The sequence below is a fragment of the Meriones unguiculatus genome, chromosome 15 (genome assembly GCF_030254825.1).
Source record: "Meriones unguiculatus strain TT.TT164.6M chromosome 15, Bangor_MerUng_6.1, whole genome shotgun sequence".
In the NCBI taxonomy this organism is placed as follows: domain Eukaryota; kingdom Metazoa; phylum Chordata; class Mammalia; order Rodentia; family Muridae; genus Meriones; species Meriones unguiculatus.
Window position 1 is genome coordinate 51449777 of NC_083362.1, and position 60948 is coordinate 51510724.

A 60948-nucleotide genomic window follows, 5' to 3' on the forward strand; every position below is an offset into this window, starting at 1 on the left:
TCCACAGCCTCAGAATTCACACTTTGGGATTCAGAATATCACTTTTTTTTTTTCTCAAAGAAAAAGAGCTAATTTGCTTTTCCATGTGGGCTGGGCATATATCCAAAACCAGAATCAGAGTCCTCTGAAGGAAAGACATAGTGTGCCCTAACAAAGATTCTTCAAATAACTGTTTCATGGACCATGTGGGGGTTGCTTTCAAGAAGTGTAAAGAGTGAACTTCTGAAGAGAAGTTTTGCCTTAAACAGCACTGGGGGATGGATATTAAACCAATTAACATTTGTAAAATACCTGTGCGTGCACTTGCCTACAACATGTGGAGGTCTGGAAAGCTTGTGCTGCTCTTCTCCCACCAAGTGGGTTCCGAGGGGCCAAACTCATGTCATCAGTCTTGGCAAGCACCTTCACCTGTTGACGCCATCTCCAGGCCTTGTAAAGTGTGTTCAGTGATGCCGATGTTTCGAAGCCGAGCTATCAAAGCACTCTGGACCACCTGTCCGGTTCCCAGAAAAAGGGTGTAATTAATACTGGTCATTAAGGCTATGATTTTTATTCCCTTCATCCTAGCTTTTGGAGGGAAGGTGCAATAAAGGAAGGGAACTCTCACACTGACTTAAGAATGAAAAGAAAAAGGTCCCAGGAAACTGAGACTTCCCCATGGTGATATACCTCGTTGCAACTGATATGATTTTTTAATCACAGACATTCCCTCCTTTAACTACCAATCTCTCAGTAATCTGTTATTCTGGAATCCATAAGGTACCACCAAGAAGGGCTTTGTCCCTCAAGAAAGACACATGGGATGGAAGGCTTGCACAAGGAAAATAACCAAGTGCAGATGAAGGGATCTCCGCAAGTATCACAATGATCCTCCACATCCTTGCTGCCTGCTCAGCCTCTGCACTCAGATTCAGAGTCACTCTTCACCAGTGTCATGAGAAAGAGATAACATGTCTCCCTCATGTTAGAACCTCTTTTGGCCTCCTCCCCACCGTTGCCTGTAGTGAAATTTTCCTAGGTTCATCTGTGGTGTTCTTGTGAGCTGGCTCTCCATTTCTCTCAGTAAACCCGGTTTTCTAAATCACACATGCACACCTAGTATAAAGCAAGAGCGGGTTATCAGTGGCTTCTTAAATGTTATTTCAGATAAAGAGAAAAAAAAAGACACAATAAGTAGGATCATTGTTTGAAGTAATTCAAATAAATCACAACCAAAGAGAGGATGAAAGTCACAAGTTACGGTCCAGCCAGAAGGCATTAGATGGCCTGGAGCTACTCATCTCTTTTTCAGAATGATGCCTTCAAATCTTCACCAGATTCTTGCTGGAGGATGGATGACCTTTGGAGGTTATTCTTGACACAGGTCGACATCCAGGGAAATTATGGTTGGCAGACACCAACAATCTAGCTCCGGGTTGAGGTCCAAAGTTACAGGTGCAAAATGCTGCACCAATCACTAACTAAACTGTCTTTTAGTTTCTTAAAATAGAAAATAGATTATCCATGCCCTGGCAGGCAAAGGTGCCTGGTGTGTTCAGTTACCCACTGTTTCTCCGTTTGCCTTTGTTATTTCTCTGCAAATCCATTTATCCTCAAAGGTCACTTTGAAATGTCATGCCATTCCCTTCCGTGTCTTTCTCTGCTTTCTGAGGGTGACTCTGCCTCCCCGCTGCTCCCCTTGAGCACGGTGTTGAGGTGTGTGTGGTCTCTCAAGAGCATCATTGTTTCTATCAGGTAAAGTCAAACACAGTATTATAACAAGACCCATCTCCCCAGTTGTGACTTCAAAAGTGGCTACAAATCTTAAATCATTTGGTGTGTATCAATATCAACACCTTGGAAGGTGAAATAGGGAGTGTGTGTGTGTGTGTGTATGTGTGTGTGTGTGTGTAAAATGCCACGTGAATTTGAGACCGTCATTTCCATCATTTTCCAATAGGGAGACAAGAGTATGTTAGTGTCAAGGACACTGAAGTGGCTGAGGGAGAAGGGAAGCTGGCAGAGGTGGGGGAGCTACTGTTTCTTCAGAAGCTCAAACCAGGAAATATCCCTGAGACCCTGTGGCCTCTTTTTAACAGATTAGCTGGGGAACACAAAAGGCTTCCTTCCAGGAATTGATGATAAAGATGCAAAGAACCAAAAGTGAGAAAAGACATTTGTTAGGAACCTAGGCTCAAGCCTTGAATAAATCCCCAGCGCCCATATTTTACTGCTATTTTAATGTAGTCCTTGCGATTCATCTCATACTTTTTTTTTATCATTCCTAGAGTTTCCGGGGAGAGCTGTGACTACCACCATGACAGGGTCAGAGTAGGCTGTGTCTGATCCTCCTGCCATAAGGGAGGAAGGCTGTGTTCCCAAAAAGCTTTCATTAGGATTTCTCTCCGGGGCTGTAGACAAAGAACACATCCAAACAGGTGCCGTGGCAGGGCTCTGATTTTCTTTGTTTGTCTGGAGCCGGACGGAAGCCAGGTGTTATCAGAGCTTTTCAGATGTGCACCTCTGACAAAGTCCAGGCTTTCTAAAGGATAAAAATGCAACTGTTTTAACATGAGGCCAGGGAAGAGTCATAGAAATACCCTGGCCACTCTTGCGCGCTGCCAAAAGCAGAGCTCCACTCAATTGCAATGACTCCCCTGGCCTCTTCCTCCTGATGCCATTCAACCAAGAGACTCCAAGGTTAAGCCCAGGCTTGCAAAGTATGATAGCTGCAAAGGGCATCTTTAATTAAATGTCGTATTACAGTCACTTTGTTTTGGGTCGATGGTAATGTGGCCCCATAGACCTTTTGCGCTTATTTATTTGGGGGTCAAGCGTGTACAGGACACATGTCACAGTACATATGTGGAGGTCAGAGGACAGCCTGTGGGAGCTGATTCCTACTACATGGATCCCAAGAATTAAACCTTCGGAACATCAGGCCCGACAGTAAACGCTTTTACTTGCTGAGCCATTTTGCCAGCACACCTCCTTAAATCATAGGAAAAATGTGAATGCATTTCTCTAGAAAAAGAATAATTTTCAGATTTTTATCTTTTGTTCCAAAGGACCTATGACCTTCCTTCCAAAAGACAGAAACTAATGACTCAAAGGGACAGTAGTCGAATGTAAGCAATTTGCCTGATTAGTTGAGTTTAATTCGGTTAATGAGAATATTTTGTCTTTATGTGAGTAATTTTTGCTGTTGCTATTGCCAAGGAAAGCTGATTGAAAAACTTGTCACCCCATTGTTTTTTCATGCCAACCAGTCTAAGACCTTCTCAAATGTGTTCATTTTGGGGGGCCAATTCTAGCCTCTAACCCTGCATAATAATAATAATAATAATAATAATAATAATAATAATAATAATAATTCTTCTTCTTCTTCTTCTTCTTCTTCTTCTTCTTCTTCTTCTTCTTCTTCTTCTTCTTCTTCTTCTTCTTCTTCTTCTTCGCTGTCCTGGACTTGCTTTGTAAGGCTGGCCTCTAACTCACTAACATCTGCCTGCCTCTGCCTCCCCAGCTGCTGGGATTATAGGCATGAGCCACCTCACCCAAACTCCCTCTATAATTCTTAAAGCTTCTCTTCAGAGACAAAAGCTGGTCTTCAGCTGCTGTGAGTTCAAACAGAATCCTTTGGTGCACATCTGTTCTTCACTGCTTTCTGAAAGTAGATCATTATTTATCCTAACACACTCATAAGGCAGACCCTCCCTACACAATTGTTCTAAGGGCTTATGGACTCAGGGCTGTCTCCTCTCGGATGCTCTCTGCCTGTGCACACAGCCTTCTGGCCTGTGTCCTCTGCCCAGCCCTTCTTGGTGTAAATAAGGTTGGCGCCTCTTCCAGAGATCCCAAGGGTAGAATCCTGCTGGTGCCAGGTACTCATTACAGTCTGTTACCCGCCTCAGGAGCAGAAGGCAAGCATAATGATAGCAGCTCCACACACCAGCGGCCTCCCCAGCCTAGTTACTTATTTTTAATTAAGATGGCAGCACAACACCTTCTCATCTCCTTCAGGGATTGCTGTGTTCCAATTTGAAAGGGGCTGGAGAAGATGGTTCCATGCCCCCAGATCTTTGCTTCTAAAGATAGGAGGCCATGTCTGAGTTCCTGTTTCCTGGTTGGTGGTATCAGAGGAGGCACGAAGCAGGTGTTTTCCAGGAGGTGGCAGTGCGCTCTAAGGCAGGCTGTGCTTGCCTTCTGTATCACCCAAAGAATATTGTAATTGAGATGTAGCATTCTAATGCATTCCCGACCACACAGCTGTGAGTGTCACCTCGGAATGCTTCTCACCAGTTTCAAAGTCACTGTGACCAGGGTAAGGAGATGGAAACACGGGGGACACAAGGCAAGCATGGGAGGGGGCTCACGGGGACAGATCAGGGACACTCAGCTTTGTTGCGAGTAGACTTTCAATACTGAAAAGCCAGAGGTTACCCTGATACATATTTACGACTGTTCCCAGGTTCACCTCTGAAGACCAATAAAAGAAAACTGGAGGACTCTTGTATTGTCTGCATCTTAATTCAAGGTTTACAAGAAATATTTCATTATCCTAATTCAGAGATCGGGCATCCTTTCTTTTCAAATGAAATGTCTCCTTGTCCAGGGTGAAGAGCGTGGTGAAGCCACCTCTCCCTGAGAGGTAGGTGGGGGAGTGATGAGCAGAGAAAGAGCTTTGCCTATGAGGCAGCCTGACCCTATGATTCCCAGTGCCTGTTGGCCACAGCTCAGGACCAATCCAGGGAGAGCAGGTTGAGGAAGGCATGAGTGATCTTCTTCCAGATTTGATCTATAGGTTCTGGTTTTCTAGGGTGCAATGATAAGAATGAACGAGTCGGATACGACCAGAGCAAGGGGCGTTGAGATGACCCTGCCGTGTCTGCACTTAGCTTCCTGGATGTGTTCACAGCATGGGAGGTTGACTTCCTCTTTTCACGTTTCCTGTGTCTGTTTGGGTTTTTTTTTTGTTTTGTTTTTTGTTTTTTGTGCATTTGTTTGCTTATTGTTCTTGGAACCTTGTCAGAGACCCTGATATGAAATAGAGAACAATGAGGTCAGTTAGGTGAATTGCTTGGGAAATCTGCACAGTAAATTGATATTTAAAGAAAGCGAGCCCAGCATTTTTACCTGCCTTTCAAACGTATCCTGAGGCTGCTCTTCCACCAAGAGGCCAACCTTTCAGAGCAGAAATCAGAGTGGATTCTGAGTAAATAGGAAGCAGTGCTCGGTTTGCAGAGCATGAGAACCAATTTACCAAGTGTAGAACAACATGGCTGTAGAGTGGGGCTAGTGGCAGCTCAAAGAAGCCCATCAACAAGCAAGTAAGGGGGACTAGAACGTTCCCAGAGAGAAGGACATACAGTGTGGAGCTGCTACAGGATGCAGGCGGAACAGAAAGTCTCCTTTGGGTGGCACAGAGCACAGGATATCCAGCGCACCTAAAAGAATAGTGATTGGGAGGAAGGCAACACAAATCATGGAAGAAAATGATTGGGGAAATCCGTGGACACTGTGGAGTGACAACAAGGCCCGATGAGTCAGGCGAATCGACAGGTGGTAAGTCACACGGGAAGGTACGCTAGCCCTCTTTAGCCTACGAGGTACATACGGGAGTCCTCAACAATACACGGGCAGAGCAGTAGGACAAGAACCCGTACTATGTGTCAGAGATACGCATCCCAGCACGAAGCCTGCGCGGTCCACCTCCAGTGATTTCTCATTTTATTCCTTTGTGTTGACCTCTTCTGTCTACTTCTTATAAAGTTTACAAATTCCCTTGCAATTACATTATTTCCCCCAAATGGCTTCATATTTGAGTGCTAATTCAAGAAATCCAACATGTGCCTGATGCTCAACCATCCCAGGTAGTTCCTATTGGCCATCTGGCAGGCGTGTGATATCATTAGCTATATTTAAACTCATAAATATCAGCCAAGAAGATTGAGGAGGTGCCAGGATGACACAAATTATTCATGGAAAATGGTGTCTCCACTGTCCAGAAAAGAGCACAAACCTGAAAAGCATCTCATTCCAAGTCAATTAGTGCATGTGACAACGTCCCTCCTCTCCAGGACGGAGAGAAGCCTCAAGTGTGGGAATCCCAGATAACAGAGTTTCCGCCTGTGAGCAAGCCTAAAGCTTTTTAATGCTTGGATATTGAGAGGAAGTTCAGTTTTGCAGACCAGCACAGGAGGATTGGTGGAGGAGTACTGGGACACTGGTAACTTGTCGCTCCTCTTGGTTCCTCTGTGCTTCCTGTCGGTAATCTGTGTACTGTTTTCACTTCCAGATCTGTAGGAAACATTTTCCTGTTGCTTTCTAAGCTTAAAAGCATAGGACAGTGGGCAGCATCTGAGTTTATCTTGTCCTGAACCTTGGTACTTCAGCAGTCGGGCAAAGCGCAGTGAAACATCATAAAGTTAGGTTATTAGCTTATAGGCAAAAGACGCTAATGAGGTAGTCACAGAATAGGGGGATTAGTTCTTTTGCTACTGAAGGAAGAATGGAATCATGGGGCTTAGCAAATACAGGAAGCAGGAACTGAAGTGGCAATGAATGACTCTCATTATTTCTTTTACTCCTGTAGTTACTGCTCTGAGGATAAAAATCTAGGGAAGGGGAAATTGATTCCGCTTGAGTCATATGCTTGGTGGTACCCGGGTGGTAAGAGTAAAAGAGTCAAAGAGTCAACAGTCCCTGTAGCTTGCAGTCAGGACATCTGAGAATACATTCAATTGGGAAGAAGTAATCCCAGCATGGAAATCAGGCTGCTGCTTGAAAGGAAAAATGAGTGTGGAGAATCCAAAATCCACCACACAAACACACGCACACATGCACACACACATGTATACCCATGTACATTCATGCACAGAGTTCTCAGACACAGACAAACATACATATACACACAAACACACACAAAGCACTCAGACACACAGTCATTAGACAAACATATACACATGTACACATATGCACAAACACACACATACATACATAGGGTGCTCAGACAAACAGACATGTATACATGTTCATACACACATACATAGAGATATACACACATTATACACATACATGTTCACACAGAGATATACATACATTCCATGCATAACTCCCTCCACATACAGAATTCTCAAGACATACATGGACACATTTGCATGTTCACGCAGAGATATACACACATTCCATGCATAACTCCCTCCACATACAGAATTCTCAAGACATACATGGACACATTTGCATGTACACACAGAGATATATGCACACTCCACACATACCCTACCCCTGCACACACAGTGCTCAGACACAAGTATACACAAATGTATGTACAGACATATAGCACAGCACTCAGATACACACAAGTGCAAAGACACATACATATATGTGCACACACTCATATAGCACTCACACAGAGTGCTCAGATACAAATACATATAGACACAGAACTTAGACATGGAGAGAGTGTGAGTGAGACACACATAGACACACATGCATGTATATATAGACATACAGCACTGAGAAACACACAAGTGCTCATACATACATATATGTACAAACACACATATAACACTTAGACACACAGAGTACTCAGAAACACATAGACGCACATACATGAGCACACAGCACTCAGACATACACAAGCGCTCACACACACATATGTACACATGTAACACTCAGACATACACACAGAGTGCACAGACCCACACAGACACACAGGTATGTATACATAGACATACAGCCCTCAGACATACTAAAGTGCCAAACACATGTATATGTACACACACATATAGCACTCAGACACACAGAGAGAGTGCTCAGACAGACACACATGCCTGAACACACAGACACATAAGCTGCTCGGACACATACATACGTGAATACACACGTTCATGCACACACACACTGCCGCCACCACATAAAACATACAAAAGAACAAAGAATGAGGGAACACAGAGCCCCTCCGTTCTTAAAACTGTAGTTAAGATACTCCAACCAGCAGAAGACCCACAAGCTTGGTTCATCTTCTGGAAAGTTGGTACAATGACATCACATTTGTTGATCTCCTAAAGTTTAGGAGAACGGATACCACAACTTCCTTCAGATATTTTTCTGTGTTTTTTAAAAGAAGTTTCACTATGTAGCCCAAGATGGCCTTAATCCTGCATTCTCCTTGAATCTCAATCTCCTTTATATTGAGACTGCAAAAGTGTGCCTCCAGAACTGGCTGCTTCCGGGAATTCTTGATGATCAATCGATACTGAGAGCTCAAACATCAGCCCTGACTGTTTACTGCCATCAAAATTCTGTCTCGGAAGATATTAGTATGTCCTAAACCTGTATGTCCGAAATCTACCAGAGAGTCTAATGAGCCAACCTGTTTCTCACCTGTGCAAATAGGTGTGACTGTAGCTGGGCAAGATGTACGCCACCCAGCAAGAACGTGTAGGAGCCAGTGTAAGTTAACCCTGCCCTTACACTGCTGAAGGATCTTGCCGTCTCGGGGGGGAGATGAGCCCTGTGTCAGCAAGGGTGCCTGTGTATGTCAACACAGCTCCTTTGCCAACTCTGCTGGAGTTGTCAGGTGAAGCCGCACCAATTTGGACATTGTTCAGCTCCTCAGTCTAACCTAGCTGAGCCTTGCTAACACAGCTGTTCGGTTTTGGCATTGGAAGAAGCACAGCCAGTGTGTTATTACTCTAGCCCCTTCTCCTCAAGCAGAAAAGTCCTACCTGCAATAACGGTGTGCTGTGTTTGGCGAAGACGCCAAAGTTCATGGACTTAGCTGGGCAGGAACTGAGACTTGGCAAATTAGTAAAATTGATATAGTAGCAAGCCTTGACCTAAACCTCACTTTAAGGCAAGAATTTATTTAGCTACATTCCTATTGGAATTATAGGGACATGTTCAAATTCATATGCTTCAACGTATACATAATGAGATCATCTTCAGATATCAGAACCTTCTTTGTAAAGCAGGAGTAATAATTTGTTTCCAGTCTTGCAAGACGGCTGTGAGAACTTGAGATACTAAATGTATGTCACTCACCGTAGAGCCTCAACTGTAGGCTATTAAGTTCAACCCATTGTACTTAGTTTTGCTGGTAATCTATTGTGTACTCCTGATACTTCCAGAGACTGTAGTCCAATTTCTTGTGGAGAAAGTCTGTTCTATCACATATGACTTCCCTAATCCATATATCTGGTTCTTTCTTTCTTTCTTTCTTTCTTTCTTTCTTTCTTTCTTTCTTTCTTTCTTTCTTTCTTTCTCTCTCTCTCTTTCTTTCTCTTTCTTTCTTTCTTCCTTTCTTTCTCTTTCTTTTTTCTTTCTTTCTTCCTTTCTCTTTCTTTCTTTCTTTCTTTCTCTCTCTCTCTCTCCTTCCTTCCTTCCTTCCTTCCTTCCTTCCTTCCTTCCTTCCTTCCTTCTTTCTTTCTTTCTTTCTTTCTTTCTTTCTTTCTTTCTCAGTTGCACTGTTTTTCAAACAAGTTTTTGACAATTTTATACATGTTTATAGTATATTGTGAACACATTCACCTGCTACCCCCCTCTTATTATCTCCTACAAACCCTGGTCTTTTTCCCGGTCACCATCCCATACTCTTTCCTGTCTCATTTTTGTGTGCAGGCCTTGTGCAGGTGGCCATAGCTACTGAATGTCTATCAGTACCTCATCTGTGCCATATCCAGAAGACGGTATCTCCTAGCATTTCTCCCTACACTCAAGCTTTTACAGTTTTTCCATCCCTTTTCTAATGATATCTCCTGGGCCTTAAAGGGGGTGGTATAGATGCCCCACTTATGGCTAAGAACTCAGCAGTTATTTTTTTCTCAACATCTCGATGAGTTTTTTTATTCATTGTCACTTACTGTAAACAGAAGTGTCTCTGGACAAGGTAGATAGACGTGCAGGTCTAAAGGTATAGACTGAAATATTTGCCAAATACTTTGACTATGTACCCATTTCACTGTGACATTCCCAGCCATAGGCTTTTGTGAGGTTTACGATACCACATACATATTTCTTTGTATTTCCAGGCAACACATCCAACCATGGCCTGTATTTTCAAATCTCTTGGTCAGTATTGTCTAGCAACAAGTAAGTGTGGCATCTTGAGTTCTTGTATCTTTGGCCTTTAAGTTACAGCTTCTGTAGATGAACATACCTACAGACTGACAAGTGCATAACCCTGAAAAAAAAATTACCTTCTCCAGACTCCATACCCTCTACTCAGACCTGGATACCATATTCACAAATGCAACTGGAATGACCAAAAGTTTGCTAGTAGTCAAGTTATAGAACAATCCACTTGTGAAATCACCAGATTTTGTTTTTGAAACTATTGTCAAGTCATGATTCTCTCAAGCTATTATTACCAATTCAGTGTTAATCTAGCTAAAGAGTCTTTATTAATCCTGTTACATACAATCTTATTGCTTAGGGCACTAAGTCTACTCAAGTCTTTCAGTGTCCTTGTCCTGTCCCCCTGTGCATCAGCTATTCCTGCCAGTCGAGTGTCATTGTGAGGCAGTGATCCATATGCTGCCTCATTAGCAAACATGACATTAAAAGGAAAAAGGTGAAAATCTCCTTCAGGGTGGGCTTTTTTCATTCGTTACTGTGGTGAACACTCAGAATGCATTTGGAAAACTATCTCTCCTCTCTTACGTGACAACAAAATACCCACACCTTTGGGATGTGGTTTTAAAACGCTACATGAATGCTAAAGGTTTGCTTCTTGCCTAAAACTGATCAGCTCAAAATTTCCTTGGCACAAGTGAATCAATCAAAATCCCTTCTCTTGAATAAAAAGTTGGGATGCTGGAGTCCAGTCTAGTCTCCTGAGTGAAAGAGAGGAGGACTAATTATAATGTTCAAGAATGCTAAATGTATGTTTCTTCTCTCCCAAAGCCCAGGAAATAGAGAAGGAACCTTGAAGGAGGCACAGAGATGGCAGAAGAGCCTATGTGCATAGACGGCCTTAGTCCTCTGCGGCATCCTCATCCTTTGTAACACAGCCTGTATTTTATGCGAAGTCACCTTGGTGGGAATGATCATGACCTGAAGGCAGAAAGCCCAAATTAATTCAAGTACTTTCTAATTTTCATAGCCCTTTGGTTCGGAAAGCCACCTTGACCCAAGGTGACTCCTTCCTAACTCCTGTTCCATCTGTTTATTAGTTTGTGTGTTACTCCACTCTACCTGTTTTGAGTCAGGTGTTTGTAGAACTTGAAACCTCGATAGGTATTCAGAAATGCATTGTTTGAGAAGACACTTATTCAAAGAGTTTTCTTGGAAGAGAAAATGAAAAGGGAGAGAAGTCCGAACAGGAAGGTAAAGCTTTAGGTGGTCTCAAGTTGGTATGAGTTACAGGAGTTTCTAGAGATAAACTACGCCATAGATGGGTTTTTAAAGTGAAGGGAGGGGGATGGACTTTTGTGTCCCAGTTTTATGGTCAGGGCAGAAAGGAAGCCTAGGCAAGACACTTCATATCAGCCTATAGCAATTCCCTACAGAAAGGGAGGCTTTAAGTTGTGAGATACCAGTGTGAATAGAAACCAGGGGAGTGCTTTGCAGCCGCGTAAAGGTTGTGAATGGGCTATCAAGAGGGTCTACAGCTGAGTTATTTATTTTAAGTATAATACTGCCTTCCTTATTCTCTTCAAGGACAGCCTATCAGACCTCTTAAAACACGGAGGACCTGATAAATACCCTTTCCTGACTTTTGTAATTCCATCTTCTTAAGAGTTTCTATTGCTGTGAAGAGACACCAGGACCACTTATAAAGGAAAACATTCAACTGGGCCTGGCCACGGTTCAGAGGTTTAGTCCATTATCATCATGGCGAGAAGTATGGCAGCAAACAGGCAGACATGATGATGGAGATGGAGCTGAGAGTTCCATATCTTGGTCCCCAGGCAACAGAAGACTTTGTGCTACACTGGGCCTAGTTTGAATATCTGAGACTTCAAAGCCGGCCCCACAGTGACACAATTCCACTGTTTATTATTTCAACAAGGCCACACCTACTCCAAAAAAGGCTATACCACCACCAACGGACATTCAAACACATGAGTTTATGGGGGCGTTTCCTATTCAAACCACCACAGCACCGATCCTTATGTTGTCCTGAAAAATATCCTGAAGATGAGATAGGTCTACATAAGACAGGGGTGGGTGACAGTATCTGCCATACTTCCAGACCTTGTAGAGGGGACCTATGACTTTGATGCCTCTATCCACGTCTCCTTCCCTGACGACAGCATGCTTGATTTCCCACTGGGAAAAGCCCTAATCCCTAGGACAGATGCCATTCTTCTCCAAGACTGAGTCCTATCACTTCCAGATGTTCACATTTCCACACCTACAAGGACGGCCTTTGAAGTGAACACATGATCCGATTCGGAGCAATAAATGCAGGAGATCCTTCCTAGGGGGTTTAGTGCAGAATTCTTCCTTGGTCTTACTAAAGACTGAGAAAGATTCCCACTCTTCCTCACCTTCATTCTCCCCACTTCTCGCTCTTCTCGCTGACACTGGTGATATCAGAGCTGTGAAGCCATTTCTGGAACCTGAGCCTAAGATCAGCCATGGAGGAAAGATTTAACAGCTCAAGTAGACAAAAGGCCCTCGTAGCCATGTTACCCCTCAGAACATGGTGAATCTCTGCCTTTCGGCTGTATTGGAAGTCATAGTCTCTTGAATCCATCTCTGTGTGAACCAAAAAGTTCCACTATTTGCCTCAGCCATTTCAAATAAGGCTTTGTTTTTTAAAACATAAACTATCCTAAGTGATAGACTACAGGGTGTGGGAGGAGGAATGGATTACAGTCTGGGAATGTCACCACCCACTTGTTTTTGGCAAACTTTCATGCGCAAACCCTCCCCTAGAGTCCTGTAATTTGTTCACATTCAAAAAACAGGAACAGACAATACCGCATCCATGATAACAGCTCATGCAGCCTCCTGACCTGGCTGCCAGTGCCTTGCCTTCCACTGGGTGTGTCTGACTTAAGAATCTGCTGTCTGGTACACTGGCCACTGCAGTCATATTGGTTTCATTTGGAAGGCTTCCACTTGTCAGCATAGCTTTGCAGAAATATCTCTTGACATGAAGAGAAAAATGACCTCTGGTGTGTGTGTGTGTGTGTGTGTGTGTGTGTGTGTGTGTTCCTTCTAAAGTTACTTAAAAAGCATTTTGTTGAGACTGCATTTACATCCTTCTGAACTCCTTTGGAAATAATCAGATCACCCGAGATAGCTTAGGAGTTAATTAAGAATCATTTTATGTTTCTCTGTCTCTCTGTCTCTGTCTCTGTCTCTGTCTCTGTCTCTCTCTCTCTCTCTCTCTCTCTCTCTCTCTCTCTCTCTCACACACACACACACACACACACACATTGTCTAAGAACTGACCAAGGAAGGGGCTGAATGTAAGAACCCATCCTGGCCGTACAAAAGACACCAGAAGCCATTCAATCAATTTATCTTCATCTTCCTTCTTCCCACAATTCTTCCGAGAGGTCTCTTGTGAGAAAGCTGTGAAATTTGACCACTCATGGAGGTTATTGTACCCCTCCATGGATCTTTTAAAAATAATAATCTCAGTTATTATCATGGTTAGCTCTCTCTTTGTTCCTTTTCTTCATTTACAGTGCCTAATGCCATCTTTGACCAGATGGAGAATGCAATTAAAATAAATATAATGTAATATAAAAATAAAACAGAACATATTGCTTTTGCAGGGCAATCTGGGCCCAAGATTTTCTGCAGTGGAAATTACTGGCTAAATAAACCTATCTCCTCATTGACACAAAGCGGGGAGGAGAGGCAGGTTTCAACAAAAAGAGAAAGAAATGTGATTATTTCCTAAATCGAGGCAAGAGAAGTTTTGCCCAAATGGAAAATTATTGAAGTAGAAAAGGGTTTTTTTTTCTTCTTTCTATCTTTATATAAACACCATCAGAAAAGTCAATACCACAGTGCAGGTGCTCCAGGGAGTGGGGAAAATGTCCTCAAAGAATCTTTCAGTTCAGTCGGCAGAATCCACATTGGTAAGAAGGTAAGCGGAGCTGCACTCTGGGTGATCTTGATTACAGAGACATCGCAGGTGTATTCCGGCCAAGGGTTGCCCTGGGCCCCCGTGTTGCCACACCTGAAATGTGTTCTTCCCAGACAGATGTTTCCAACACAGACTGGTTGCACTGTAGCCTCTAACGCTCAGTCGTTACAAGTACTATCTCAATAAATGGATTTTTTTTTTTAAATACAAGCAACAAAGACTCAGAGGTGTAAGCAAGCATTTTTGGAAGGATCCATTCTTTTCTCTTAGCAGTTGACAGCCAAGCCATTTGAAACTCAGTCAGAACCTGCAGATTCCTGTGGCTGTGGGTCATGCCTCTTTCCAGGCATCAACTTTTCTCTTTCTCTCACTTCACCCTCATCTCTTTTCACATAGTAGTCTTAAAGCTATGTCATTTCCCCAAAGGTATTCCCAAAGTAACTGAGTATCACCCAGATCCAAGATCCGAGCAGAGACTCTCAAATTGGGCCAGCTTTCCATCTCTGACCTGTAAAGGGACCATTAGTTACTGTAATTCCAGTGTCAAGAATCCGCCCATTTGAACAGGCAGAACGTTCTCAGAAAAGCCCTATCAAACGAGGCATGGTGGTACACACCTCTAATCCCAGCACTCAGGCACCAGAAGCCGGCGAAGCTTTGTGAATTCCAGTTCAGCCTGTTCTCCATGGCAAGCTCCTGGACAGCTAAAACTGCTGTAGAGAAACCCTGAGGTGAGGAGGTGAGGCTGGGGGTGGGGAGAGAAAGTTCTTACATTATGAACTTGTTCCAATTAATTCAAGATATTCCCATCCATTGAAGTGAGGGGTCTACTATAATGTTTCTTCTTTTCAACTCTTTCCTTTTGAAGCACATGTCCCCAAACCAAAAGCAGCAGAGACAAGGCTTTACTTGAAGGATTTCTAATACTGGATAAGCAATGAACCTTGAGAAAGGTTGAAAAGCCAGCATGCCAAGAGGAACACCTGCAGTGTCATTTGAAAACGGGATAGGGAATCAGGTCATGAAGAAGCCCGAGTCAAAGGCACGCTGCGATTGCGCGTAGAAATTTCTGCTGATACTTTGATCACACAATTTTAGGTCTTTTGTTTCTTGCCTCTGTTGAATATTTTGAGCACTAATATGAGGAATTAGAATAATCTAGCTCGTAAACATTTAATAGGTACAAATCGTTTTGTGAACTGTAAAGTTGACCATTTAGTCCTTGGACTCATCTCGTGATTCAAGTATTATTATTATTTTGCCGGTGGAAAAATCTAAAGCCGGGGGAAGTTATGTGGCCGTAGACACACAGCCGGTGAGCCCACAGGTACAGTTACCCAGCTCTGTCCTCGTATTAACATTTCCACCAAACTCAGATACATTGTACTCGATTTGATGGCTACACCTCACAGGAAGAATGGCAGGTACGCACAGGTTCTGGATCTTATCTATGTACTGCATAGATCTACAGTCTTCAGGAAAACCATCCACCTTTGTACAGCCATTTTTCTCACTGCTGACAGAGGGTGCCATACATTGAAAAAAAAAAAAATTCTGGCCTGAGGCTTCATGCCAAACTACTGAAGCAAGTGAGAAGTTTTATGTAGAGCTAACCCGATATGTTTAATTTTCTGCCACTAGTCATTACAGAACTAACCAGCAAAGTAGAGTAAGATCTTGTTTCCCTTGACTTCCAGTCCCCAGTGACAGCTTGGAAATGTCGACGAAAGTTTGGGTGACACAGAAGAAAAAGCTAGCTCTAATTTTAATGGTTGGTATTTTGGCTCACGATTGACTCATCACCACTCTCCCACTGCTATCTCCTGCTTCCTGTGTGCCTTGCTCTACCCTGTTTCTGCAGCCAGAAGCTTACGTGGAGTCACCTTCTGAGGAGACCCCAAAGTCTTCCCCAGCCAAAGCATCCTTATGTCATACAAAAAAACACGGCTCAAGACTGGTTGTGTAGTCTTGACTGTGCTGTCACCCAGGTAGCAGCTCTGCCCTTCGGTTGCCCTCTCTATAAGATGATAGGGCTGGAGAAAAATATCTACTGGGCCCTTTCCAGCTTTAACGCTCATCCCCCCAGAGTGAGAGGAGACAGAATTTCTCGAGGTTTTCCCAGTCTTCTCATCCGAGCCTTTTCCGTGGCTGTATTTTTGGCAGAGAGAACACGAAAAGGGTTTTCTGTGTGCCCCAGTCTTTCCTGCTTTCTAGGGCTAACAGATGTGAGGTTAATACTCGGCAAGAGATGCACAGTCAGGAAGAACACAGCCGCTGAGACCCACTTCCCACGTGCTTTGCACATTCCAGTGTGACATTTGGTGGCTTATTCTGAGGGCTTTACTCACTTCCACTCTAAAAAGACATATACTTTTAGGGGCTCCCTCTCCTAGTGAACACTTGAGTGAGCAAGGCCCACATGCTCCGCGGCTCCAGGTAAGAAAGTCTTTTAGATCCTGCAGGCTGGGGCGCCAGCGGGTGGGCAGTCTGCAGCTGACTTTGATGTAGCCTCTGTCCTCATTACGCTCCAGGGATCAGAGGACACAACCTGGCCAGCACTTTAGGAACTTTCAGTTCGGATATTTGAGATTCCAGCTTGATTACGCCTTTGCCATTTGATCCTGGGCAATGTCTCGAACCCCTGTGTGCCTTACTTTCTCATCTGTAACAAGAGGATAACATTCATTTCTGCCTCAGAGGGTAGGAGTTGAAGTGAAATGCCCCTGCTCACATAAAATGCGAAACAGGGTGCCTTCTTCAGAGCATGTATTCGAAACATGGTCGTTGATATCATTATTCTTCAAAATATTTGTTCACACACAATAAATTCAAGAAAACTCAGTCTTGTTTGTAAAACACAAAGGCCAATATCCCTATGACATAAACAAAACAATTATGGTTTTCCATTTCTTTCAGTTTTTAAGCAAAACTATGGGTTTATAATTCAGAGCAGAGCCAAATTGAGTTTCCAGGAAAGTGATATCTAAGAAGCTTTTAAGCAAGGGGGAGGTTTGCTGGCTCAAAGGCATAAACACACATTTTACCCCAGGAAACAGAACGGGAGCAGACAGCATGACTGGCCTTTGGCCACTTATTGGAGAACTTCCACCTACATGAAGACAGAAGGCACGGGTCAAAATTTAGCTTCATTCCATGACTTTGCTCTCTTTCTTTGCCTCTTTCCTCCATGAGATATCTGCATTCCCAGAAGGCAACTGGGTGAAACTGGGTGCTGTTGTAGAATAAAGCAATGGTGGAGAATGAAACAGTGATGAGTCAGTCATTTTTATACATGCTACCTCGGTGTATTTACCAACGCACAGGGGCCACAGACAGGAGTAGCTATCAGAATCTGACAGCCCAACAAATTCAAAGCAAATGGACTGTCTCGGACTTCAGTGACCATGCCACACACATTCACTGCCCTGTATCTTCCCAGTTTACAAAGCAACTACAAAGTATAGACCTTTAGCTCAAATATTCAGCTTTTTATCAGTGGAAATCTGTGCATTAAAAAAAGAAACCATGAAAGACTGTAGAGTCCAAGTCTCCTGGACACTCATCTCGGGACTTGCAGGTCAGATTGTCTTTGGAGAATTTAGAAAAGGAAAAAGAGCAGCAGACTTCAGTCCCCAGTGCATCTGGAAGGAACAAAAAGCTTTCACATTTGTACTTTCTGGAGAACAACTGATCCTGAACCAGCTCTTCTCCACAGTCAAGGATAATCATAACAAAACCACAGAAGGCCTCCGTTTTCAGGCGTTACATAGTCAGTGACTCCCAGAGAGTGAGGAAGCACCTCAGGATTTCACAGCTAGATGAGTGAAACTTCCCTTCCATGGGGAAGGAAGTTGGATCTCAAAATGGAAGTGTTGGCTTGCTGAATTAATGGCGTTCGGAGTAGAGCTCTAAGTTGCAGAAGTGTCTGTAATTCGCTGGCCAGAGTGTCAGCAATGGGAGACTTTCAAAAGGTGATGCATATCCGTCCGTAACCTGTTTAGGGATTGATCATTGATTCTCGGTGGGTTAGGCTGGCATTTTTCATGACAGGATTTAACAGGGTCCAGGTGAAGAGTAAGTGCTGTGGGTCTGAGACCTAAATGGAAAGGACAGGAAGGAGGCAGAGCTGTGCGAGGAAACGCTGGAGCTTTCGCACACCTAGAAAGAACTCATGGATAACAGATGATCAAGTGATAGCTGACACTTTATAAAGTAGCCTGTGCTAATGGAAATCACAGAGTGATGACATATACAGTGTTTGGGACCCAGCAGGAAAGCATGCCCTGAAACACTGGCTACAAACAGGTTTGTTCACTTGAATGGAGGTGAGGTAGGTATGTTTTCTTGGGAAAGTCATCCACCTGTACACTTACGTAGATTCTTTGAGTGTTGAGGTTACTTATTTTTAATAAAAAATAAAAATACTTGTACGCATAGATTAAAGTAGATAAAAAAAGAAAGGAAGGAAGGAAAGGAGAAAGAAAGAAAGAAAGAAAGAAAGAAAGAAAGAAAGAAAGAAAGAAAGGAAGGAAGGAAGGAAGGAAGGAAGGAAGGAAGGAAGGAAGGAAGACTCCGTATCGTATTTGATATCCAAGTTGAGAACCCTGAAAAGCCACAGTTAGGGAATTAGGAGCTCATCCTAGAAAAGGACCACACTAGAAGATTACAGCCAAAACTAAAATAGACAAAACTAAAATCATTGCCTTAAGTCAATTAGTCATCGGTCAACAGCCGGTCAATCAATAATCCTGATGGAACCCCACCTGTTCTCTAGTTACTTAACTGTTTCTCAGAACACAATTTAACTCACTTGTAAGATGATGTCATTCTGGTCCCTGCATCCTATCATTCACAAGACCCATGATGCAAAAGAAAATTAATAGATGTTGGAAAAGGAAGGAAATGTGACTCATGATAAAGGGCAAAAATGATAATTAGCTTAGACGGGAGAGACAGGAACATGAAAGCAGCTATCACAACCCTGCTTAGAGACATAAAGAAAATATGGTCATGATCATGTGCTGTTGGAAACAATCAGCAGAAAGGCAAAAACTGTAAAAAGAATGAGTGAAATTCTGCAAGTGAAAAGTGCAACTGAAAATGAAATTTTCACCATATAGGCTGAACAGCACATTTGAAACTGTAGAATGTTGGTATAATGTTCTTGTGGAATGTATAAATTTACCCTTGTTCATCAAATGCTGATTTTTCTACCCCACTATCTGGTTTCAATCTGGACATTGGATTGTGATGTTTATTCTAAGCATCACCTGTTTCAAGTTTGTGTAAACATGCCCCCATTTGTTCTCTGTCTTGTCAATAAAACAACCAGCCAATGCTGAACAATGGAGAGAATAGGGTAGGACATCTTGGTCTGGAGAAGAAAGAAGCAAGTGGGAGGAGGAAGAGAGCAAAGATCTCAGGAGGAGAGGACTTGGAACCACATGGAGAGATGAACTGGACCTAAGATATGACTAATAGCAAGTATAATGGGTAAAATCTAAATGGGAGGAAACTACGCAGGCTTGGAGGTTTAGGAAGGAGTAATCATTGCCCAGCATTGTGCTCTTAGGTTAAATAAATACAACCTAGTCTCTGTGTGGTGATTTGGGTGTACAACTGGTTTAGGAATAACCACCATTTAACTAAAAGATAAATCAATAATAAATGTTAATAATCAACGACAGTAGAAGAAAGATTGATTATAAGGATGGGTCAAGAGATAAGAACCTGGAAAACCTGAAGAAATATGAGCAAAGATTTATGATTTGGAGGGCTTCATATAGTCCATAAGATATGCATAAATGGAGAATCAACAGCAAAAGAAAGAGAATGAGAAAGAAAAAAAAAATATGTACATGAGTTAATGTAAAGGGTTACCTCAATGTGGATAAATATGTCAATAAATAAGTGTAAGAAACCTGGAAAACTCAAGACAAACCCCACATGATCTAATTCATAAGTGGGCTCTTTAATAAGCTGTTTGCTTAGAAGCTGAGCCCAGAACCCTGACTACCAGAGATAAGGAGACACTCAAAGAGTGGGTGATGTCACTGTTTGGGCACTGGATTATACTGCGGTGTTCCATAAATGCTTGAATTCAGCACATCATAGAACTCAAAAAAGATGAGAGGCACTTGTATTTATTCACCATGAAGAAGTGATGAAACTTTAGGGGAAATGCATCCATTAATTACCTTGGGCTGATAATTAATCAGTATATATAGGAGTCCATGATATGTTGTTCCTAATAAATATGTATAATTATTATGCCAGTCAAAGTAAATAAATACATAAATACATCATAGCAAGTGACTGAGAGCAAAGATGAGAAAGAAATCTTTTAAAAGGCCAGAAAAAGAAATGAAAACATTAAAATTCAATAGGAAAATGAAATGGGAAAATGGTGTCTTTCTTGCCAGAAACAACTTGGGTGAAAGATGATGTGAGGCCATCTTAAAAGTGCTCAGAATGAGTTGAATGGTGCTTTCCAGTAAGTCTGTACACTGTGAAAACGCCATTTTAAAGAAGTGAGGCTGAAATACATGTTTTCAGACAAGTGAAATCGAGGGAACTCCAACATATGGACACTCTAAGGAATGATAAAGAATTCTCTTCTGAATCTGAATCTATCCATATCTATATCCATATTTTTATCTATAGAAAGAATGGTATCAATTATAAAATATAGTTTTTACTTTTTAACTTATAATGTTATAAGCAGCACACTCAAAATAGGAAGAAACTTTTTGACTTTCATTACTGAGGTACATATAACGGATATGGGAACAATAGCAGAAAATTTTGGTTAAAACAGAATTTTGTTGCTATGGCACTCACAAGTCATGTGAAAAATGAGAATATTAATTCTAAATAGTTTAGGACGAATGAAGGACACATGTTTTCCTCTCTGGAAAAGGAGTCCTCTAAATTGAGATCATGTATAGAAAGTAATAGTGTCATATATTAACCTGTTAAAACACGTATTATTCCTTTCTGGACTTTAAGGCTTTGTCCACATTTATACCCATTTGTAGCTATGCATCTATGTATTACGAGCTGGCGTTCACATATGAGGGGGAACATGCCACTTTTATCTTTCTGAGTTTGGGTTGCCTTACTTAAGCGGGGGCAGCAGAAAGGTACAAATGACATAAAAGCGAGGAGGATAGAGTAGGAGGGAGGTTCTGGTGGGAAAGAGGCATTCAGGGTATGGGGAAGACAATGAGGAAAAGAAAAGACACTGTTGGAAAATGCCGTAATGATCTTTAATACTCTGTATGTTAATTTTAAAAATAAATTATTTTTTAAATGCAAATTATCGGTCTTTTCTCAAACTTCATATTTTTAGTAGCTCTGGGTAATAGGGCCACCAACTCTGATTTACGATGGCTTGGGTTAACTTCAGAATCACTGGCTTAGAGCAACGAGAAACAAACCCCAAAACTGACGAATACATATATTAATAAGGAAGCCAAGAGGCACAAATACCAGCGTAGCTCTGATATAAACATCTATCAAAAGACCTTAGTTATAAGACAATTGCAGGTGAATAGCTCGAAAATCCTTAACAGAATATTAGCAAGAATTCAGTGAAACATAAAAACTATATCATGGTTTAGCTCAGGGATATTGAAAACCAATTAATGAAACAACACATCATGAAAAACAAGAATAAATATGGTCATTAGAGGTAGGAAAACATTTGACAAAATTCAGCATTCATATGTTATAAGTGTTTTCGATAAGCTAAAAATACAGGGGAATGGCTCTCAACTCAGTGAGATCTACAAAAACTCAGTTGCTATAATTATCAGCAGTGAGTGACTTGCTTTTTCTCTCTGGTGTTGGGAGTAATGCAGATTCTCACCACTTATATTTAAATTTGTATTAGGAGCCTTAAGACAAAAAATAAAAAGAATAAAAGAAAGAAAAAGGAAAAAAAGAAGGAGCACAAAGACTCTGAAAGGAAGAAAATCAAAAGTAATTTTATTCATACTACATATGTTGATGTAGAAAATTCTCAATGTATTTCTGTATAAGAGTAGAAAATAAGAACAAAAACTTAAATGTTGTGACTGCTTCAGAACCTATCAAGAATGCAAAAATAAATATAATTTTATGTTAGAAAATGAATTAAATTTGTCCAAAGATATGAACAAACATGACACGCTTATACCGTGTCAGAAAAGTCACTATTCCTAAGATAACTCTCCACAAATTTCTAAGGATGCTACACAAAGTCAGTCAGAATCTGGGCTGACTTTCCTTTGTGAAAATCAACAGCTTGTAAAATGACAGAAACTTCAAAGATCTTGGGATAAAGCAACTTTGGGAAACTTGGGACCCTTGGCGTGTATGTTTTCAGAGCTTGCTTACAGGTACCGTAATCAACACTGTGGAGCTGCCATCAGGACGGACAAAGGAGGAGCTGAGCACTGTGGAATCCAGAAACAGACACACACAGCCTCAACTACTTTTCCTGGTTTAAGAAGGAAAGGATCTTTTAAACAAATGTTGATGAACAAAGAAATCAAAACACTATGAGCTTTGCTCTCAACATAACAACAAAAACAAAAATATCAAAACAGCCTCTGTATCCAAATTAAAGGGCCCAACCTACATGATTCTAGAAGAAAACAGAAAAGAATCAGAGCTTTCAGGCTGGCTATGATTTTTTTTTTTGAGACAAAACTCAAAAGTACCACTCAGAAAAATATAATTTCAAAATGGAAATTCTCAAATTCATATTTATCTCTTCCTCTGAAAACACAATTAAGTAAATGAAAGCCAAGGTTCAGAAAAACATACTTATGTTACTTTTATTTGACAGAGTTCAAATTGATAATGTAGTAAGAACTTCTAGAAAGCCACAATTAAAAGATGACTAAATTTTAAAATCTATTTAAAACAGACATTTCATGAAAGGATACATGGAGGATGGCCAGCACGAAGGCGGAAAGTGATTGATATCCTTAGTCATAAGGTAAAAGCTCTAAAGAGTTGTCCAGTACGCTGGAAACACTCTCAGTCTAGACTAGGGTGTCACCTACATGTGTGTGCAATTTGACATAAGTCTCCACATTTTCTGAGACTTAGATCTCATTGCGGGTGTATGTTACAAAACTTTAAAGGTGGGCACACAGCTCGACTTTTTCTTGCCGGCTTTTGCTCTCTGGATATTTGTTCTTGAGAGTCTATTTGTCTCTAAGTTGTAGACCACTTGTCTTTTGTTTTTGTCTTTCACTCACTCCCTTGTTTATTCATCGCTACATACAATGCTTTGGGTCTTCCATTAGTCTGAAGATGAGTAGGAAACATGGGAGAGTGGAAAGTAATGTATTCCGGCCAATTTAGGCAATTATAGCAATGATAGAGGAGCAAATCCTGGGACCCCAACTGAGCAGGGCTGATTAGACTCAGCTATGCAGAGGAGGACCCACAGGAGGAGAAATAAGAAAGTAATTCTGGGCTCCTCCTGCAGAGCCAGAAAGGCCTTGACAATCTGTCACTCATATTAAGGGTCACACTGACACTTTGAGAACAAAAGACAGGTTAACAAGAAAAAGGAATAGCAGCCTTACATGATCAAAGCTTGATGACAATGGAGCTTTCAGAGATGAAGATCCAGTGATCCTAGGAAAACTGGCAATTTTATGTTTCAGTTCAATGGTCAATTGTGTGGTATTATTAAGTGTGCGAAGAGAATATGATTTAAGGATGGCAGGCTGGGAGGAAAATCCAGGAACCCACTAGGGTTCTTTTTCTTGGCCTTTGGTGTGGCATTCCCTCCTTCTGGGTATGAAGTAAGGCTCTCTGGAACAATAGTCTTCAAGAAAACAGAGTAACTTCTCTGGGATCCCTAATTTGCTATGGGAAAGAGTTCTATTACTGTCTAGGCCCTGCCTAGATGCAGAATTCTGGTTCCTAAGATGGACAGGAAAAAGGGATGAGAGACAGGCAGGAAGAGAAATCCAGAGAGACCATGCTGTCTTCTCCCTCAAAAGCACAGAGGCCAGGCTATCTCCTGACCAATATGAGATACAATATCTCATTTTGTGTAGAACTGGTTCCTTGCTTTTCAGACTGTGTTGTTCTCTGGGACGCTCCACTTCCCGAGCAGCTTTTGATTCCTTCTTAAGAATGGGGGATGACTCTGTCCCTTGCTGGACACATGACTGACACCATTTGTCTGGCACAGACAATCATCAGGTACAGACTGATAAATGACACATTCCTGGGAGTAATAGACTATCATCATATACATTTAAGACCATAAGAACACCTGGGCATCTTAAAACCTTACCAGGAAAACGGAGCTTGAGAATCTAGCAGACATTTTAGACCAGGGAAGAGGTGCAGCTCCCCAGCCTCATCCTGTAAACGGATACACACCTGACAGTCTAGCCAGCCCCTACTGCCCGGTATCTGACCACCCAGTATGCACATCAGGGACCAAGAGTCAGAGCGTCCCCAACTGTTCCGGGAGCTTGCTGTCAGCCTGTCTTCCTATTTGCATATCTGGAACTGCTGTTCATCCATTTGACCATTTGTCTGGATCAGGTCCTTCCCTTCCACTTCTGTAGCTGGACTCCACGCTGGCACTCTGTTTAAATCTGGGGCAGGGAAGGAGTACAGGTGATGGCTGACTAAAGGTGATGAGTTCCTTTGTGCGGAAAAAAACCTAAGTGAACCCAGAAAGGGAGTTCAGATTGGAGAATAATATCCAAATTGACACTGGTGAATAATATCTAGATCACTGAATCTAACTTCTGTAGGAGAAACTTGGGTTGGTTCCTATATTTTTTTTCTTTTTTTTTTTAATCTCATTCACAAAAGCAGCTCATTTGTTCTGACCCCTACTTTTAAATTGTTTTAAAGTAAGGGGCAAAGCTATGAGTTGGTTTGTATTTTGAAACTGGCCATTCCTAAAGCCAGGTCATGCTCCATCATGTCTGGTCACGGTGTGATGAAAGAGCCTGTGTGTTCGTGGTCAGGCTGACCTAAATTCTAATCCTTGTTCTAACATGCGGAAGCCTTGTTGTGAGATTCTATGCCAGAGACAACCCAAAGTTAACCCAAATTGCTTAACATATAATCTACATCAGTAGCCTGGTTTTCAGATAAGGAAGGGAGGGAGTTTCACCAGCTAAGCATCGCTGGATAAAATCATGAATGAAACAGGCTCTGTTTCCTGCTTCGCTCTCCTCAAAGCCCAAACGTTCTTTTTTTTCATCATCGAATCCACTCTCAGGAGAGGACGTGACATCAGTCCACAGAGTCCCTCTGTTACGGAGGTTACGCCATCCCCTTCCTTGTCGGCCTGGGGAGACTTCACGTTGCAGACCTTCTGTGTAACAACAGAAGGAATGGCGCTAGTTTTGGATGCAGGCCTTGTGAGCTTGCTAGAAGGTAACAGTGCACGGAAGGGCCCTTCCTGGGGAAAATGGAATCCTACCCACAAAGCACTTATCTCCCTTCCACTAGGGCCTCTGAGCCTGCAGCTGAAAGCAAAAGAGAATTGACCGCACTGAGTGTGCACGTGGCCTCTGCCAGCTCTCAGGACTGTGTTCTCCCTTCCTCCTTGAAGAATCTCCTCCTCCCCCAAGCTATGTGGTTTTATTTTGGATTTTAATTATTTTGTTATTAGTAATGGTTATTCTCCATAAGAGACAAATGAGGAGAAGGGGAGTATTTGTCTTTTATTTACTATTCTTTAGGTTAAATGAGCACAGGTTAATTAAATTGAAAAGTGTTCCTCTAGGGATGTATAAGGTCCCTGGTGGTCCAAGAAGGTAATAAAACCATGGTGAAACTGAAAGCATTTATTGCATGCTGCTTTATTCTCAGAGGCTGCAGCAGTGTCCAAATACAAATTTAGTTAATTATTGGGTGATTCAGAACAGGTTTTCTGGGAATTTAATTATCAGAATGGTCTGTATGGTACTACTGTTGCTGTGGGGCAAATAACTTGGAGTTGTCCAAGGGCCAGTGGCCTCATGTCCTGACTAAGCACACCCACCCAAGAAGAGAATGTGGAACAAAGGATTCTGCTGTGCTTTTATCAAAGAATCTGTCTATCACAGCAGCAAACTCTTTTAGAAGTGTGTGTGTGTGTGTCTCCATTTTCTTCACTCCTTCGCCTCACTCCCATTAATTCATTAATTTTGTAAGTCTCTACCGGAGTCTTAAATTCTCCCCAACAATAGGGTAGACATCCTCAGGATCCGAGCAGCAATGAAATCAATAAAGACTTTGCAGGGAGGGAAGAAGAATGGCACGTGGCCGTAGCAATTATTCACTGTGAGCAACCTAACCCATTTTTAATTTAATTTGGAGTGCCATTATTTCAGGATTCCAAACACTAAGGTCATTTTAATCATGCAGATTCCATGTCTTATTGAATTGTTGCAGAGAATTACTTTGTGTGTGTGTGTGTGTGTGTGTGTGACCCTGAGTTTGCAAGGACATGCTGGGCAAACAGCCAAGGTGCTGTGCGCTCAATAATAATAATAACAACGTATACTTGAAGTTAGCATGATGGCTATTAGTCGTTGGTGATCCACAGAAGAGGAGCACCTCCTCTTCGGACCCTGGAACCATTTGAATTAGCACTTCAGTGAATGAGAAGCATCAAATAAACTGTCTCTCACATATGGTGTGAAATAGGACATAAGACAGACAACAGAGTAGTAAAGCTATGAAGTAATTAAATGCACAATGGAGAGGGGGAAGGGAGGATGATGAAGAGCAATGAAAAGGGTCTGATTTTGCAATGAAAGAGAAACATCCTTGCTGGAGGGAAGGCTTAGGGTACATGATGAATAAGGACCTATTTGGCTTTCCATGGAAAAAGTAGGAAGCTGGAGATCTACCTGGTAAACAGAGGTTTTAATCTTCATCTTTCATTCTCTTTCCTGATAGCTATAATGTCTTAAACTCACACAGCATGCCAAAAAAACTCACAGGCCTTTGCATACATCAGCAGCATTTAATTTTTACCACAAAGCCTGAAATATACATTTACCTACTTCTATAGATGGAAAAAAAACCTAGGGCCTTAAAAAGAAATGTGTAATTTGTTCTCAGATAGCAAAACACAGAGTAGAAATTTTTAACCTAGTGTTTTTAAGCACTCTGCTTTTTGTCCTGCATCACCAGATATTTTCAACAACTGTAGAGACACTTTATGTTTATTGGTGATGATGATAGTTTGTTTTAATCAATAATTCAGGGGGGGGGTAGGAATATAATTCAGGGTCATTGTCTTGGCCTAGTGTACACAAGGCTCTTGGTTCAATCCTCAGCACTGGTTCAAACAGAAACAAAATGGACACACAGGGGCCAAGCATGGTGACTTAAGCCTGTAACCCTTGCACTTGAGAAGCTGATGTGAGAGACTGCCTCAAGTTCAAGGCCATCCAGGGATACAGAGTGAGAGTGCGCCCCTGTCTTCAACAAAAGAAGCAAGGAAAGCACGCAAACACAGCCTTCCACGCTATACTTGGCACGACACCCATGGCTTTCATGGTTCTCAGGAAAAGACTGCTATGCCAAGTCACCCACCTTCCCCTCAGAACACTCGAAATATTTAAGTGAGTTTTAAAGGCTTGCCTTGTTCTAATGGGACCCACTGCCCAGGTGGATCTCTCCAAAGGTTTTAACAAGGAGCTGCAGGAGCATGGAGACAATCAAGTGACAGATACTATGCCTACGCTGATGCTGTGCTCAAAGAGGCAATGAGAGTGCTGAAGCTGGCTTGCTATACGACATTCAAAGCCCCTTATCTTTCTTTCCTGGAAAGCCTCTAGCCTCCTAGAAAGCGTAGCTTGTCATTCTGGTCACCAATCTCCGGTGGCAAAATAGTCAAGATTAAGAAAACAGACCTAGTGGTACTAATTGTTAGAAAGACATACACAAGGTAATTTCTTAAACTACTTCAAAAACATTAATTTCTCCAATTCGCCTCCTAGGGAGCGAAGACACAGATGATCAATAATTCAAATGCCCTGGCAAAATGAGAACATATTATTGACCCCAAAGAACACAAAGGTTAATTTCTTTGGAAAAAAAAAATCACCTCTCGCCTCTGCTCTGGGTGGAAAAGAAATTACATTAAACCTTGTGAGAAAACAGTTTCCTCCTTCCCACATCTCAACATCCCTGCTGTGTGTTGAAAAGGAGCTCGCTTCTAGTGAAGCCATGCTAGATGTTTGAGTCATGGTCCTTATATATCTAAACACATGTCTCTTCTTAGTTTATCCGAAAGAGAAGCCATGGGGGCGCTAGAGGAGTATCGGTAAGGGTAGGTGATAGCGATCACATTTTACAGGACAGGAAGGCTTTCTGGGGGCGGGGAGGGCTGTCTGTTTATCTGTTTACCGTCAGTGATTTGCAAAGCTGAGAAATTTGAATTATGCGGTGTTAATTGTGAAGCTGGTTAGTGGAGAAGCCCAGAAGGTCAACCCGTCCACTGTTTAACTACTACTCTTTATCTACAACTGAAATAGGTTTTCAAAGGAATTATTCCCATCGTTGGTCAATCTGTAAATACCATGACATTTTCTCAAATTATTTCCAATAATTCAAGTAAAAGCCCCTTTAAGCTTATTTAAGTCATGACTTATTAATATTCGATCTGAAACACGATTATGGACTTGTTAAGAATCATTTTGGTACAAATAGTTTTACTTCTTTAAATCTATTTTAGAATGATATACCATATTGTGGACAATTTTTCTTTCTGTGATTACCTGAAATGTGCCTGGTAATAAATCTTATTTTGGTAATAGAATCAAATTTTCATTAGGGAAGTGTACCTCCCCTATGTATACAAACTCTGGTGGGCCTTCTGCTGGATTAATGTTATAAGCTCTGCCAGGTCAACTGGAGCTTCCTTTCTGTATGCTTGAGCAGGCTGCTCACCTATCCTCCTAGCAGGGCCTGGTTAGAGCCTAGATACACCTTTGAAAAAAGAAAATGAAAAATTCTAAAGCAGTTGACCTCTTTTATTGTCCTTACTTCTTTTCCTTGGTTTTTCCTTCACGCCTCTGTACAGATCTTGCTGTTTCCATCCCAGCCACACGTCCCTCCATTCTTTACAAATTCTCGCTTTGGATACGTTAAGTCAAATCCAGTCTTGATTCTCTCAGTACTCTGACTTTCTGTTTTAAAGAAACTAAGGTGACCAGGAAGCAGACATGTTAAGCTCAAGGTCTGAGAGGAGCGGCCAGATGACGCACAGGACTAGATAGTTCAGGCATTGGCTCCATTTCCCCTTTGTGCTGTTTTAAGAAGCATCCAGGGGAGAAAATAAACAGCCATGGAATCTCTCAATTAGTCACCCAATCTCTTGAAGAGGGAGTCAATGTTTAACCTTCTCTAGTATTTACCTTTTTGTGTTATGTACCGTGGATGGCAGTCTGAGTATCCCAGCCAATTCTGTTGTTAAAAAATTAGTAATGTTTATCACTTGCCACCAAAAATGAAGCCCAGCTTGCATTTCCAGTTGGCATTTGCTATCAGTGTCCCCTTAAAAAATGAAACTTTGGGAAATTATGAATGAAATAAATGTTTGTTTGTGTATCAGACCACATCAGTTCCTTAGCTGACCAGACCCAAAGTCTGTTTCCAAATTAGATATTTTATAAGCTTTAATGTATTTTCTAACCTGATTCAGACTCTAGGCTGCATTTTGTAATTTGGGTTCATTCATAATTTACTCTTCAAGAAATTATTCTGTGAATAACAGCTGGAGAAGATCATCCTGTCTGCTCTGTTCTAAGAACTGAGATCATAACAGCAAGTTAACACAGGCTCTCTCGTTCACTCAGCACGTAAGCTAGTTGAGTCACACAGTGGTTGAAACCTCAAAGAAGGGAAAAGAAAAAAAAATGTACTTGATATTTATTGCATATAAATTCTGCCAAGCATTATGCTAGGAATTTATCATACTTATTTTAAGAGAAAGAAATTAAGGTTTTGAGAGGCTAAATAATTTTTATTTACTACACATTTATTGAAAATTAACTATGCACCAAAAACTGGGCTAGACCCTGGAAATACAAAGATGACTAAGCTGTTACAATAAATGGCAGAGCTGTGAATTAAAGCCAAGCACATTCATTCATGAACCTCAGACTATAATTAATATGTCTCTCTCAGAACATCCTCCATACCAAGTTTCACCTCTCTTGTCTTGAAGACAAGACTGAGAATTCAAACAGAATTTGTTTCCTCAATGTTTTACTAAGAACCAAGGCAATGGTTTCTTTATCCATACAATTGTTATTGGTTAATTTTAAGAACGTAGAATTTTAAGGGGAAAAATAGATTTACACATGATTTTTTTAAAAGAGATTGTACATGAAGCTATGTAATACAGCATCATTGTATTAGCTAGCTTTTTGTCACTGTAGCACAGCCCTTGAGACAAATAGCCTAATATGGGTCAGAGGTTTGAGTCCACACCTGTCCTTGAGACGGGACATTTTGGCAGAAAAGCATGATGAAACCCAGTTGTTCACTTCAGGGTGGCTAGAAAGGACAAAGAAAGCAGGAAAAAGAGAATATGCTTTTAAAGGACACATCTTCAGTAACCTATGTCCCTCGCTGAATCCAGCTTCTCACAGTTCCTTCCATCTCCCAGTAGTCCACTCAGCCATGGATCTAACAGCAGATCAATCTATTGATGAATTTGGAGACATCATGCTCCAATCATCTCTGAGCACTACTGTGCTGGGGACCAAGACTTCAACACATGAATCTTGGGGAATATCCCAGATACAAATCACCGTAATAATTATCTAAAAAGAGTAATATTTATATATTTTTCAATAAATTGTTCACTTTAAAAGATAGACAAAAATCACATTAATTTGGCTGGAGAAACGTGACAGTAGTATTATAACGAGGGTTATCAAGATAAAATACAAGAGGGAGCATAGTAGAAAGAATGAAGAAAGCAAGAAAGGAAGCGAGGAAGAAAGAGCGTTAGTTAACTGTTGTTGTTATAAAGCCACCTAATAATCTTCAGAGTTTGCAAAACAAAACGTCTGTTTCTCACACATATGTGGGCCACCTTGGAATTGGCTTATCTAGACTGAGAACTTTGTCACAAGCTACAGATGGGTTCAGGAGCATACCATGTTTCTTATCCATCTTAAAGAAGCTACTGGGGTGAACGGGAGCTCAAATGGATGAACCCAACTATCCTGATGGAATGGTATTAATGTCCCACTGGCCAAAACAGGTAGAGTCAAGTGACTAGAGGAATGTCCACTCACCAGAAGACTGTAGCATGAGTATGGGTATATAATATATAATATCACTACAAGAAAGTTAAATATTTGTCATAGCTCTGTCTACAGTAACGGTAGGCAGAAAAATACAGGTTGAGTGTATGCATATGGATATAGCTAGACAGACACAGACAGTAATAAAGGTAAGAAGGTCATGCATAAGTGAATACTGACAACAAATAATAAAGTGGGGCGTGTGACTGAACGATCTCACACATCCACATTCCAAAAGAAAACAGTAACAAGCAACAGCATTAATAGAAGGGAGCCGCAAGCAAGCAGAAAGCCAGAGTGGTACCGTGAATGATCTTAATTAGTCACTTCCATACTCATTATAGAAAACAAGAGTAAAAAAAAGAACATATTTCCCTCTTTGTCTGAAACCCTGACCAGTGTGCAGTGTTTTTGGTTTTTTTTTTAAACAAAGATAAGTGAAACCTACAGTATGATCAGAGTTATGAAGAGTTTCTCCTCCAAGTAATAATGCATATATATATATATGCATTATTATATATATATACATAACTATATGTATTATATATATATATAACTATATAAATACAACCTTCTGATTTTTTGTAGTGTTGCTTATATGTATTTGATTTTGGGACTGACCATCCATTATTGTATAACTAGTTAGGAGCTCATCCCAGGGAAGCACCAGTTTTTCCTCTCTCAGCAATCATTGGTTGCCTGTAGTTCTTTGTCTAGGGTCGGGGCCTTTTGAGATTTCCACCTTCCAAGTTGGCATATTTATTGATTTGGTCATTATTCAAGTCTTCTTATGGCAGCCATATTACTGCAATATCGTGGCTGTTGTTTCCCTGTCATTCATAGGAAACACATTCTCACACCAAGCTTTCCAGTCCTCTGACTCTTAATGTGATTCCAGCCCCTCTTCTTTAATGTTCCCTGAGCCTTAGGCGAAGAAGTTCTGTTCTAGCCATAGCAGTTGGAGCCAGGCATGCCACAATCAGTTGCTCTCTGTATGCCCAGTTGTATTTCTAGCAAGAAGAACTTGCAGGTTCTCCAGCAAGGCTCAGAAATTCACTAGTTTTTGGTAGTTGACTAGGTTTCCATTATGAGGTATGATTCCCCTCCCGTGTAGTGGGCCTTAGGTCTGAATTAGACAGCTGTTGGCTTCTCCCAGCAGTGAGTGCCTCTATTGTACCTTGCCAAGCTTGTTATCATTGTGTTTCATAGGTGTTGTATCTGGGTAGTACTATTCATTGCTTTCCTCTTTAGGAACTTGCATAGCACTTTCTGGTACCATGAAACAGAGTCCGCAGGAAGGAAGCTCTTGAGTCAGATTCTAGGTCAAATCCTCTGGGTTTTGTGGGTTCTGTGTCTGAAGTACATGGTGTCTTCACTTCAGCAACAAGGATTTACACTCAACCTCTATTATATTGAGTGAGGTAACTCAGACCCAGAAAGACAAATATTCCATGTTCTCTCTCATCTGAGCTCCCTAGCTCCAAATCTTCCAGCGTGAGTATACAACCTGGAGTAACTAAAGAAACGAGGAAAATAAAAATAAGACCATAGCAGGAGGCAAGCCATAGAGAGGTGAATAGCAAATACTAGTGATATGAAGAAGTAAATGAGAAAAATTGGAAAGGGAACTTAATTGGAACAGGGAGGGAAGTCAGCACAGAAGGAGAGGGAGGGAGGAGGGATGAATAACACTGAAGATATTTGGCTAAACATTAAGGAAACATACTACTTTATATTTACCTAAAATTATATACAGCACATTTAAGTGTGTGTGTGCATAGACATATAGACATAGCTGAAATAAAGTTATGGTGTTTGAATGACAGTGTTCCCCCCAAGAGCCACAGACCATCCAACAGAAACACAACACCAGGCACGAGGCACCTCACTTCATGATGTTGGTTCGGGAAGTCTAAGAGACTCCCAAAACAATATAGGCTGTTACTGTTGCCTTTGTGCTGTGCTTCTTAATGTGCTAAAGTTATCCCTTTAATACTGGATGTATAAGTGGCACAGCAGAAGAAAGTCATACAAGGAATTTGCATGAGGGCAATTTATGGAAACATGAATAAAAAAAAATGAGCGGTCTGGAAACACATCTAGACAAAAGACTCAGATTTATCCAAATAAATCTGACAATAAATCAGACAAATAAATCAGACAAATCAGCAAAATATTAGGGAAAGATCTTAACAAAGCAAGGTGGAATTGATCTCTAAACCACACAGAGAACTTCATAAACAAGCAAGAAAGGGAAAGGAAACCCAAACAACAATAAAAAATAGCCAAAGAACATGAACAGGCAACTGACAGATGGGGAAATTGAAACAGCTTCCATGTACATAAAAGATACACATACTCATTAGTAATCAGAGAATTAAAGGATGTTGTTGGTTTTTTTTGTTTTGTTTTGTTTTTGTTTTTGTTGTTGTTTTACAAAATGAGACACCATTTTTGCAAAACACACCCAGCCGGATTGACCAAAGTCAGAAACTGCTGACAGGGATGCAGGGAAATTTTTATCTTTACTGACGGTGAATTATAAATTGGTGAAAATAGCCTGTCGAGCATTTAGTGAAATGAAATAAGAGTACACCCTTATGACTCAGAAATTCTCCAGGGTGTTTGTCCTAGAGACTCCTCAGATCCACCAGGAAGCATCGCCAAAGAGAATTATTTCTACATTATCTGAGTACCACGACACCGGAAGCATCTAAGCACTCACTAGCAAATCTTGGGCAGCCTGAGACATCCACAGGGTGGTGAATGCACTATGTGTGCAAGTCCGAAACACGACATAACATGCCACATACATGCCACATACACGACGCACCAGTTTGCAAGACTCCGCAGCAGCACGCTGAAGTTCACTGAGGAAAACGTATAGATCTCAGAAGTATGATCGTGGCTAAAAAAATCTAAGTTTAAAAGAGAGAGAGAGAGAGATCTAGCACATTACTCTTCATAGCTTTCTCTTCTCTCTCTCTCTTTCTGGGTCTCGGTGTATGCGGGCGGGGTAAGGGGAAATGTTAGGAACCCTCGTACTCCACCCTTTTCGAGACAGTCTCTCGCTGAATCTGAAGTTCACCGTTTCTAGCTAGCCGGCAGGTTTCCAGGATCCTCCCGCCCCTTCCCCACAATGCCTTGGCTACAGATACCCGTGCGAGGGCCAGGTTTTATGTGAGCTTTGGGGATTTGAATTCAGGTATTGCTTTCCTGGCAAATGCTCTTACCCGCTGAGCCCTCTCCCAAATCCCCATCTTCACAACTCTGTGAAACATAGAAAACAATAATAGACACTTTTCTATACAAACGAAAGAAATGCGCTGGAGGTGAATTGAAAAGAGCTGTGATGCATTGTTGATGGAACTGCCAGAGGGTACTGAGGCCTGTGACCAACAGAGAGACATATTTTAGTGCCAAGTACCCCCATAGCTCCCAGGTGATGGTATGGTTTTAGAAAGTTGTGTGAGGTAGAGCCTTGCTTTGGAAGTGGCTGGGTCACTGGAGGTAGTCTTGAAGTCTTAGTCCGCCCACTTCCTAGCCACTGAGCACAGAGTAAGGATACAATGTCCCAAGCTGCCTCAAGATCCGCTTTCACAGCTACGGCATTTCTTTCTCCCGTTGCTTCCTCTACCCTCCCCCCATGAGAAGAACCAAACTCCAAACCATGAGCCAAAATAACCCTCCCTCAAGGTCCTTTCACCAGACACTATATCACATCCATGAGAAGAATTACTAATACAGTAACCAAAACAAACCAGAGCCTTCCGAGGATAGCAGCGTCCTTCCCGTACACCTTGGGGGGGACTAGGTATGTATGCTGATAAACAACAGCTGTCTCCCGCAAACAGTTCTCTCTACAGCTTTAAAAAGTGTCCTGATTAGAAACTTTGCTTCCAAGTTCCCCGAGAAGTACACCAGCAGCAAGCACACAAGAATCGAGGAAAACAAGGCCATTTATAGATTTTTCTTGGCTCGCCGTTCATTTACATGCAGCCATAGGACAGTGCAGAGCTAGAAGAATATTCTATTGGTTTTAACAAGTCTGCTGCAGATGAGTGACTGAACAATGGCATTTGTGTAAGTGAAATTGTTTCCTCTTTGTTCTCATTCAGTGGCCATGATGTGAGGATTAAACACTCTATCAAATAACTATGTTTTTTTGGCCAAATAGCTGATTGCCAGGAAATGAGAAGCTTAAAAACATTCGCACGCAAGTCGGGCAGCTCCAGATCTCTCTCCGTCTCCTTTTTGAAGTAACAGAGCTATTAAGAAGGGCATGAACCTTCAGCAAGTAGTAAGTTCAGGCGGAACATCGGAGGTGGCACTTGAGCTAATTGTAAGGAGTCATTTTCCTGTGCGCTATTGGCAATGGGCTTATATGTTCCTGTTTATCTTACACCTGTCACTGTGTTGCTTGTTAACAAAGATAAAAAGTTACCCTGTGAAGCCATGCTCTTCCAAGCAGAGATCCCACAGAGACAATATCTAATGCTCTGAAGTTTGGGGTTCTCTGTCTCTCTGTCTCTCTGTCTGTCTATCTGTGTGTGTGTCTGTCTGTCTGTCTGTCTGTCTGTCTCCAGCATTACAGAGCTAATCCAGGGTCCCATGGGTTCTTCTCTCTCTCTCTCCAGTGTTAAAGAGTTAAATCCAGTATCCCATACAAGCTAGTTACCTTTTAGGTACCCCTAACCCCCTGCTCTGGGGAGCTAACACAGCACAAGGAGACACACGCATCTGGCTGTCTTCTATTCCAGGCTGTTTAATGTACTAGCGCCAGCTCTTTGCCACAAGATGTATATTTAGCATACTGGAAGGAAAACCACAAACAAGGATTTTACATAGGAGTTAATCTGATAATTACATGGGTATCTGAAAGCCAGACAGGAAAGGAGAATGAAAACAATATAATTAAATAACTCAGATGAGGCAGAAAAACTAAAGGAGAGAAGCCGAGAACCAGTGCAACATTTTATCAAAGAAGAGATTCAAAGAGAAAGTTGATAAGGGATCACATTCTCCTTCAAAAGACCGATGGGAGTTAATCCCTAAGCCTCCTTTAACCCAGTGCTCAGGTTCAGGTAGAATCAGATTCTTACTGAAAAAAGAGCAGTAAGAAGTAATTTTGGCACACTCCCAGGTCAACCCATCCCGTTCCCGGGGCTTGGGAATGAAGATAAGCCATGAGAAATGTGGACTCCCTAAGAATACTATTCTCTGAGCATCAATTATTTTCAGTTAACTGGTGTCAATGTAGCATTTCCACTTGCCAAACCCTTCTAAGATATTTCAAAGGCCACTAAAATGCTGCTTTGAGAGAGCGGGCATAGTTTCCTGGAGGTCCCAGATGGTGAGGTTGAGGGGTTAAATGAGTCGCCTCAGGCCACATACTTCATTTTGAGGTATCAGGTGCCAACATGGGATTATCTCTCCACGAGTGACTCTTTGTATGGCAAATAAACCTTCCTGAGGTAAAATACATCATATGGCACCTGCTGTTTATACAGTATGAAGGCCTCTCCCGAGGAGTCTAGACCTTCTGAAATTCAGCCGTACAGATGCCCGGAACACATTTCTCTAGGACTCCCCTGGAGAGTGTGGGGTTCTCATCATGTTTATTCAGCGAGCAAGTACAGGAGGCTTGTTTAAAGCACGGGTGGGAAGCAGCACCAGCCACTAGATGGAGAAGGTCAGAAGCAAACACACGCATTCTTAAGAAGGTAACTTGTCATTTCAGAAGCTGAAGAAACTTCTCCCCATGTGGAGAAGGTGATGTGATGGGAACTGGAGGAGGAAGCGAATGAACATCAAATTAGATTCGTTTTGATCCTTGAACTCCCCCACTCACTAGCCCAGTGAATTTGAGCCATGGATTTCTTCTCTGTGAAGAAAAGAAACTGTTTGTTAGATAGTATCTGTATGTTATTAAGCTGAATTGTATTCTTACTTCTACCCTCAAAGATCCAAACCCACAGTACCTCAGTTTGTGACCTTGGTTAGAGATACAAGCTTTTGTTTGTTTGTTCGTCTTGTTTTTTGAGACAGGGTTCTCTATACAGTCCTGGCTCTCCTGGATTCACTCTGTAGACCAGCCTGGCCTTGAACTCTTAGAGATCCACCTGCCTCTGCCTGCTGAGTGCTGGGCTTAAAGATCTATGCCACCACTGCCAGCTTTGGAAATAGAACCTTTATATACATAGGTACATTAAGAGAAGGTCTTTCTATAGGTCATATTTTAATATATCTGGAATAATGAGAATAAATTAGGCTGTGGCTACAGTTCAGGGATAGAGTGCTTAGCCAGCAGGCACAGGGACCTAAGTTCAGTCCCCTACAAGTAAATAAGCAGAGTATAGGACACAGGCATGAGTGGAAAATGACATAGAGACACAGAAACATGTCTTATAAAAATAGAAGTTAAAGAAATGACTCTAAAAGCCACAGAATGACAAAGATTGTCTGCATGCCACAAGAATCTGGAAAGAGACATGCAAGAGTCCTTCCCCGAGAGTTTCAAAAAGAACCACATCTTGCCATGTTCTTGATTGTAGACTCCCAGAACAATAAATACGTGTGTTCTAAGCCATCTGGTTCTCTGTACTTGTCTACAGTAACCCTTGAAAATCACTGTGCCGTCAGTATTGGAAGCAATGGCCTACAAGAGATACAAAGCAGTACTTCCATCGATACGTGTCATTTTTTTCAGTGAAGAGATTAGGTATGCAGACAACTCCCATCCGCTTTCCATCTTGAACCCCACCCTGATCCACTGCTGAGCAAATGGGTCTTTGCTCATGCCGGAAAAGGCATGCATTCTCCAGATGTGTGTCAGAACTTACCCGGTCCCCAGGGGAATCTCTGGGTTAAGACTGAGGGCTGAGCCAAAATTCCAAGGTCTCAACTAAACCGGATGAACCCCTTGAGTGAAGCCTAAACTGCTATTTATTAGAAAGAGCTGAGATGCCCTTCTTCAAGGGACACTAAGATATAGTATCAGACCTGGCCTAACCCCTCACCCTGGATTCATCCGGCCCCACCAAGGAGACTCTCTTCCTCTCTCTTACAAGATCAGCCATGGCCCAGGTTCTAGTATGACAAAGTCTTCAAAAGATGTGGAGAGGTTGTGTTCTGAGAAGCTGTTTGGAGGGGCGGCTGAGAAGGGCTCAGGAGTCAGATGGGAATGTCATTTCCTAAGTCTTGGTTTCCTCCTTTGAAAAATGATCTTGAGCATGAAGTCATCCTACTTGCTGCTGGATTTGTCGCACTGACCTAGCTAGAGCTGTAGCTTGTACCTGAAGTCATGGATGGTTCCGCACGTTTCACGCACCTTCTCCTTCTTTCACTAGGGTTGTGTAAGTGGTCCCCACCTGTTCTCCAGCGCTGGCAGCTCGATTCCTAACCTGAGGCCCAAACCCCTGTCTTGACTGCTTGCCTAATAGTTTCTCTAGAACAAGGATTTGGATGAGGCTTTTGCTGCCTCCTCCTGTTATTGTCAGGGAGGGAACCCGTGTCTGTGGCCCAGTTTCTTTCCAATGATATGCTTGATGCAATCTAGCTGGCAGAATGTGCAAAGTTCTGAGCTCTCGTCCCTAGGGTCTGCCTTCTCATGGTGTTCTTTCTCCCCCTCTCCCTCCCCCCTTCCACAGTATATGTATGTCTGTGTGTGTGCACATGCATGTGTGGTGCACGTGAACATGTGTGAAAGTAGCAGCCAGAGGCCAGTGTCAATTCTTTTCTTCTATCACTTTATTTTTTGACGCAGACTCTTCCACTGAGGCTGAAACTCACTGGTTTGGCAAGATTAGCTAACCACAAACTCCAAGGCTGCTCTGTTTCCACCTCCTCGCTGCTTGGATAGCCAAGTGTGTACCAACAGGCTGGGGATTTTTACATGCTTGATGAGAACCCAAAACTTGAGTCCTCACTCCTGCGTGGCCCACCCTTTACCAACTATGCTATCTGCTCAGCCCTTCATAGTGTCACCTTTGACCCTATGCCTTACCTTCTCCAGTGACGGCAAGCAGTAGGGCTGTCTCCTGCTGCAGCCAGCTACAGTTACATGCTTTATATCAGCAGATAAACTTTCCCTGAAAAATATTCAGGAACATATGCAAGCAAGACTCTGGTGCCTCTTTGCTGCTCCTGCTTTCTGCCAGGAGCTTATAGCTATATGGGACAGCACCCTGTCTGCATTCCACCAAAATGGGTTTCCTCTTTTTGACCACAAAATTGCTGAAACACTAAAAACCTGTGGGGCTACATAGGTCCTTGAAAATATTTATTTTATAATGTCAAGCCCAGCACCTACATTGTGCTGTCCTAGGTTCCATAATGTGGTATTCTTTCATCTCAAACAGAATAGGGTATCAACAAAGAGGGGAGCAGGTTCCCCCTCCTTTCAAATTAGTTACCTCAGTTTCCATTAGCTGCTCTCGCTCTAGCTTCAGTGGGTGCTGTTCAGAAGAAAACATCAACAGTGAATTATTAAAAAACAAACAAACAAAGTCAACCACGTTTTCCCCCTTATTTTCCCCAGATTATCTTGTATTGTTTGCTTTTCTTGTTGCTCTGACAAAACACATGGCAAAGGAAACAAGGAAACGTAAGACAGGAAGGATTTCTCTGTGTCCATTTGAGAGAATACAGTCCGTGGTGACTGGGAAGGCGTGGTGCTGTGTATCTGCATCATTACGTATCAGCGGTCAAGAAGGAGAGAGAGATGAATGGTGGCACTTGGCTCCCTTCCTTCTATTCCCTCCTTCTTCTCCAGGCTGGATCTACAGCCCAAGAGGTGATACCATCTACATTAAAGGAGGGTCTTTCTTCTCAGGAAAGCCTCTCTGTAAATGCCCTCATAAACATGGCCGGAGGCATCTCACCTAGGTGACTCCCATTCTAGTCAGGTTGACCATGAATCGTAACCATCACACACATGATATGACTGGACAACTGAAAAGCCACATGGGTAGGGAGAAGGCTGTCCGACTAACATTCGCTAAATACTAATTACATTTCGTGCTCTGTAAGTGTATCACACAAATGACACGATGGAGTCCTCACAACAAATTTGCAAGTTAGTTATTGATTGCATCCTTTCTGTTTACAGACAAAGGGACTAAACTTGACCGAGATTCAAAAATCTACATATGTTATGATTTGAGCCTAAGTCAAAGACAAGCCCTTGCACAATAAGAAATAAAATTCCTATATTGTCTCTTCCCCTTTTTTTTTTCCAGTTAGTTTTTGGTTCCTACAGCACCAAACCACCCTTTTTCCAACTGTGCTCTGTGACATTTGCCTGTGAGGGCCAGTCAACACTATCCTCATTGTCCCCAGCATAGTGCAGAGTCACTGTGACCTTGGGAAGGAGGCTGAAGGAGCTTTGTTTTGGTTCAATTACCCGACCTTGAGAGAGGCTGGGGACATTAGAACTGGCCTGTCAGCCTGAGGAGTGAGCAAGAGCTCACCTCTGGGAGGAGACCAGCTCTGCAGTCTAGGAACTTTGACGAAAATTTTAAGACTGTAGGTAGAAAGCAAATGGCAAAGACTTCTCCATCCCGCACCCCAATCAAAGAAAACGGCTTTAGGAAGCTGAGCCTCGACCCCTGTTCCTGTTTCTGCCTTGTAAATCCACCCCAGGTAACCTTTGCGGGATTAGAGTGCTTGGGTTTCTCCCTGGCGATAACGGGAATTCCATCTGCAGGCCAATTAGAACACACCCAGACTTGCCAGGAAAGTGTTTCGCTCATTTGACTTTATTGGTTTCATAAAGCAAGTGAAAGTAATCAGCAAGTGTGCACTCTCCTGGCCAAGATGCAAGCATCTTCAGGAAGGAGGAGGGGGTGGCGGCACAGGCTCCTGGCGGCCGGCAGTCCTTACCCTAGCGCACCTTATCTAACACCCACCAATACAGCACCCTGTGGCCTCAGGAACACGCCAGCTTGTGATGCCTCAGATTTAGTCTCTGCAGCCCTGAACAGGTGACCTGTGCGCCTGGAGAACTCATACTGCTTTTCTGTCTGTCAGCTTCAGGCAAGGCCCTGTCATAAAAACTTGGATGTACATAATTTAAAGGAAGCCAAATATGCAAATATGCAAAGGATCGCCTTCACTCCTTCCTCACTCCCCACATTACACTCCCGGGTTGGTGTTTAAGCCTGAACATAAATTATCTTTGCTATTATTAACTCTTTATTGCAAGAGGGGGAGAGGGAGGGAAAGGAGGAGGGGGAATAGGGAGGAAAAGAGGGAGGGGGAATGGGGAAGAAAAGAAAGTAGAGGGAGGGAAGGAGAGAGGGAGGGAGAGAGGAAGGAGAGAGCACGTGTTCCTAGCATGCCTTTTCTTTCTTTCTTTGTCACTTCTCAAAGGACCCCACCCCCACCCCCACACTGCCGTTCGTCTAGGACACTTACTACCAGCTCCTCTCGTTCCTGCCCCATCCTCATCAGGATAGTCAACAATGTGAAAGCTGCCCAGTGAGGGATTCCAGGATTTGCCTGACCTTCCGGGGCAGGGACAGTGGGTTCTCCGGGGGCTTTTCTGAGGCTGTCCTCAGCCCTCCTGGCCAATCAGCATAGTGGGCTGATGTGGTTCAAGGCCTAGAGCGGACCCAACCCTCCTTCCCAGAAAAAAAAAAAAAGGTGTCTTTATCCCTCACTGTGTTCATTGCCCCAAACAATGACTGATAGTAATTAGCCATCCAGAATAACAAGGACATTATTTTTTCCTCAGCTGCACTGCGATGGCGCAGGAGCAAAGCACACTGTGTCTGAGCACAATCATAGCCATTTGAAAATCCCCTGTGTGGACTGGTGGAAAACACGACCCTTCCTACTTCCCTCTAACCGGGAGAACCAACCCCTGTTTGTTAAACTGGAATTTCCTTTGGGGCACAGTTCAAAAGGGTGGCAAAAAAAACTTGTGCTTAAGAAAACTGTCAGTTTATTTGTAATATTTGACAATCCTACTGCTTAATGGGGCATTTACCACAGGCTGGTTCTCCTGTATGCACTTCTTGGATTGTAAGGCTTCCCAAGGCCTTGATGCTGTCAAGATTGGAAGAAAAACAAACAAACATGAAACAGGGAAAGCGAAAGGGTGAGAAGCTACCACTTTTTAAACCTCGGGAGAGGTTGGAAAGCCGACTTACCAAAATAGCAGTACAAAAATTTTTTTTTGAAAAACAAATTCACCACCAAACAGTTTCTCCTGCTCCATTTATTTCAACTAGTGTGGTATTAATAGAACGCCTAACAGCAGGGAGTAGGGAAATAAATGTATTCTCACTCACAAGGGAATGACTAAATGACTCACAAATGCAAAAATAAATAAATGGCTCCCAGTGAAAATCTGAAACTATATTACCCCAAACCGAAACAACGAAGCTTTTTAACTGTAACCTAACATGCTAAATCCAATCAGTTTTATTTGAGGCCACAGATACATCCAGCCATCAATCTCCATTATCCCTGGTTCTTTTTCATCTTCATAGTGCTATTTTTCTTCCTCCAAGACATTTCAGTTCATTTCCTCCAGCCTTCCTCAGTTTAATGGCTGATTTTTCCCACCAGAAAAAAAAAAAAAAAAAAAAAGAATCTCACTTCCTCTGGAGGGAACAAAAGGAAAAAGAGAGCCAAGAAGAAAGTTTGAGAAGGACGTGTCTTGAGACTATTCGGTGAAGAGGAAGCAACCCAGGGTGAGGAAAAAGGTAACAGGTAGTTAATACTCTGTGCCCGGGCTTCCTTCTTTCAAACGTTCTGTTAAATGTTAACAGGTGCTGCCTCCTGACACTATAAAAAGATCAACTTTTTGTCTCCTTTATAATTTGTGAACAGGTAGGCCCTAAGGACCCGAATGAGGTCATGCCAATTAACTCACCCGGTTCCTGCAATCAGAGTGATAATGACATCCTTAGCAACCATGCTATCACTATGGTGCCACCCACTGCTGTGAAAACCTTCTTCATCTGAGCGGATTGGAGGTTGCCTGGCCAAAGCTGTGATCCTAAACCCTGCAGGGTGAGGATTACACTAGCCCCCCACCCCCAGTATCACCCAGACACAAAAGAGGAGCAAGGAAAAAAAAACAAAAACAAAAAAACAAAAAACAAAAAACAAAAAACCTTCACCGTCCCTAAAAGCTGAGGACTGGGCTTTCCCTGCACTCCATACATATCATTAGCTGGCTCTTTAGAATCATCTTACTCCCAGCAATTAATGAGCTCTGCCTTTAAGCCTCACCTGGCCTGGCTGCACTGCATATACATACCCTGTGTTTAAAGACACCTTGTAACTAGGCTGCCTTTGCCAATGGATGCTCACAGTTACTTCATGGGATGAGACTCCATATACCCAAGGCAGTGGAACAGAAGACATTGCAATGTCCGAGACTAAAACGACTTTAAAAATTCAGCTTCTTGGAGACACACTGAATATACAAGACAACCAGGACAGCAATTGAGAATACATCACGGAAGTGGTCGAACTTAAGCTCTAAACATTTCAGTTTGAGTCAATACTTATTTACATGAAACCTCTCCTTCCTGCCCTTTGGTATGTTGCCTATTTGGGGAAACCTATAAAAAAAAGTGAGACAAATTAATGTATCCTTATTTTCAAGGAAGTCGAAATCTATCTGGGAACAAGGCAGGAAGGAAGGCAAGAGGAAGAGGTGAGAAGGGAGAGAAAACACCCCTAAAAAAAATAACCCGAGCTAAATGAGAAAGGAGTCTTTACTGTGTGGCGTTTCCATGGCTATCAGACTTCCTGAAGACACCCGCCCAGGACACTTAGATAACTATTAAAATGAATGCAGGGTGGGAGGAAAGAAGTGAGGAAGGAAAACAGAAGCAATCAGCCTAAGCGGCACAGAGGAACGGCTAGAATTCCCCACAAAAGCAGAGAACACAGTTAAGTAGATGTTAGCCACCCCACTTGCCCGAGGCTTCGCCTCCCTGTAGCTTCAGGTACCCCCTGTCAATCTGGTCTGAAAATATTAAGTGGAAAGTTCTGGCAGTAGGTGATGTGTAACTTCTGAATTGTGTTTGTGATGAAGTCTCATACTGTCTTTGCTCTTCCTGCCTAAATGACACCACGGTCCGGCAAACCTAAGGGTGTGTGTGATACCTATCCTTTAGTGCCTTGGGAGCTGTCTCATTTGTCACACTGACTGTCCTGGGTAACACAGGGCTTATGTTCAAGGACATTTTATTTCATTTAATACGACCCCAAAACACTAGAGTAATGTAGCAGGCGGTTCTATTGTAGTCCATTGTTTTAATTGTTCTCTTAGTTGCTATCATTAATCTCTTGCTCTGCCCTAATTTATGAATTAAGGCTTATCATATGCATACTATATATACAGTGTGTATATTTATGTGTACACACATACATGTACACACACACACACACACACACACACGAAAGGCATAATATACCAGGGGCTTGGTCCCACCTGTAGTTTCCAGTGCCCACCGAGTGTTTTCAAATAGCTCCCCTGGATAAGGGGGAAGGAACTCTTGAGCATTTCAGGTCTTTCCATTTTGGTTCTACTGTATGGAAGAGTCTACCAAAAATTTCACTGAAAATGTTTTACTTTGAGGTTTTTATTTTTTTATAACCTTCTTCCTTTTCCAGCAGAGTTTGCCTATTCTAAATTAACAGTGCTAGCCCAGGGTGGCTTCTCTACAAATGTCTAAAGAAAGAGTGAAAAGAAGGAAGAAAGGAAAGATGAAAGGGAAGAAGGAAGGAGGAAGAGGGAAGGAGAGAGAGAGAGAAGAAGAAGAAGAAGGAAGAAGGAAGAAAAGGAGGGAGAGAAGGAAAGGAAGGAAAAATGAGGAAGATGCAAAAAGAGAAAAACGAAGGAAGAAGGAAAGAAGGAATAAAGACAGAAGAAAATGAAGGCAGAGGAGAAGAGTTTGCCAACCGGTCGTATTTCTGATTGGCTACCAGAGGGCCACCTACACTTTCAGTTTACTTCCAAGTGTGTTTCAGATAGTGCTGTTCCCAGATAGGCAGATGATCACTGTCATTTCTGGATGAAGGCAGAAGGGAAGAGGGAAAGGAAAGAGGAAGGAAAGAGGAAGAGAGGGGGTAGTTAGTTGTACAAGATGGAGTGTGTGTCAATGAACAGTGTGAGACAGGCAGAGCTGAAGTCATGCTGCATTCCCAGCCTTAGCCCTTGCACACACATGGATGGCAGTGTTACGACAGACCGATGACTTCAGAAGTGATTTGCAGACCCAGCGTTATCCATAATGTCAGCTGTTACCATATGTTTCTCATTGGAGGCTATCAATTCTCTGTTTTTCTAATTGATTCCAGTAACATAGATAGCCCAAATGCTGTATACTCCACACTGATTGCTGGGCAAACATTATTGAAGTGTCAATATTTGCTTTTCTCCCCCTAGAACATCATTGGAGATGGCTGAAATTCATTTGGGGGCACATCTCTTATATTTAATGCATGGAGGGGGTCAATAGAAGCAAAATCTTTGTTTTATTATTTTTCATGCTTTCTATGGTCATGGGCCTGGCTAACTTACCAGCCATCATTGCTGTTGAGAAATGTTCCCCATAGTTCCTTCCACCAACATCTGCTACAGGAGGCATCTTCTATCTGTTCTCATAAGCCTTAAGAGAGACAACCTAGAGCATCATTGGCCGCTGACAAGGTCCCTAATCCTCTTCTCAGTGCATTAGAAATGGCAGCTCACTTTGCTGTCTCACCGCTTGCCCTCCCCCCGCCAGTCTCATTTAACTTGAACAGAACATCCATCAAAAGCCCTACCAGCCATCACATGGCTTCATTACTGCGATGGTAACCACATACAACATACATTGAGACAATCTTGTTTCCATGACAAGCGAGTGTGCAATCTCTTTCTCAGTGTGTTTGTTTTGCCTTAGAAAGAAGGGACCTTGTCTTGGCAGAGTTGGGGATCTTACACTAGGGCATTCTCCATGATTCATCTGGAAAGATCCCCCCCCACACACATACTTTTTTGCAGGTACATGAACAGCTGGGCTCTGGTTTGCTTTCTTCTGGGAAAGCTCACCTGTCTTTATTTCTTGAAGCATGTGTCCTGCTACCTCATTAAGTTACCATGTATTGTTCTGAACGTGAGTGGTCCCATTTTTCAGATTATTTTCCTGTTCCCACTGGGAAAGAATTCTTGGCTTGGAATTAGATTCAGATGTGATATGACGCGTCAGCTGGTCACACTCCTGATGAGCTGTCCCAGGGCCACCTTCACTTTCACTTTATTTCCAACTGTGTTTCAGATAGTGCTATTCCCAGTTAGGCAGATGATGGCTGTAATTTCTGGTAATGAAATGGCTAGGGAGTGCATCCTATCCCGGGAAGAGGGCCAGAGCCCAGCTCTTTGTGAGAAACAGTGTTATGGTCTAGGACAGAGAGATGAAGCCAAGGTGCTTGTTGGGCAGTTACGGCAGAGATTGGCTTGAATCTTGATCCACTGCCCTCATTTATACTTAAGACTGATAACATTTTGCAGAGACAGCCGTCTGTGAAGGCAACACTGTACAGAAGGCAAAGATGCTTGCTGTTTTTTTTTTTTCTTTAATGCACCAAAGAATCACTGTTGGGCTTTCACAAAGGCAAAATTACTTTCTTTCACCATGGACAGTAATGGCTTGATCAAAACTCTATACAGCCAGCATGAGTGAGTTAAGAATAGAGCCTTTGGGCAAGGCTGGATTCAGTGACTAGAATCCAAAATGTCCCATCACAAGCTTATGTTTTAAATGTTAGGTCCTCAGGTGGTGGCACTATTTTGGGAGGTTCTCGAAATTTGGGGGAGGGGTTCTTTCAAAGTTATACCTGGTCCCTGGTCCCTACCTCTTTCTTAGCTTCTGGGTCCAGAGATATGAAGACTTTCATAACCATGAACTGAGAAGATCTTTCATGATCGACTAAAACCCTAGGAAACTGTGAGCCAAAATAAATCCTGTATTTTTTAAATTATTTTGGTCACAGAAAAGCAATTATTACTGTGAATTTTTTTTAATTTGTTAGATTTTATTTCCGTATAACACATTGCCATAGTTTAACAGTTTAAAACAAGACCCACTCATTTTTATAAGTCACAAGTCTAGAAATGGCACAGTGAGGTTCTCTGCTCAAGATACAGAGGTTGATGTCCAACTGCCTGCTGGGCTTGAGGTATACTGGCTGTTAGAAGTTGGTTCCGGGGAACTGTGGAACTATGGCCTCATATACTTGGTGGCCATCAGCTGGGCACCACTCTAGACTCCTGTGACTCTTTTCATTGTATTTGCAGTTTATGAAATGAATGCTGACTCTCACTCTGCAGACTCATCTCTTGGATACTCAGTAGCAACTGAAAAAAAAATAGTAAGAGTTTAAAGGCTCATCTGAATGATTTCTCTTTCTTTAGCAATTCTGGGTTTCTTGTTGTTCCATATGAAGGTGAGAATTTTTCTTTCAAGGTCTGTAAAGAATTGTGTTGATAATTTGATGGGAATTGCATTGAATCTGTAGATTGCTTTTGGTAAGATGGCCATTTTTACTATGTTAATCCTGCCAACCCATGAGCATGGGAGATCTTTCCATCTTCTGATATCTTCTTCTAATTCTTTCTTCAGAGACTTGAAATTTTTTTCATACAAGTCTTTGACTTGCTTGGTTAGGTTCACACCAAGGTACTTTATGTCCTTTGTGGCTATTGTGAAGGGTGTTGTTTCCGTAATTTCTTTCTCGGCCCTTTTGTCTTTTGTATACAGGAGGGCTACTGATTTTTTTGAGTTAATTTTGTATCCAGCCACTTTGCTGAAGGTGTTAATCAGCTGTAGGAGTTCCCTGGTAGAATTTTTGGGGTCACTCATGTAGGCTATCATATCATCTGCAAATAGTGATACTTTTACTTCTTCCTTTCCAATTTGTATCCCCTTGATCTCCATCAATTGTCTTATTGCTCTAGCAAGGACTTCAAGAACAATGTTGAAGAGATACGGAGAGAGTGGGCAGCCTTGCCTTGTCCCTGATTTCAGTGGGATTGATTTAAGTTTCTCTCCATTGAATTTGATATTGGCTATAGGTTTGCTGTATATTGCCTTTACTATGTTTAGGTATGTGCCTTGTATCCCTGATCTCTCCAAGACTTTAAACATGAATGGATGTTGGGTTTTGTCCAATGCCTTTTCAGCATCTAAAGAGATGATAATGTGGTTTTTCTCCTTCAATTTGTTTATGTGGTGGATCACATTGATGGATTTCCATATATTGAACCACCCCTCCATGCCTGGGATGAAGCCTACTTGGTTGTAGTGGATGATATCTTTGATGTGTTCTTGGATTAGGTTTGCAAGTATTTTGTTGAGTATTTTTGCATCAATGTTCATGAGGGAGATTGGCCTGAAATTCTCTTTCTTTGTTGGGTCTTTGTGAGGTTTAGGTACCAAGGTGACTGTGGCTTCATAGAATGAGATTGGTAGTGTTCCTTCTGTTTCTATTTTGTGGAATAGTTTGAAGAGTATTGATGTTAGCTCTTCTTTGAAGGTCTGGTAGAATTCTGCGCTGAAACCATGGGGCCCTGGGCTTTTTTTGCATGGTAGACTTCTGATGACAGCTTCTTTTTCCTTAGGGGATATAGGACTATTTAATTGATTTACCTGGTCTTGACTCAGCTTTGGCATGTGGAATCAGTCAAGAAAATTGTCCATTTCATTTAGATTTTCAAATTTTGTGGCATATAGGCTTTTAAAGTAAGTCCTAATTATTTTTTTGATTTCTTCAGTGTCTGTGGTTATATCCCCCTTTTTGTTTTTTATTTTGTTGATTTGGATAGGGTCTCTCTGCCTTTTAGTTAGTTTGGCTAAGGGTTTCTCTATCTTGTTGATTTTCTCAAAGAACCAGCTCTTGATTTCATTGATTCTTTGAATTGTTTTATTTGTTTCTAAATTATTGATTTCAGCCTTGAGTTTGATTCTTTCCAGCTGTCTACTCCTCTTTGGTGTGTCTGCTTCTTTTTTTTCTAGGGCTTTTAAGTGAGCCAGTAAGTTGCTTGCATGAGATGTTTTGAATTTCTTCTTGAAGACACTTAGTGCTATGAACTTTCCTCTTAGCACTGTTTTCATGGTGTCCCATAAGTTTGGGTATGTTGTGCCTTCATTTTCATTGAATTCTAGGAAGTCTTTAATTTCTTTCTTTATTTCTTCTCTGACCCAGCTGTCATTTAGTAGCAAGTTGTTCAGTTTCCATGTGTGTGTAGGCCTTTTGCTATTTTTGTCATTGAAGTCCAGCTTTAGTCCATGGTGATAAGATAGGATACAAGAGATTATTTCAGTCTTCTTGTATCTGTTGAGTCTTGCTTTGTGACCAACTATATGGTCTATTTTGGAGAAGGTTCCATGAGGTGCTGAGAAGAAAGTAAATTATTTTGTGTTTGGGTGTAAGGTTCTGTAGATGTCCATGAGGTCCATTTGATTCATGACCTCTGTCAGAGTTATTGTTTCTTTGTTTAATTTCTGTTTTGTTGACTGGTCCTTTGTTGAGAGTGGAGTGCTGAAGTCTCCCACTATTAATGTGTGGGGTCTATGTGTGGTTTAAGTTTTATTAAAGTTTCTTTTACAAATGTGGGGGCCCTTGCATTTGGGGCATATATGTTCAGGATTGTGATATCTTCCTGGTGGATTTTTCCCTTGATGAGTATAAAGTGTCCTTCTCTATCTCTTTTGATTAATTTTGGTTGAAAATCTATTTTATTAGATATTAGAATGGCTACTCCTGCTTGCTTCTTGGGTCCATTTGCTTGGAAAACCGTCTTGCAGCCCTTTACTCTCAGGTAATGTCTATCTTTGTGTCTTAGGTGTGTTTCTTGTATGCAACAGATTGTTGGGTCTTCTTTATGCATCCAATCTGTTAGTCTGTGTCTTTTTATTGGGGAATTGAGTCCATTGATGTTGAGGGAGATTAATGACCAGTGGCTGTTAGATCCTTTGATATTGATGTTGGCTATGGTAGTGTGTTTGTGTGTTTGGCTACTTTTTGTTTTGCTGTAGTGAGGTTATTTATTTCCTGTGTTTTCTTGAATGTAGTTAGTTTTCTTGGGTTGTATTTTTCCTTCTAGCATCTTCTGTAACGCTGGATTTGTGTATAGGTATTGTTGAAATTTGTTTTTGTCATTGAATACCTTGTTTTCTCTGTCTATGAGGACTGAGAGTTTTGCTGGGTACAGTAGCCTAGGCTGACATCTGTGTTCTCTTAGGGTCTGCATGATATCCATCCAGGCTTTTCTGGCTTTCATAGTTTCTGTTGAGAAGTCAGGTGTGATTCTGATGGGTTTGCCATTATATGTTACTTGGCCTTTTTCCCTTGCAGCTTTTAGAATTTTTTCTTTGTTCTGTATACTTACTGTTTTGATTATTATGTGATGGGAGGATTTTCTTTTCTGGTCTAATTTATTAGGTATTCTGTAGACCTCTTGTATTCTTATAGGCCTCCCCTTTAAGTTGGGGAAATTTTCTTCAATGATTTTGTTGAAAATATTTTCTGGGCCTTGGAGGAGGGAATCTTCTTTTCCTTCTATTCCTATTATTCTCAAGTTTTGTCTTTTTATGTTGTCTTGGATTTCTTGGATGGCTTGTGTCAGGAATTTTTTAGATATATTATTTTCTTTGATGGATCCATCGATTTCTTCCATTGTATCTTCCACACCTGAGATTCTTTCTTCCATCTCTTGTAGTCTGTTGGTTATGCTTACCTCTGTAGTTCCTGTTTTCTTTCCTAGGTTCTCCCTGTCCATGATTTACTCCATTTGTGTTTTCTTTAATTTTTCCAATTCTATCTTCAGATCTTGAACAGTTTTGTTGATTTCCTTCACCTGTCTGACTGTATTTTCCTGGTTTTCCTTCAATTCCTTCAGCTGTTTATTTGAACATTCCTCTGTTTCTTTTATTTCTTTTAGTGATTTAATCATTTCCTCTCTGAAAGCCACAAACTATTTGGCTGCATCTTCCTATATTTCTTTACAGATGACCATAATCTTTTTATTATATCTTCCCCTAATTCCTTACTCATTTTATTTGCTTCCTCCATTAACTTCTTCATAATCATAGATATAAGGTCATCTTCTTGAATTTCACTTATATTAGGGTGTCCAGGGCTAATTGCCCCTGGATAACTAGGTTCTAGGGATGCCATATTGCTTTGCCTTTCGTTGGTTGTGCTTTTTTGCTGGCCTCTACCCATCTTTCTGTCTCAGGTGTTGTCTGTTAATTTCTAGTGCCTGCTGGGTCCTGGGGTGGGGAGAATCCACTTGGTGGTGTTCTGAAGTTCTCTTCTGCTTTTTGGGTATAGTCAACGGAATGGCGGTGCTTCTCAGGAATTGTCACAGTTCACTTCAGGTGTATGGACCTGTGTGGTAACTGTCATGTTCAGGAAGGCTCTCCTCTCATCAGGAGAGGTCCTGGTGATGGCTGCCCTGCTGCTGGGTTTCTTGCTCTGAATTTAGTGAGAAGCAGATGTTGCTCTTAAGGTGTAATTGTTGGGTGCAGCCCTCTTGAAGAACCAGGGATTCCCACAGTTTTGTCAGTCTAGCTAGGGATAACATGTTGAGCCTTGGTGCAGTATCTGAGGGCTGCTGTAATGGTGCTCTGGCTTTTGTAGGTCTGAGGATGCGGCTGTGTGCCCCAGTGCCCTAGCAGTACTCAATAATGGTGGGTGAGCACAGCGCTCCTGCCTGCAGTAGAAGGCTAGAGCCTAGTGTGAATCCAGAAAGTCTTCTGGAGCTGGGTGTCCTGAGCGTTGGACCTGATGATCCCCCGCTGTGGGGTTTCCTCCTGACAGGGACACCCAGTCTTTGCTTTGGGACAGCCATTCTGTCTGTGATGGTGAGTAGAACCCGCAGACACAGGTTTGTGTGGCTCCGCCTTTCTGCCTTTCTGCCTTTCTGGTGATTGGGTGCCTGGGCATCTGCTGAAACTGGATAATTTTTCCGGAGACCTTTTCGTGGTGGTGGTATAGGCTGAGTGCTCTGAGCTCAGATCAGCCGTTCCCCTCCCTGTGGGTTTGCACCCGAGAGAGAAACTCAGTCTCTGGTACCCTGGGGCCCACAGTTCTATTGGGGGCAGTGAGTCAAGTGTGCAGGCAGGACTCTGTGTTGGCACCTGGGTCCCCGGCTCTGGCTCTGGGCTGGCTCCTAGGCGCCTGCAGAACCCCGGGTCTTTTCCAGGGAATGTCTGGGTGACCTAAGGTTGGTTCCATTCTTTTCCTGCCCCGTGGGGTTATCTCTCAACTGGAAATCTCAGTCTCTGATGTTGTGGTGCCCACAGTTCAGTCTGGGGCAGTGATCAGAGCACACTGGTGTGTGGCTCTGGGCTGGCAACCAAGTGCCTGGTGGAACCGGGATCTCTTCTGAGGTTTAGCTGGGTGAGTTGAAGCTTATTGAATCTGCCACCGTGGGGTGTCCTCTCACCTGGGAAACACAATTACTTGTGTTTTATGGCCGCGAGTTCTGACTGCTGGTCACTGCTGGTCAGAACGAGAGTCGTCCCGGCGCCACCATCTTGCCGAATCCCCTACTGTGAAATTTTTTTGATTCACATATGGTAATTCACATATGTTAATTCATGATTAGAAATAAGAACTCTCTAAAAAGGAGAGAAAAAGAAGTGTCACAAAGGGTCAGAGATTATTAGCTTTGTTTTTCATAGTTGGTAACATGTTGTACCTCAGACATAACCACATTGATTCAAAGTTCCATTTCTATAGACAGTCCAGCGGAAAACTGAAACCCAGATCTAAGTGACTTCCTTCCGGCATCTTAAGCATGTGAGCTAGTGTGTCACTCACCCTTGTAGCTATGAAGAGCTTCAAGGTTGTAACTCATTGCTGTGGAGCTTGCTGATGCTGAGGCGGCAGCACAGGTTTCCCCCGCTTCACTATCAGCAGGCTACAGGGTAGGCTCAGTCAACCTGAGACATCCCGGGCTAGAAGAATGGCAAGCCCTGGGTCACTCTGTCAGCCTTAGCTCGCAGTTTCCATTAACGGCCGTGTGTTTTCTGTGGCTCCAGCTGCCTTCCCGCATTCTCTTGCTAGGTTCCACAGCACTGCCTTTGCCTGGGCTTCTCCGGGTCTAAGCGGGGAAGCAGCCTCTGTTCCTGTTAATCTCTGAGTTGCATCACCACTTCCTGTGTGGCTTCTCCCACTTCTGCCCTGTGCACTGAGAATTCTGGTGCTAACTCCCGTCTAAGATCTTAGAGAGGATTCAAGTTTTCTAAATTGACCTTATCACAGCCTATACTTTGACATAGATCCAGATTAAATCTTTAATCAAATTTCAAGCCAGCTCATCAAAAAGCAAAATTACTAGTAGTGAGACAATCGGAATGACCTCTGTAACTCTTCAGCTGTGCTTTGCGGGGTCCTAACGGCAGCCAGTAGCAATAACCAAGCACAGCGCTCATTTTAGCCCGTCAAATTCTCTGAAAGCATTCTGAGCTAAGCATCACAACGATTAACCTCCCTTCCCAAACTTTATTACATATTGATTGTAAATAATAATAATAATAATAATGGGTCCATTCAGTTTTTTTGTTTGTTTGTTTGACTAGATTTATTGTAGAATATGACAATTAGGACATTTTCAGACATATGCATTGGGCACTCTGATTATACTCAGGTCCTCCCACTGCTGTCTCTTATTCCTTTCTATCTGGAGAGATTGAGACTGAGCGAGTTTAGGTAACTTGTCCATGGTCATAAAGGTAACAAATGTCAGCCCATTGCATTGAAAGCCTGTTCATTTAGTACCCTTAGCCTGTAACCCTGCTGTTCTAGTTTGCTTTTTGCTGCTGTGATAAAAAAGGGTTTATTGCACTTTGTTGGTAATTGAGAGAAGCCAAGTCAACAGTTTAAGGCAAGAACCTGGAGGCAGGAACTGAAGGGGAGACCATGGAGGAACACAGCTCTCTGGTTTGCTCTCCATGGCTTTCTCAGTTTGTTTTCTTGGAGCACTCAAGACCACCTAGCCCAGGGGTAAACTACCCATAGTAGGATGCCCCTACAGACTTGCCTACTGGAGCTCTTACAGAAGTAATCATTCAGTATTGGTTCTCTCTTTCAGGTGACTCTAGCTGGTGTCAATCTGACAGTAAGACCTACCAGCACACCTGTGTCATACCGACTGAGGATTGTGACGACATCCCACACCAGTATTGAGAAGACATGGCAGAGAGTGACCATAAGAACTCCAGTGTGTTTTGGGATAACGCTGTCCTCTCTAAGCCTTTGAGGCCACCCTTTCTACTTAGAGGCATTAATATGTGTGCTTTCCACATCTAAATACATACAGGAAAGAACCAATGCTGGCTGCTAAGGAGACAACTAGCTTTCCTGGGATGCTGTGAGGGGTGGGAAACCTGCCTTCTGTGAAAGCCTTCTGCACAGATTGTGCGGCCTGGAGGCAGGAGTGTGCTCTGGGCTCATGAGCTCTGTGTCAGCTGGTGCCGCAGAGCAGGCTCTGGAAAAGGTGGCTTTAAGGGCAAGGGAAGAGTGGTGAGAAAATTAATAAGAGCAAAGGAAGAAACCTTAACTGGAGGAAGGAAATTACTTCAAACAAAGGGAAATTTTCTAGATCCAAGTGGAATCCTTCCCACTGGCTTCTCTTTTCTTTTCCATAGTCTTTTTTTTTTCCAGAATGGTTTGTCAAAGAATTTCTTTCTCCCTTCCTTGGTCTTTCTTCCCCCCCCATATATATATGTATATCTATGTATATATATGTATATCTATGTATACATATATGTATACATAGATATACATATATATACATATATATGTATATATATATATATGTATATATACATGGATATACATAAATATATATATATATATATGGGGACTCTGTGGTTTGCCTTTGAGACCCATTGATTAAAAACAAAAGAACTCTTGAGTCTGAATCATTTCCATAGCATTGGAAGCATAAGGCAACACTTGCAGATCCATAGGGGAGAGTGCCATTAGGAAAGGGGTTAAGACCCTCGCCATGAATTAGAACTTGATTCAAGGCACGGATCATAGTATGCTCCCTAGTTGCTGGGCATTGTGGGAACAGCCTCTGGTCCTTCAGTCTAAGGCTGTGTTCAGAAAGAAAGGATGGTCAACTGTTGATTGCCCCAGGGACAGCCTACCCAGTTTATGGTTGATGAAATTCTTTGCATTTGAAAAATGCATTTCTTCCATTTGCTCCTTGCTGTCAATCCATAAATGGGGGCAATGAGCTGGAGCTCAGAACCCCTAGCCTGTTACTACTTTCTAAGCAGAGCTGAGGTGATTTACTTAGTTGTTCTTTGTATTATGTTTTATATTATGTGCACACACACACACACCAAAAAAATTGCTTTCGAATATAAAAAAAAAATCATGAGATTTGGTGAGCTTTCTAATTAAATTCAGTTTCTGCCTGTGTCTGATAGGTGCTGCATTTTTTATTTTGCCCTGTAAAGGGGGTGGGGTGATTCTTCTTATTTCTCCTCTTACACGAACTGCTGAACATCCTTCCCTCCGCTAGCTCTGTGTACTCGCATCTTTTTACACCGGGAGCCAGCAGACATGGTCCTGATGCAATGCTGCAGCACTAAGAGCTTTTGGGGATGGAGGTTTTATTTAAAAGGGTTGTGGGGAGCCTGGCGGGTAAACACCACCGCCCTCTGAAATGAAAAGGGGAAGCCATCCAAAGAAAAGTCCTACAAGCCAGAAGTGCCTGCGATTTTAATTATTATTAAAAACGAAAAAGAAGAATAGCAGATGGGGAAAACAGAAGGCTCCCAGGCATGGTCTGAAAGACAAAGGAAGGGGGGAGGTAAATGATGTCTTAACACACAGAGCCTCACCTCAGCTGCAATTATCATGGGCAGATTCTGCCCTGACAGGGGAGACACCGGCTTGATGCAAAAGGCGAGCTTTTTCATTTTTCCTTCCTAGAGCATGTGAATAACTGGCTTTCCAGGTGTCAACTACTCTGCTTCCTCCAAACAGGATTCCCCACTCCCCCGTCACAGCACGAGCCCTTAAGGAATAAAACCCACCGGGTCCTCTGCAGCTTTCTTCTTCCTCTGTCTTGCAAGGCTGGCCTTGGAGGGTCTAGAGTTAAGAGGTGTGAAACAGGAAGAGAAGGGCTGCGGGGTATCAAGAAACTTCCATTTCAGACTTGAGCTACCCTCCAGCCCCACCTGAGAATAAACCATACTCCCATGCTGCCTTGCTCTGTGAGCCTCCCCATCAAAGACCTAGACAAAGGGAGACATGCTCCCTTAAGCCATTTCAGACCTACTAGAATACCTGATGGTGGACACATGAAAAGGCTCCAGGCACAGGAGCACCCCTGACCTATGGGAAGGCAGAATCTGACTTCAGGGCCTTCAGGGCCTCCAGGAGGGAATTCACTGTAGAGTGCCAGCAGCTCCTTTCACTTAAGCCCTTCCCCAGAGAGCCAGAGAGTCCATCAAAAATGATTTGCCAGACTGAAGGAAAACCATGGCTTGTGTTCGTGCTGTGGAGCAGCCCAAGGAGGCACATTTTTTATGAAGACTAAACCAAGCCTTTTTCCCCCACCCTTGAGATTCTAGGATACAGGGAAAGCTCCCATAATCGGTCATAAACAGCCTAGTATGAGTGGCTGGGCTCAGATTATGAGCCTATACTCATATTTTAACAAAATAACATGTATAGGTCACTTCTGTGAAGTTGAAGGAATATTGGGATGACTATGAAAGTTACAGAAAAAGAGGATCACATATCTGCACTAAGTGGATTTGTCTAAGTACGATGGTTCACAATGATGTGGAATAAGAGTCAGTCATGGAAAGCCCCTAGGAGGAGGCAGGGTTTGATTTGGAAAGTCAGCCAGAAGAGAACTAAGGTGTTGAAATAACCCAGCTTCCTCATTGTTCCCCCTCTGGGGACTTTTCTCTACAGGGACAATCTCATCTGAGCTAGCACCTTTGGCAAGGCAGTTGAACCGTTTGGCTCACATAACTAGGATTGCTGGTGCTCTCCCAGGCTGTCCAACCAATCATTCCTAGAAAGAGCAGCACGGATTTAAAACTCTAACTGGGTCTTCCTGTGGCTCCTCATCAAAGCATATGCCTGCACACACACACACACACACACACACACACACACACACACACACACACAGACTTGCACTCACCCAGCGCACAAATGCATTCACACGCATACTCAAACACACACAGTTTACAAAAATGCCGTTTTTCCAGTCCCAACTCTCTTCCTCCCCAAACCTGACTTCCTCCTAGCCTCAAACAAGAACTTACCCCCTGCAAAACTCCTTCATCACACCACAAACTGAAAATTTCCTCTCTCAATTAAGCATAATTTCTTTTAGAAAGCTAACCTGATCCCCCCCCCCACACACACACACAGACTAGCTTCCTTCCTGCCATGTGTCAGCACTATTCTGCACTCTGACAAACACGCTAGCAAGTGAGTCACAGTCCCTGAACTCTTGGACACCCAGTTTGGTGGGACGAGATGAGAACCCAGCAGGCATGTGCCTACAGGGATTGTGATGGAAAGAAACGGTGAGCTGGCAAACCCTAAGGGCAGTGAGGAGCAGTGAGTAGGCAGGCACGCATCCTTTTAAGGAGTAGTCAGACATGGTGAAGCCCCTTCTCACATATGTCATGTATCCTGCCCTTCCCCACCACAGGCAAATGCAAGCAAGTGATAAGAGCATGTAGGCCTCTGTAGGTAGGCCTCATGTAGGTGGGATTATAAATCTATCCATTTCCTCAGCACCCCTCCCCCCTTGCTATTTAACCTGGTGTCTAGAATACATTGCTTGAGAAATACTTGATTGGCAAATGAGAGGTTAAGGGAAGAAAGGGCCGAGTTTAAAGATCATCACGGTGGCCAAGTTAGAGTTGATAAGAGATCATGGTTTAGGGGCTGAGTCTGTGAGGCTGGAATGGGGGGGGGCATGATTGGCTGGAAAGGGAGGGAGCTCAAAAGAGAGGAATCCCCTTCATGGCTTTAAATGCAGATTTCAGGGAAACTTGGAGACCAGCCACCAGTCATTAAAACCCTCCTGGCCCCCAGTGAGGTAACGTTAGATAGCTTCTTGCTAGGAGGCTGTGTGACCAAAGTTAGCCAGTACAATGTAGACGACACAATGCTGTGTGTCACTGTCCAGCCTGGCCCTTCTCAGTGCACTCTCCCCTCTTGCTCTTGGATGTCAGCACCAGAATTTACAGAGGAAGCGGGAAGTAGGAAAAACTTGCCCAGAGCGGGGATGACACGGACAGATATAGGTGTCATTTATAGCAAAAGCAGGAAAGTAGTGGGAATAGACGAAACTGCCAGCAGAGGGGAGAAGTGGGAAAAAAACTTCTGCTAATCACAGCACCTAGAGGCCAAGAAGAGGAACAGACCCGGAAGAGCAGTGGAGCAGAGAGGGAAGACCAACATGGCAGGCGGCAAGAAACTAGGAACCCAGCATCTCACATCCCATGGCAAGGCCAGATGAGCTGAGTACTGTCAGGAATACTGATGGTGCTGAGGACAGGGCCAGAGCACAGTGACAGGAGAAGTCAGATTGTTGTGAAAACACACGGAGGCAGTGAGAACAGGAGCCTTCTCGTTTCCTTCCAAAGGATACCGCTGCGGGTAGCTGAAGATGCTGCTCTCACGTGGGTCTGGAGGGTGAATGTCTGCGGGATGACCCTGGAAGAGCATTTGAACAGTCAGAAGGCTGTGGCTAGGGACACATCTCACCAGCACAGGGATGCTTTTTCAGAAGGGATATCATCGAATAAGAACATAAGTGTTTTGGCTTCGTAAAGGGTCAAGATGTGGAAAGAAAGGAAAGGTTCCGGGCAGAGGGGCAGATGGCAAAGGTTTGTCCCCCCGAGGACCAGAGCTGCCATTCAGGAAACCTATTTGTAAGAACTGCTATCAGCTGTAGTTCTCATTCTATTTGAAACCTCTCTTCCTTTCAGGATTTCATGTCTCCAGTTCTACTCACTTCAGTCCTCCCCCCACCCCCAAATCTTAGGGCTGTGTCTGCTGTCATCAGCTTCGGACCTGGATGGTGCTTGGGTGCTTGAAACAGATGTGACAATCGATCCCGATCATATGAAAGCCAAACAGAGATGCATCTTCTTCACCCAGAGACAGGACTCATAGGGGTCTGGTACTGGGGGCGGAGAGCTGAGTCATAAATTCTTGAGTTACACATTCTCAGGCATCTGAACCACTGAGAAAGGAAGATCTACTTTCTGGCCCTAGCGTAGACACTGCAAGTTAATCTGAGCGCATCAATTGTGAGCAGCTCTCACTGATAGCAGCATGAGCAATTTTCCCTCGCTGGAAGCCAGGACCTTCAAGACAGGGATCCTGGGGGGGGGGGGGGCAGGGTGGAAAGGAGAGCAGGATGACCGCTAAGCCTGGGATTCCCACCAACCAAGGGAAAGATGTGGTCATCATTGCACTTTCATCATTTCTCCAGGTGAAGCGGTAGCCTTCATTCGGCCCTGGTAAGACTGAAAGAAAGCCATCGAGCACACATAAAGCCTCCAGCTTGCATTGCATTTCGCACCACACAACTGATGGCTTCTGAAGATTATTATTTTCGTAAACCTTTTCATTATCTTGTGATATTAAACCATACTGCGATTTATACTCAGTGGGATTAGGCTAACTGCAGAGACACAGGTTACAGTATCCAAAACGGGCTTCCGTACTTGTGTAATTTTAAAGCTCCATTTTCACTTTTTGTTTTGTTTTTTAATTAGGCAGGAGCCCCTATAGGTAAGAAATGAGGCTGCCTGGCCCTCCCTGACCTTTCCAGGCGTAGTAACTTTTAACCACAGGCGCATGTTCAAATTACCCGAAGAATCTCAGAAAAGGATGCTCAGTCTGACCCAAGATTATCATTCAGGAAGTCTGGGTTATACTCGGAACCTGTGTGTCTGTGATGAATTGCCCTCGGGGGTTCTGGTGCACGGTTCTGATTAAGATCCACTCATACAGCCATCATCTCTGCTGCCTCCGCATCTGGGGCTCCACCCTCGGGTTTGCAGCCTGCATGTCATTTACAAACATATGCCCTGCCTCGGAGGGCCCGGGGCAGGTGCATGTGTTCTTTCTCAGTATGGGCAAGGGAGTGGTCTGTTCCTTGTCTTATTAGATCAGAGCCCTGGAGCCAGACATCAGTGCGATGCTTCTAAAACGCCATGTGAATTTGCCTTTAGAAACTGTTTCTGTATTTTTTTTCCCATCTCTTTCTCTCCTTCCTTCTCTCTTTTGAAGTTTGGTGTGGAAAGCACACGGCCTCCAACTCGAGGTGCTGATGAACAGAGACGCTTGCTGCGTGGGTCAGACTTTTGTTCCCACAGCGCTGGACGTGGAAATGTGTTCCTCGAATCCCTGCTTTCTTAGACCAGCAGCCCCGGGGCCACGTGCACTCAGCCTCCCGGAGCTGTGTGCCTTATCCCAGAGTTTAGAGGCTTTACTCTCTCCTCTAGGACATGCAGGGCTACAGCTGTGGCTCTCAGACGCTCCAGGAAAAGATCGAGCGGCTGCTGATGTATGTGCCTTATGACACTGTGGGACACAGAT

The 60948-nt window shown here is 42.7% G+C and overlaps 1 long non-coding RNA gene across 1 annotated transcript; it reads right to left on the minus strand.

Moving 5' to 3' along the window:
• Positions 1–36199: 36199 nt before the first annotated feature.
• On the minus strand, positions 36200–41839 carry LOC132647979 (uncharacterized). Its single transcript, XR_009586304.1, has 3 exons — positions 41743–41839; positions 39741–39782; positions 36200–37113 (listed from the first exon to the last, which is right to left on the minus strand). It is a non-coding gene; the product is annotated as an uncharacterized LOC132647979 (long non-coding RNA).
• Between the last annotated feature and the right edge of the window lie 19109 nt (positions 41840–60948).